The 60,800-nt window shown below is 37.4% G+C and overlaps 10 protein-coding genes, 4 long non-coding RNA genes and 1 pseudogene across 29 annotated transcripts; 10 read left to right on the forward strand and 5 right to left on the reverse strand.

The window, feature by feature from the left end:
• Nucleotides 1–7,596: 7,596 nt before the first annotated feature.
• On the reverse strand, nucleotides 7,597–9,256 carry LOC147525420 (protein terminal ear1 homolog). The gene is made up of 5 exons (XM_086579380.1): nucleotides 9,223–9,256; nucleotides 8,847–9,102; nucleotides 8,600–8,731; nucleotides 8,344–8,485; nucleotides 7,597–8,237 (listed from the first exon to the last, which is right to left on the reverse strand). The coding sequence occupies exons 1-5, from the start codon at nucleotides 9,254–9,256 to the stop codon at nucleotides 8,178–8,180; spliced, it is 624 nt and encodes a 207-aa protein (XP_086435506.1). The 3' UTR covers nucleotides 7,597–8,177.
• On the reverse strand, nucleotides 8,978–13,210 carry LOC147525421 (uncharacterized). Its single transcript, XM_086579384.1, has 8 exons — nucleotides 13,202–13,210; nucleotides 12,618–12,692; nucleotides 12,344–12,400; nucleotides 12,219–12,266; nucleotides 10,666–10,934; nucleotides 10,180–10,245; nucleotides 9,924–9,979; nucleotides 8,978–9,110 (listed from the first exon to the last, which is right to left on the reverse strand). The coding sequence occupies exons 1-7, from the start codon at nucleotides 13,208–13,210 to the stop codon at nucleotides 9,946–9,948; spliced, it is 558 nt and encodes a 185-aa protein (XP_086435510.1). The 3' UTR covers nucleotides 8,978–9,110; nucleotides 9,924–9,945.
• A 421-nt stretch (nucleotides 13,211–13,631) lies between these two features.
• On the reverse strand, nucleotides 13,632–13,873 carry LOC147525422 (uncharacterized). Its single transcript, XR_015221644.1, has 2 exons — nucleotides 13,802–13,873; nucleotides 13,632–13,725 (listed from the first exon to the last, which is right to left on the reverse strand). It is a non-coding gene; the product is annotated as an uncharacterized LOC147525422 (long non-coding RNA).
• An 885-nt stretch (nucleotides 13,874–14,758) lies between these two features.
• Nucleotides 14,759–28,267, reverse strand: LOC147525423 (carbon catabolite repressor protein 4 homolog 6-like). Of its 10 annotated transcripts, none has more exons than XR_015221641.1 (10): nucleotides 27,618–28,262; nucleotides 27,355–27,467; nucleotides 27,126–27,250; nucleotides 25,696–25,853; nucleotides 24,792–24,873; nucleotides 21,472–21,568; nucleotides 21,312–21,343; nucleotides 21,132–21,216; nucleotides 20,781–21,034; nucleotides 14,759–14,847 (listed from the first exon to the last, which is right to left on the reverse strand). XR_015221641.1 is itself a non-coding variant. In XM_086607122.1 (9 exons), the coding sequence occupies exons 4-7, from the start codon at nucleotides 25,789–25,791 to the stop codon at nucleotides 21,198–21,200; spliced, it is 240 nt and encodes a 79-aa protein (XP_086463248.1). In that variant the 5' UTR covers nucleotides 25,792–25,853; nucleotides 27,190–27,250; nucleotides 27,355–27,467; nucleotides 27,618–28,267; the 3' UTR covers nucleotides 14,759–14,847; nucleotides 20,781–21,034; nucleotides 21,128–21,197. The 10 variants fall into 10 exon arrangements, 4 of the variants coding, with proteins under 4 accessions (XP_086463248.1, XP_086463241.1, XP_086463254.1 ...); XR_015221623.1 differs by having other exon boundaries at nucleotides 21,132–21,220; nucleotides 27,190–27,250; nucleotides 27,618–28,259; XR_015221622.1 differs by having other exon boundaries at nucleotides 21,132–21,220; nucleotides 21,472–21,564; nucleotides 27,190–27,250; nucleotides 27,355–27,493; nucleotides 27,618–28,259.
• A 3,539-nt stretch (nucleotides 28,268–31,806) lies between these two features.
• On the forward strand, nucleotides 31,807–32,856 carry LOC147525424 (uncharacterized). Its single transcript, XM_086579393.1, has one exon. It carries the CDS (start codon nucleotides 31,807–31,809, stop codon nucleotides 32,854–32,856), a length of 1,050 nt encoding a protein of 349 aa, XP_086435519.1.
• A 582-nt stretch (nucleotides 32,857–33,438) lies between these two features.
• On the forward strand, nucleotides 33,439–33,768 carry LOC147525425 (uncharacterized). The gene has a single exon (XM_086579401.1). It carries the CDS (start codon nucleotides 33,439–33,441, stop codon nucleotides 33,766–33,768), a length of 330 nt encoding a protein of 109 aa, XP_086435527.1.
• A 366-nt stretch (nucleotides 33,769–34,134) lies between these two features.
• Nucleotides 34,135–35,070, forward strand: LOC147525426 (ATP-dependent DNA helicase PIF1-like). The gene has a single exon (XM_086579407.1). It carries the CDS (start codon nucleotides 34,135–34,137, stop codon nucleotides 35,068–35,070), a length of 936 nt encoding a protein of 311 aa, XP_086435533.1.
• Nucleotides 35,071–35,502: 432 nt separating this feature from the next.
• LOC147525427 (uncharacterized) lies at nucleotides 35,503–36,021 on the forward strand. The gene has a single exon (XM_086579413.1). The coding sequence runs from the start codon at nucleotides 35,503–35,505 to the stop codon at nucleotides 36,019–36,021; it is 519 nt and encodes a 172-aa protein (XP_086435539.1).
• Nucleotides 36,022–36,153: 132 nt separating this feature from the next.
• On the forward strand, nucleotides 36,154–36,572 carry LOC147525428 (uncharacterized). The gene is made up of 2 exons (XR_015221649.1): nucleotides 36,154–36,205; nucleotides 36,291–36,572. It is a non-coding gene; the product is annotated as an uncharacterized LOC147525428 (long non-coding RNA).
• A 454-nt stretch (nucleotides 36,573–37,026) lies between these two features.
• LOC147525429 (putative glycosyltransferase STELLO2) lies at nucleotides 37,027–40,989 on the forward strand. Its single transcript, XM_086579421.1, has 7 exons — nucleotides 37,027–37,104; nucleotides 37,201–37,241; nucleotides 37,573–37,706; nucleotides 37,812–37,959; nucleotides 39,435–39,561; nucleotides 39,646–40,385; nucleotides 40,535–40,989. The coding sequence occupies exons 1-6, from the start codon at nucleotides 37,027–37,029 to the stop codon at nucleotides 40,264–40,266; spliced, it is 1,149 nt and encodes a 382-aa protein (XP_086435547.1). The 3' UTR covers nucleotides 40,267–40,385; nucleotides 40,535–40,989.
• Nucleotides 40,990–42,648: 1,659 nt separating this feature from the next.
• On the reverse strand, nucleotides 42,649–46,493 carry LOC147525430 (uncharacterized). 7 transcript variants are annotated; one of them, XR_015221668.1, is made up of 6 exons: nucleotides 45,977–46,481; nucleotides 45,813–45,859; nucleotides 45,084–45,237; nucleotides 43,998–44,738; nucleotides 43,448–43,593; nucleotides 42,649–43,156 (listed from the first exon to the last, which is right to left on the reverse strand). It is a non-coding gene; the product is annotated as an uncharacterized LOC147525430 (long non-coding RNA). The 7 variants fall into 7 exon arrangements; XR_015221664.1 differs by having other exon boundaries at nucleotides 42,649–43,173; XR_015221669.1 differs by lacking the exon at nucleotides 43,448–43,593 and having other exon boundaries at nucleotides 45,977–46,469.
• A 4,211-nt stretch (nucleotides 46,494–50,704) lies between these two features.
• On the forward strand, nucleotides 50,705–51,207 carry LOC147525431 (uncharacterized). Its single transcript, XR_015198102.1, has 3 exons — nucleotides 50,705–50,849; nucleotides 51,008–51,081; nucleotides 51,151–51,207. It is a non-coding gene; the product is annotated as an uncharacterized LOC147525431 (long non-coding RNA).
• Nucleotides 51,208–51,633: 426 nt separating this feature from the next.
• Nucleotides 51,634–53,897, forward strand: LOC147525432 (methylthioribose-1-phosphate isomerase-like; annotated as a pseudogene).
• Nucleotides 53,898–55,638: 1,741 nt separating this feature from the next.
• Nucleotides 55,639–59,527, forward strand: LOC147525433 (uncharacterized). The gene is made up of 2 exons (XM_086565090.1): nucleotides 55,639–57,524; nucleotides 57,702–59,527. The coding sequence occupies exons 1-2, from the start codon at nucleotides 57,083–57,085 to the stop codon at nucleotides 57,740–57,742; spliced, it is 483 nt and encodes a 160-aa protein (XP_086421216.1). The 5' UTR covers nucleotides 55,639–57,082; the 3' UTR covers nucleotides 57,743–59,527.
• LOC147525434 (uncharacterized) lies at nucleotides 56,138–56,779 on the forward strand. Its single transcript, XM_086579428.1, has 2 exons — nucleotides 56,138–56,437; nucleotides 56,519–56,779. The coding sequence occupies exons 1-2, from the start codon at nucleotides 56,138–56,140 to the stop codon at nucleotides 56,777–56,779; spliced, it is 561 nt and encodes a 186-aa protein (XP_086435554.1).
• Nucleotides 59,528–60,800: the final 1,273 nt, after the last annotated feature.

The following is a 60,800-nucleotide window of genomic DNA, read 5'->3' on the forward strand; positions in this document are numbered from 1 at the left end:
AGGTTCCATTCAGCTTACACTATTAACTTAAAAGTCATTTAAAACCGCTTGGGTAACGAACGTACTTGTAATAAGATATTTAATTTTAACTTGTTTAATTTGCTTCCTTGTTGTCTTTAAGTGTATCTTGAAACCTATCATTGATAAGCAATAGCCTTAACCTCTGTACGTCATTTTGACTATTTATATAGTTTCATAGCTACTGAATATGCTACATACTACTTTGTCAATATCATTATGAACAAATGTCCATTTATTTGTTCAATATATATAGGTACACTTTCCCGTGGTTCTCAAACAAAATAATCAGTCTCGAAGTATCTTGTCATCGTCTCACACCTGATGCACTCGTTTTTTGGGAGAAGCAATTTTACTGGCTATTTGTAAAGGAGTACAATACAAACTTAAGGGTTATATCTTTCAGATTTAGCTGCATCAATAAGCCATTATGATGAGGATGGGATTTTTAGGTGTATCAAATTTATTATTTGGTATTTGATAATCAAAGGAATATTCCCAACGATGAATATACAGATAGTCAGATTTTCCAGACTTTGTCTTGATGATTAATTCCAACGGTTCAGTTAAGTGTGTAAACTTCCCACTTCAACCAAGTTGTTTATAAATGAAAATAGCTTCACTAAGCCCTATGTATCCTAATAACAAGTTCAAGGATGTACTTGTGTACGTGTCATGTACAAAATATTTGGCGAAAAAAAATAGTGTGATGTACAAAACGCCTACCATGACAATTACATGGAAGAAAAAAAGTAATAATGGTATTGTAACAATTGTGTAAAAAGAAAAAAATAAAAAATAAAAAGCTGGAGATCACGCACTTTGGAAAGGGACGTTGTGGTTTTAATGTACGTAGGCAGGATCAAACAAAATGTTCCACTGAGTCCGAGTAGCAAGATTAAGCATGCGCATAAGCAAATTTGTTGGTCAACAACACCTTAATTTTATTGGTTTCCTTATCATTTCCAAACCGTCATAATCTATAAGCGTTTTATGTTGTTAACAACATATTGGATAAAATTAAAGTAGAAAATATCTTTCGCCTTATATGATATGCAACAAGATTTGTTGAATACGTACAGTGGTGCCAATGGAAAGGATATGATATGAGCATAGTAGTGCGATCAATCAAGGGTAGTACACTTTGAGATGAGAGAAATATCGATAGTTCTATACTTCACATAAGATGATCCATCACCAGATACTTTTTTAATACGAAGAAGATAGAGTATAGGCACGATTAATTATATGAACTACTGTAGATATTTGTAGAGATTATTTCTTGTAATTAATTGTTATTAAGAGAAATAGAGTTTATAGGAAACACTCTCCCTAATTATAAGAAATTTTTTAATTTCAAAATTAAGCCATAGATCTTTGTAGAGATTATTTCTTGTTATTAAGATAAACAAAATTTATAGAAAACACTCTCCCTGATTATAGGAAACTTTTTAATTTCTAACTTGAGTTAGAAATCTATGACTCTATATGAGTGTTCCAATTGAATTAGAAAAATGTTTAACATGGAAATCTCTATTTATTTTTAAGTGTCCACGTGGCAGAACTCTCCGTCAAGAATGTACCACCTAGAAAAAAGACTGTCCGCCTCACTTGTACTCTGGTTTAATACAGAGAGAGGTAATAGTAGATAGATATTAGATGAGGGATACTCCGCTTCTGTAAGACGAATTTAAACTGGTAAGAAGACCCTCTGCAATATCGACACAGAAGCCCAACATCGCTAGTTCCATTCCTCAATATTTCTTTTCACACTTGTCAACACCTCTCTTGGAGGAGTTGCAAGTTGAATGGCAATCTATTGGGACCAAAATGGCAACGAAGGTAACTTTGCATCAAACATGTGGAACGGGAAGATATGCTTTTGTTAACATAGCTTTCCACCACATACTTGGAAATGATCGCACCCCACAAATAATGGTTGTGCCATCGCTAGCAACGGTATTCGAAGTTGTCAAAGCCGCGGAATTAAGGTAATGCTTTCCCAACAATTACATCAGCAAAATTATAGAAAAATTATTCTTTACTTATGCCTTCCAAGAGAGATAATACTACAAACCGCAAAGGTGGTGGTGAGTTGGTGATTAACGTTAGGTCGTGCAAATTTAACAATGCACCGAAACAATAGAAGGAACAATTGCTTTTAACGGTGCAACACCAATTATCGACGGTAACAATTGATTTTTAACAAGAAAAAGCAAAGAATGGCGCCGTTGATTCGAATATTATGGGGGTTCTCAGTTTTTGGCGGTTTTGAAGAACCAAAGATTGTGGGCTGTTAAGTTGGTTTTTTAAGTTTAGGAGTATACTAGAGATTTCATCTGCCCGGTCCTTCTGGCTTGCGTCCGTTTTGTCCTTGAGTAGTGTAAAGTGTAAACCTTTCAGATGGGCACTGTCTATTTTTGGTGTTTGAAAACCAATCGGAATTACGATATATATGAATTAAATTACCAAGATTAGCAACACAATTGCCTAACGGGGATGTAGCTAAAGTGCTCAACTGCTCAAGGGAAGAGTGTTTGCTTCTAATAAGCGTAAGACAAGGGTTCGAATCCCTTCATCCCTCGCACCATTTTTTTTTTTCTAATTATATATGCCTATCCAAATCTTTGTGGTAATATTTTTAAAAATCCAATAATGCTTCAACCGAATTGACCCATCAGGGGGAATAAAAAACGATATAGTTCAACTTTCATGGGTGGATTAAAAGCAAATAACACCTAACCAATTTAAGGGACATCTTACGTTATTACAAATCAAGTAAAACCAATGAGGGGTCAAAATTTGATAAATTGCAGAAACAAAAAAGGACTACACAGAAAATTTAAAAACTAACTCATTTAGTATGTTGGAGGTTGGAAGCAACCTCTCGCATTATTTGACAACTTCATACGCACATAAATATTTGCATATAAAGATCGCAAACACAGCATCAAAGACAGAAGGAAGATCTACGTATATAAAGATTTGCATATATTACCAGCTCAACAGTATATATCAACCAATTCTGCCAGTAAATTGCTTTCCCCATAGGTGAATACTACTTGATTCTCAGGATAGATCAATGCCTTTTGTAAATGCTAATTGAGAGGCCAATCATTTCCCCATTTCTATACAAGGAAAAGAGAAAACGAAATACTGATCATAGTCAGAAATTCGGGATACGACACAATTAGGGTCAAATTGCAAAATTCGCACAATTCTTGGAAAGCAGTGAAAAAAATCAATATAGTTTTTTCTATATGAAAATTTTATTTTCATAATGACCTTCATATTTAATATCCAAAACCCAAATCTAGAGTCACATATACATCATGATGTGTGGAAAATACATTGTATAAAAATCCGGAGAATCGCTAAAATTCAGTGAACATCAAAACTAGACCTTGTTTTTTAAGCGTTTCTACTGTCTACACAATTTAAAAATCACCTTCCACTTTGTGAATCAACAAACTCTCCTCGTAACCAGAGAATACAAGTATTGGATGACACATGGTCATACCAGTAGGATGGTTTTCCACGAGTCACCAAATAGGCTAGTAGGAGTGTAGGACATGTCTTTTTTTTCATAATGAAGCTAGTAGGACATGTCAACCCACTGATTCATGCAATATTATACGAGTTTGGTGCACCACATCATCATTCAAGTGACTATCACAATATATTTTCCTGAATTAAAAACATAAAGCCAAAATAGATGTCTAAATTGCCAAATTATGAAAATATTTTAGATAATCTGTGGCTACGCCACTCATGTATTACTCCTCAACTCGCCTACCCGAGGCTACGCCGAAGCACCTCCGGTATGAAATGAAGTTGATGCCATCAGCACAAGTGCACAACTCAACTCGCCTACAAAGCACTAAAACTGCAGATATACTTTTTCATGTTTTGGTATTTGGTGCCAACAGGTGGTCTCATTTGGAAGGTCTCTTCAAGATTTTCAAAATTATAACTTTAATTAAAATTTGACTTACGAGTCAAAAGTTATGGAATTTTGATTTTACATACCAAATGGTGGAATTTGAGCGGAGCAGTTCGGGCTCGGCTCGTTTAGCTAGGCTCAAGCTCATTCATTTAATAAATAAGTCAAGTTTGAGCCTATATTATAGCTCATGTAACAAACGAGCTTGATGAAGCTCGGCTTGATAAGCTCAAATAGCATCACCATAGTGTAAAATAACCGATCTACTCGGGCTCGTTCATATATTATATGAGCCAAACTTGAGGTTTTTTCCAAGCTTGAGATTTTTTCAAAGCTCGCTTAATAAACGAGCTGAGCTTGTGCATAGTGAAGCTCGGCTTGATTAGCTCTAATTCCACCCTTATATATATACCCAAGAGGTTCGAGAACATGTTCTACACTCTGTTAAGCTTCAACAAAGATTTAAAAATAATTCCTTCAAAACCGACCCAAGGGCACAGTAACATATCAAAAGTTGAGGTATATCACATAGAATATATGTCCATGTGTATCCGACAAGAACACGGGAATACGTATCCGACACGGATTATTTTTGAAACCTAGCGTGTCCATGTAAAATAGTTTATTTAGTACAAGTATCGCACTGGAATTGCGGAACATGAACATCCTATGCCCTGCCGCCAGCCCTCCCTTTTTTTTACTTTACCCAGGGGAAAGGTGGATACACTTTCCTATCCAGATTGAATGACACTAAAATAAATTACAAACATACCTTAGTTGGAAATCCCGAAGTCCACTTAAGAGCATGTTTTGGTATGGTGTCAAGCACCTTGACGGTCTGGAGACCTTCTGAACACCTGATAAAATTCAGAGTTTGATTAATACTTCAACCATGTCAAACAATGACCAGCACACAACTGGCCAATCTATTATAACCTACAGCAGGGAGTAACTCTGGAACACTTTTACGGAAACACAAATATTTCATATATACTAGCCATTTGGCCCGGCCTATGGCCGGACTTGCTACATAAATAGCTAATGACTCAAAAGCTTAAAGTCCACTTAAATAAATAATATATGGATATTGATAGCTAATAATTCACTACATACTTTGTTTGAAGGGTTTATGCTTTTCTATTTTTTTTTAAGAGATTGCAATCAAAATACTATACACACACAATACTTGTATAGATGAAAAAATTATGATTAAAGAATAAAATATATCGTCCTCACTTGGCATGCAAAGAAACACCAACAAAGAGAATAATGAATTACATGCATGAGTAAATAAACCTATATTAATGGTACGTCGTTGGCATATATTCAGGATTTAGCTAAGAATAGGGAGGCATGTTGTCTTGGATTGCGGGAGCAAGAGCATGTCATCACTTTCCGGTAGAACTATTTCAAAGTTTTAAAATCAAATAACATATCAACAACCATAGGCAATACCACCATCTTGACAATCACTTTCTTTATGACCAATTTCCTTAAGATCAAGGTTGCATGCCTACATATGGTTTATATTGCCAAAAACTTCAAGCTACTTGACTACTTTGACTAAATCATGGAACCATGAAATGTAATTAAAATAATCTACTATGAACTTGATTAACACTTCGACTAAATCATGGAACCATGAAATGTAATTAAAATGATCTACTATGAAATTTGATTGAAGTTAATTTAATTTGTAATCAAATTTACATGTGCAACGATTTGGAATATAGATTAGCCAAGAGTGATGAAATCAATGCGAACTTGATTACAATCTGACGCAACTAAATGTAACTTATTGCAACCTTGGGCAGACCCATAAATGATTCTCTGTGAAATGTCATATTCTTCCTCTTAATTACAGTCTTACATCAGTTTACTCTGTAGGCAGTAAACTACAACCAAGATATGGGCCATATACTACGAATTCATCATCGTTGTGAACACCCAACCTTCCTAGATGATCTACTTCTTTGTTTACTTCTATGTAAACATTCTTGTAAGTAACCTCCTCCAAGAAGAAAGTAAACAGAACATATAAAGTATAAAGTGTTTTGTATGAGCTGCTTCTACAAAAGATTAAGAAAAAAACTTTGGTACAAATATTAACACATTTGTATGTGGGTATGTCTTTTTCATACAGTCAGCAACATCACCTTCAACGAAGCATTTGCATACATTTAGTAACATTACATTCAACAAAGCATTTGCATCCAATGGCACGTTCAAGATTGAAAGAAATCATAACACCAAAGTTGTCAGGCATGTAAAAGTCTCCTCCACCAATGTCGCAACCACCACCAAGAACTTTATGGCCAGTTTTAAGATCCAACTTTGCAATGAACTCTTTCGTTGTCTCTGCCCAATATATGAAGGTCCACTTACACATTTATCATGAGACAAAAGGCAAAAAATATAAAATAAACTCTGAAAGAAAAGAAAGTTCAAAGAAACAGTGCATGCTCAGAAATAGCAGCTAAGATGTCAAGACATTTCTCCTTGATTGGGATTCTGCAAGTGCTCTGTTTCAAGGATTGAAATCCCAAGGCAGTGTCTTTAAGTGCGTGGAGCTCCAATATGTTGAAACAATCATAACTGGGACTTTATTATTTACCTTACTGCCTTGCTAAGGAACATGACACATAGTGGGCTAAGAGGTATGAGCCTAGCTGGGATGTCTTAGTTATCAATATAGATTCCTTAAGACCCTTTTGTTGATTGTTACTTATCTATTATTACCAATCAACAAATTGATCTGGTTCTAGGTAGAGACATCTTAGCATTTTAGCCCCTAGAGACCAAATCCCATCGTCTTGACCACATGTATTTGGTAATTTATGACATTTCTCTTCAAGTCATACTTTTTTAAGAATTGGAAGGAACATATTTGGCTTACCAATTCCGCCAATTTTTACAAATCCTTCTCGAATAGTTTTTCCACTATCCTTTAGTTTATATTGAACATTGGCCAAGTAGCACTGAAATCCCTTATCGTTTTGGTTTCATTGGTCTTGGAGCAATGGGATTCGGCATGGCAACTCATCTGGTGAAATCAAAGTTATGTGTTTCCAGTTACGATGTAAGACTTCTTTGCAGTTACATGAATGCCTTCTGTATTTGCCTGTTCATTTTGTGATTTAGGAGATATATACGTGGCACAGTTATAGTGTTGCTCTGCATGAAAAGCTATTATCATTTGAAACACACTACACTGCAATTTTCTTTAATCCTCACAGAAGAGCTCGTGTAAATCATATAATGTTATATCTGTCAGCTTAGTCTACATATGTATCAGCAGAAACATATTCCATCATGGTTTCTTTCCGTTCTTTCTAATAGATCCCTATAATAGTATAATCTCAATTGCTAATATCCTGTCCTTCAATTCTCAGTTATTGCTCATCTACCACCTATTTTCTCACCCTTTCCGATCTCCTATTTTCGGAAGAAACAATTAGTCAAAAGAATTTCCACAGAGAAGCTCACTTTATAAGATTAGAATTTCATAGTTAGAAAATCAAAACCTTTAAATATTTTGCTATTTGAGACATCGATTGCCTACAGTTATAGTTTTACATGAATCCTTTTGCTAGCATATTGAGCTCTTATAATAGTATAATTGATGGAGGTCGTCATAGTTTAAAGAATCCATAACCTGTCATAAAACTGTTTTTGAGAAGATGCAATGTGAAAAAAACCCAAAAGATACAATGGTTTATGACATGCGGCATTGAAGGGTAAATGATTAGTGCTCTAAGGGGAGACAACAGAGTGTGTTGCTTTGCGCACACAACTGAAGAGATTCATCCTCTCTATGTGTCCATAGGCTCCGCTGTTCCTTCTCCCCATTCAGCTGCATCTGCTGCTATGGAAATGGCTGCTGCCTTGAGTCTATTGCCAGCTTCCCCGTCCTCGGCTTCTGTCATGTCACCTAATCCTTTCACGCCACTGATGTCTCCGTCAGCCAGTGGCATTTCACAAAACTTCAACAGCACAGCCTCAGTTCGTGTGATCTTGGATCAACTATCAACAAATCCTCACGGAGATTATCAAGAAATCCATATAAATAGAGAAAGAAAGGGTTTGTGCCTGAGCAGAAAACCATTAACAACATCTTCAACGACAAAACCTAGCTCGTCTTCCAATCAAAAACGGAGTTGATCCTGTAGACTCAGCACCATTTCTAGGCGGTGTAAATACAGTGAGCAAGAACTCGTCAGTGTGGCATGCATGCAAACCATGAACAGTCAAAATTCTTCGCTAGTTTCTCCCTCCCCTGCAATATCACCAATCATAAGTTCAAATTTTGTCCCAGAAAAAACACAGAGTTTTAAATCTAGCCGATGATTAATTAAGAAAAACTAAATGAAAAAGAAATTCACCTGAATCCTAACATGTGTTATATTACAGACTTTACCAGATGTAGTATTATCCCACTTGAACTTATGGTATGCATTGTAAAATCTAACTGCACCAACACCACTTGTGAAGTTGACAAATGCATACCCAAGGTTATATCCAGACCTGAAAATGCAACATGAATTGCAAAAAACCATTACAGATTAACAATTCCAAAGTTTTAATTTACTGACGAAAAAAAGATATTACGTTATAAAGTGAATAAGAGTGTATACATACCGGAAATCCATAGGTAAATACAAAAAATCATATTCTGAGAAACAGTTTGATGAGTGCTCATTCTCTTGCTTCTTAATCTTTTCATTCTCTTGAAAACAGTTTTTATCAAGAATTTCTAGCAACACCTTCTTTCTGTAACCAAAACCGAAAAAACAAATAATGAGTGATCCCGGCCATAAGTTGTTATTAAAAAACAAAAGTGGTAGATAGACCAACAGATGCATGATATGAGTTTTATGAACTTAGCCTGAATGAGTTGGGAATATTTTTAATCATCACAGAAGTTTTTCCATGGACTCTTGCTTTAACAACATTTAAATCCAAGTGATCAAACTTTTCAAGAACTTTTCCATAATTACCACCTTTAGGCCTCCATACCTGCTTCACCTCACAATTTGTACTCTTCTCCTTTTGAGATGATGCATTGAAAGAGGACAGTTTCCGAAGCTCTTTGTACTTCTTTGGTGCAACCCCTTTTGTTCCAAAATTGGATTTTGGGAATCCTACAATGACATGTCATATAAAAAAAATTAACAATTGGTAACACCAATAGAAAATTCACAAACCGGATATAACGCGTGCAAAAACACCCTGTTGGAAATATGACCAAATTTTTACCTAACTGAATTTGGAGATATCAATAGCTTTCACTTCCATGAGCATAAGTGAAAAGACAAATAGTAGACAGATGAGAGAATCTGTCGATGGTTATCCAATTTGCATAATACTTCTTAAAGGTTAAATCTGAGCTTTACTCCTTTTTTTATTATTAAATTATTAATGCAATACCAACATATGTTGGCATGCTTTCTGCAAAGTAATATGCAGATCACACTAAATATTTTCTTTTGAATTCAGGAACATATTGCTAGAAAAAAAAATACCACTACCTGAGCTCCTGTGGAAAAGGGAGTAGTAGATACATGTTTGATTTCAGTTGGGAATTTGGGATATACAGATTTGACCTCAAAAGGGCAGATTTGCAGGGGTTTATTTGATCATGTGTTTGACTTTTGACAATCTTTCAATATGATTATCTAATTAAGATGTGTACACCAACCTGTTAACAGCCCTGACTATGCCAACTAATGGAAAGGTAGAAACAACCGTCTAAGCAAAACTATATTAACCAGACCTCATAAGCAACGATAAACGGCCCACAACCTACTTGACTTTAATTTATATGAATTTGTTTGAACTGGAAAAGGAATGCCACCAACTCAATTTTTTTTACGTATCTCGCTGATCAAATTTGACCATAAATATGATCAGTCGTACTCACTCACTCAAGTATATAGGAACTTAATTTCAAGGAAAGAAACCAACCTGGAAGAGGAGGAAGAATTTCATGCTCCTTGTAGTAGAAGCCTAGTTTCCCACCTGTCACGCAAAATGGATGAAATAAACAACATACGAACATGTGCTAGGTAAAAATCCAACTACATTGATCACATAAGATCTACAAACCATTTAGTGGAGGTGTTTGCTCCAGGATATTGTTGAAAGTATCCCATGTCAGAGCGCTAAAGAAGGTACGACTTATGAGACGACAGACTTTATCTAGTATGTTCAATATTTACCTGAGTAAACCACTTATGAAATCTTGCAGCATTATCTGTCGGCTCACCATCGCCATATCTAAAAACCTGTCACAAAAAGTGATCGGTAATAGAGAATGAAGATGGTTGTGAACTTAAATCAAATATATCATTCTACTAACAATCATAACCTATACTAACATTCACCATTGCCACCTCCATATTTTTGAAGAAAATAATAGTTCAAACAAAAATTTCAATTTGAGTCCACTATACAATATACTACTACGCCAGTAATAAAACACCCAAATTCCAAATTCCAAATTCAATTGGGAGAAGCTCCTCCCTGCAGTACAGGTCTAAAAAATTAGAGTCGTGTAAGTGCAACAAAATCAGCCATTGGGAGAAGCTCCTCCCTGCAGTACAGGTCTAAAAAATTAGAGTCGTGTAAGTGCAACAAAATCAGCAAAATGAGCCGGTACACTTAGGAGCCAAACTAAGGCGTACTCACATAATTAAATAACATACCGAAACGCAATTAGAATAGATGGATCAGCCAATATATCTCCATTTGTAGATACCATTACAGGATCAACCACCAAAGCCGAGTCTAAGCCTTTTGTTGTGCCAAGCTTGCCTGATCGAGTTGAGTTAACTAAAGTTTGTCTACCAGCAGGGTTGAGTGATCTCTCGTCGGACTTGCAAGATATCCGCAACCAAATCAAAGAGGCTGAAGAAACAGCATATGGTGTTGTTGTAAATAGTTTCAACAGTTTGGAGCCCAAATATGATGAGGCCTATCAAAAGATTAAAGGCAATAAAGCTTGGTACATAGGTCCAGTGTCTTTATGCAATAAGGAAGACATAGATAAGGCTGAGAGAGGTAACAGGATGTCAATTGATGACCGTGAACTTTCAAAATGGCTTGATTCAAAGGAGCCAAATTCTGTTGTTTATGTTTGCTTAGGCAGCCTTTGTCGTCTTAATGAGCCGGTACACTTAGGAGCCAAACTAAAGCGTACTCACATAATTAAATAACGTACCAAAACGCAATTAGAATAGATGGATCAGCCAATATCAGGGCGGGGTTGAGATGGAACAGGCGCAGTATATCCAGGCTGGTAAGTCTAAACTTAAGAAAAAATCTGAGTTAGCAACTGGTCCAAACTCCATCATATTGCAGTAGAAAACAAATATGGGCAAGTTTGGTTGATTGATATACATATCAAGTTCGAAGCTCAATGAACATAAAAAGCAATGAGAGGGGAGCATATGGATGTAGATAGGGTTGTAGGAAAAAAAAAAAAAAAAAAAAAAAAAAAAAACACACACACACACAGAGAGAAAAGAAAAGAAGAAGGCCTGAAGAATAATAGCCCTGAGCAAAATGAATCATATTCCTAAAAATCTTTTTGTCAGAAATAGAACAGTAGACACCAACCCAATTGTGCAAAGAGCTAATAACCTTTAATTACAGACAGCTGCATCTGGTAATCTTTGGGAATCATGTAGTCATGAGTTGCGACCCAAAAGTTTTGGGAATGACCATCATCATGCTAAGGTCCTCAAAAAGATAGAATGGTAATCTTTCCTCGATCTTGAATTAGGAAAAATGCAGAATAGTGCTGCGACAGGCTATTGAGGTCCAGCCAGATTTCCTAATTATGTGTAGCTATTTCATTTCATACTGAATTACTGGGTAATTGGCAGTAGCATATATCACATTGAACCAACATAGGACTCCACCATAATTGTAACTGTATTGTGAAGGAATGTCTTAACTTTCAATACCATAGAAGCATCTTGACTTGGTTACATGTATAGGGAGATAGAGAGAGTACATTGCAGCAAAAAAACAGCAATCAGTTTGCTTATGTGGGTTCACACTGGTGCAATGCACTGGGGTACACATGAAGTATTTTTTCCTCGAACTTCTAGGTTCAATAATAAGATGTTAAAACTATAACAGCACTCCTGATAACGTTTCATATACATTTCAATATCAGTTTAACTTATTCCAATATTCCATTGGGGCCACGATTCATGAAAACTGAATGAGATTTGAAGGTATATGGACATACCTGGTGGCAGATTTCACAAGTGATGCCCTTCTTTTCGTCACACCATCGCTGTACACAGCTCCTGTGAGCATACTGAATAAAACAATATTAGAATCCACATAATTCAACTGCATGAAGATACTTACATGACCCTTTTCTGGATTAACATTATTATCTGTAAGCTGCCTGCAGTCTTCTTCATCCTGTTGTTGTTCAAAGCATGGTTCAATTTTTTCTGAATTCAGTGCTCACCATAGAATTTAATCACGATAAATATGGTACAAAATACAGAAGAAGCAAGTCAAGTTCAGTTTTCATATTTTGTTTCTCTCCATGACTATATTATCTTTAGTTCTAAGGCCATTTCTTTCTGGTCACATCAAATATATCATGCAATGAAGACGAATGAGTTAACAATACCTGAAAGATCTCAAATGAATCCAAGAAGATGATGACGCCACCGAATAAGAAGAAGATAAATTTGAAGTCTGAATTCTAATATCAGAAAACAAAAATGAAATTCGGTACAGAGGGATTTGAGAAGATTTCTTAATTCCACAACAACCCATGTTGCATTTGCTTGTGTGATTCTGTAGTCTGTACGAAGACAATATATATGTTCAGTCCTCAACACAGTCGGCCTGAGTTGAGCAAAATTGCAGATGGATCTTTCCTATCACTTTCATTCCCGCTTTTGGTCCTCATTCCCGCTTTTGGTCCCTATTTTTCTTCTGGATTTTTATTATCCTCTTTGTCCAGTCGCTTTTGTGCGATATCCTACTGTATCGTGACGACTAAAATAAGTTCAAGAAGTTATCTGTTTCCCAACAAATGGGACAATAAAACAAAATTGCATTTTTGAAAAGAAAAGATTACAATTGTGGCTTTTAGCTCATATTCATTTTACATCAAATATGAATATGATTATTCTAGAAGCAGTTTTTGCATTTACATTTAAAGGGGGCAAAAAGAAGTTGCATCTGAGAGCATCATCAGTTACCTACCTGTACCATTATTTGTATAATTTATTCCGGTTGTAAGCCTATGTCATCATCAGATTCCTAGGAAAAGGCTACTCATCCTTGAACATTGGGGAGATGTTGTATGCCATCCTCACCAATTACGTAGACCTATATGTCCGCCAAAGAAAAGGAAAAAAATATATATTATAGAACAAATTCAGTGACAGTGGCTGGTCGTGGCTTTGATTTATAGGTTTCAGAGGATCTGATCTGTTCAAGGTCTTAGGTTCTTGGTTACAGAAGCATACCTTTTTATCCTTGGGGAAATTAATGGACTGGAGATAAGCAACAGCTGCGAAAGATGAAGCGAAAATTTCTTCCTGAAACACTCGAAAGCAATAATTAAAATTGCAAGAATATGCAACAGAGTTTATAGAGTGAGTAAAAAATGAAGCAAGCTCGAGTGAACTGACCTCAGTGACGCTAAGGCCAAGATGTTCAAACTTTTTTCCGTATTGTTTCCTAGATTTGGTGGAGTTGTTTGTAACAAATACTAATCTCTTGCCCTGAAGAAAGAAAAGGAGAAAAAAAATTAATTCTTCCGGAGTATTATAGGGGGAGAGAGAGAGAATTCCATCGTGCCTTGGAACGAAGCATATCAAGAGTTTGGGACACTCCATCGATCAGACTATCGCCTTTCCATATAACCCTGCATGCCAAACATGATCATCATCACCGGACTAAATTCCAAATTACCTTAGATAAAATTAGTAACTATATAGAATATAGAAAAACGACCATCGCAATCAAATATGAATGTCTCCACGGAATCGATAAGCTCATTGGCATTCTGGAGAGGCTGAGCCGCTGAAGACACTCGTTTAATTTTGGAAGAAGAGATGAATAAGAGAGAGGGTTTGAAGAGATGGATTTTTTTTTTAGAGAGTTGGGAGTGTTTTGTAGAATTGAAAAAAAATATATAGAAAGAGGTTTTTAACTATTTTGGGCTACGAACAATTGAAATTGGCAAAAAAAGAGCGTAGAATTCCTTTTTTATAAAAAATTTGATGTGTCAGTCTCAGAAAAAAAGAGAACTAACGTGGGTCACTGGGAGCATTTTCCACTACTCAGTATTAATGGTCTTTGATTTGGTAATGGAAATCTAGAACCTTTAGTCTTTCTTTTTTACATATAACCTTCTAAGAAATTACCCAAGACCTAAGAACCTTAGCCCACAAACTTGAATTTTTGGATCTCGAACTCCCAAAACCCAAAAAAAAAACAGTGAAAGAGCAACATGTTTGGATTTATAGCATCAAACATGCATGCCATATATAGTCAACCGTCCACATAATCGTCTATTATAACTTGTAACTTGGGGTTCTCTACTTGAGTCTCTCGTTCCAGAATAATCCTGTGAATTTTGTTTGCAATAAAGCTTTAAATTCAATTGGCCCAATTTTCAAATCATTGATAACATAGATTACAACCACATATCATTACATTCCATCATTCCAGGATAATATAAAAGAATAAATAAGCAAATAGTTAGGAATAGGAAGGTGAATATTGAAAACAGTAATATGTTGAGACAAACCTCAACTTCGGCACATGTGCTTTTTAACTTCCGGGGTTAGCCTTCTCCGCACCACCATCAATCAACTGAACAGAGGATATTCCCGAGCTTTCTGAAAGAGTTGGTTTATTTTCATCAGCAAAGGAAGTAGTCTCTGGGACTAAATCCGATCTACTAACATGAATAAAAAAGCATTCTCAAGCTTCTCATCAAGACTTGATTCGCTTATCGAAGAAGATACGCTCTCCTTTGTGACCCGGGTTCCTTCATCCATCTCATCACGAACCAACTCATCTTGCAAGTTGGCAGTGTTAGGACCTGGGCACACCCGCCAGGTCTGGGCCTCCGCGCCCATGGGATAACTAGTACCGATATTGTCCCCCACTTAACCACCCATTGGGCTTGGGCCACATCTTGGCCATGGGTATGGGGTTTTATCTTAAAAGGCCTCGGTACTAGTTAGTGAGCTTCCCACTTTATCAACCCATGATGAACTCCTTTCTTGTTCAATGTGGGACTATTTCTTTTTTCGGTCCACACACTCTAACAGGCAGTAAACAAACGACTCATACTCAAGTTTGATTGAGAATGTGCAGTTAAGGTTTGACGAATTGAGTGATCAGTAAAACCACTTGACTGATTTCCAAGTAGGTTCTCATGACCACGTAATTATCGTTTTGACATGCGGTTGAAGGTGTGGTCAAACCTTGATCCCCAACCTTTACTGGATCTACAGGAAGAAGTACCTCAGCTGGAAGATCGCAACTGGAGCTTAATTAGTTCTTGCAACTATCCTCCGGGTTGTTCTTACAACTGGAGTTTTGACGCCGCTTCAAGGAGAGAGGAAGAGCAAATGGATCGGGAAAGAGGGGAGGCGAACGAAAACAAATCCTCCGAAGTCTCGATCATCAAGATCTACCGAGATAACAGAGAGACCACTAGCAAAATATCTAGTGGTCTCGATAGGAGAAGACGAGGTTGGTGATAGTGGTCGGTCACCTCCAAGAAACAATCTAGTTTCGCCACCCCTTTCAAAGGATCGGCCCAAAGATGAAGAGAGGAGGAATCTTTGTATGACTGGAGGAAGTTCTTGACGAAGATGTGGAGGAGGATTTTTGTCTTAGAGACAAAGCAGTGGGGGAGAGGAGTTTGAATCGGAGGAGATTAGGAGTTTCATGGGTTTGAGGAGAGATCTCTATCCGGAATATGAGGGACGGGGCGCAGAGTCATCATATTTAGAACGCCCCGACTCTCCCACAAAGTGCTCTATGAGGGGATGAGGCTCGGGCAATAATCTCAATGCACACAAAGCTAAACCGCTAGTTTATAGATATATGCAAGATCGCAGAGGCTTACAAGAATGTTTCAATCAAAAGGATAATGGGTGTATGGAATGTAAGTCCGGACGTGTTAGGAAAGTTTCGGAGGAGAAGATGAATGATTTTAAATCGAATATGGGTGAAAGTACTGAGGAAAATATAGAGGATCGTTTTATGCATAGTTGGATAGTCCGGAAGGAGAAAAGAAGAGAGAATGCCTCGAGGCTAGTAAACCTTTACCAAAGGGATGCGGTCGCGTTTATGAGTCTTAAAAGCGGGGAGTTTCTTTCCTGCGCTTACCTTTATCTATTGCTTCTCATTCTTATGTCGGGAGTCCTTTTTCTCATCGTGATTAGTCTTGGTAGTCTTGTCTCTTCCGATTTTGGATGTGTTTATCATCGTACCTTCGCTGATGTGACCAAAGGCTTTTATAAAGATCGTGGTCTCACCGATAGGAATGGGCCCAACTTCTCACGCGATGGTAACACCACCTAGCTCCCCGGCCCCTAACAGAGACCGGATTTTGAATGGGAACATGGTAATAGCATCATTATCCTTTCTCAGGAAAAGGATGAATCTGGGTTGGCCTTCGGCGAGTTGGGTAGAGCAGATAACGTGGGGTTCTTTGATATCAGTGGTGATAGAAGGGGGGCAGAGGAGAATAAGGGCGAGTCTCAGGGAGGTGATAGTCTAAGTACCTATCCATATATCGTTAGGGCATGGGACAAAATCTAAAGGGTCGGGAGTTCGGAAGAGCAATAGGAAAGACAGAGAGGCTTCTCCTTCAGGGGTTAAACAAGGAAAAAGGATGAGAAAGGAGTTACTTAGACTTATGTCAACCATTCATTATGGCGAGGACATCATAGAGGGAAGTAGTAGAAGGGGGAAAAAAGTTTTGTTTTAATGGATCACAAAATTCTGAATTGGAATGTGAGGGGATTGGAAGATGATAGAAAAAGGCCAAGCATAAAGGAGGGATAAAGAAAGAGCGACTGAGTATGGTGCTCCTTCAAGAGACTAAACTACAAAGCTTTTCTGTTAGGTATGCCAGGGAGGTCTGGGGCAAGAATAACATAGAGTGGGTTGAGTTACCGGCGGTGGGAGCCCCACTGACGGGCGGCATCTGTGTTCTCGGGATAAGGACAAAGTGGAGGTTTCTGACAGTTTGATTGGCAGTTTTTTGATGTCTGTTGTGTGTAAGTTTGGTGGGGAATCTAAATCTTGTTTAGTTACTGCAGTCTATGGGCCTTCGAATAGGGAGTCTCCGGCCTTTTTCTAGGGTGAATTGGATAATATTTTTGCCTTCAGTAGAGGATTACCATGGTGCGTGGGCAGAGATTTTAATGTGATTAGATTTTCACATGAGAAGAAAGGGGGTAGCCGCATTACCTCTAGTATGACTTGTTTTAATGATTGGGTGAGGAGATGTGAGTTTATCGACATCCCAATTACTGGAGGCAAGTTCATGTGGTCAAATAAGCAGAAGGACCCTATTTTGACTACTTTGGACATATTTCTGGTTTCAATTGAGTGGGAGTTAAAATGGCCACGTTTGATTCAGCTCGTGGTCCCAAGCACGACGTCGGATCATCATCCTATTTGTTTAGTAAAACAGGCAGGGGCATGAAGACCATCACCTTTTCGCTTTGAGCTCATGTGGTTTTATGACCCTACCTTCATAGACAGTTTTGGGTGGACAAAGAATCAGAAAGGAGACCGACTGAGTATTATCTTCGCCAAGAAACTCAAGTTTGTCAAGGATAAGATCAAGATGTGAAACAAAAAAGTCTTTGGGAGAGTGGAAAAAAGAAAATAATCGTTAATGAGAAACATCAGGGACTTGGATATGAAAGAGGAGGACCACAATCATTCAGAGGAAGAGTGGAACAAACGGATAAGCCTCAAGGCAGATTTTGAGAGCGTGGCCAAAATGGAGAAAATGTCATGGAGACGCAAGTCAGGAGAGAGGTGGTTAAAAGAGGCACAATCTAATACTAAATTTTTCCATCAGTGTGCAAAAGCTAGGAACAGAGAGAATTTTTTAGATAAGTTGATTATAGAGGGGGAAAATGTGAGGGAGGGTGATAGTCTTAGAGAGAGGGTGGTCGAATATTATTCGAATATGTATAGAGAGCCACATAATTATAAACCTCGGGTGGATAATTTGGATTTGGTAGGCATTTCTGAAGAAGAATGGAACGAGATTGAGACTCCTATAGAGGAAAAAGAGGTTTGGGAGGCTATGAAGAGTTTGAAAAATGATAAATCTCCAGGTCCGGACGGTTTTCCAATTGAGTTCTTCAGAACGGTTTGGGAAGTGGTTAGAGTGAACTTCATGGAAATGGTTCGGGACTTCTATGAGACAAGTTTCTTAGCTCACAGTCTTAACAACACGTTCATCAAGTTGATTCTTAAGAAGCATGGAATGGAAGACATATCTGATTTACGTCCTATTAGCCTCATTGGTAGTGCGTATAAAATCATTTCTAATGTCTTATCCATCAGGTTGAAGAAAGTGTTGTCGAAGGTCATAGCTCAGGAAGGGGCTTTTGTCTTTGGACGTCAGATTCTGGACAAAGTTTTGATTTCTAATGAGGCCATAGACGATTGAAGGAAGATGGATAGGCTGGGGATTGTATGTAAGATTGATCTGGCTAAGGCTTGTGACCATGTGCATTGGAACTTTCTTGATTAGATAATGAGGAGGATGGGGTTTGGGCAAGATGGAGGGGATGGATTCGGAGATGTGTTTCTTCTGCATCTTTTTCCATTCTCATAAACGGAACGCCAACGGGTTTTTTTTAAGAGCTCCAAAGGTATAAGACAGAGGGATCCTTTATCCACTCTTCTCTTTATCATGGTGGTTGAGGTGTTTGGCAGGATGGTGGACAGAGCAAATTGTCTAGGGGTGTTGGAAGGATTCAAGGTGGGCAGAAATTAGGTTTTGATATCGCACCTCCAGTTCGTGGATGATACCGTGGTGTGTATGGGGCATAGCTTAGAGCAGTTGAGGTATTTTCGGGGCATTCTGTGTTGTTTTGAGGCGGTGTCGGGTCTCAAAGTTAATATGGGGAAAAGCACCATTTTTGGAGCAACGGGAAAGGAGGACCTGGCCTTTATGGCTTCCTCCGTGGGGTGTAACACGGGTTATCTCCCATCCAAATATTTGGGCTTACCTCTTAGGGCTTCTTACAAATCTGTATCCATCTGGGACGGGGTTATAGAACGGTTTAGCAGGAGATTGTCAGGATGGAAGGGTCGTTTTTTGTCCACAGGTGATCGGGTCATCCTTATCAAGAGCATCTTTTCGAGTCATCCGGTGTACTATGTCTCTATTCTATATGCCATCCACTGTTGTCAATAGATTGGAATCAATCATGAGAGATTTTCTGTGGGACGACAACGATGATAGACACAAATTTCACCTCGTGCGATGGGACAGGGTCTGTAAGCCAAAAGATGGAGGATTGGGTATCAGAAGTCTACGGTAACTTAATCAAGCGCTTATTGGTAAGTGGCTCTGGAGATTTGGGGAGAATAGAGAATCTCTGGAGGAGAGTTATTGTGTCTCGGTTTGGAGAAAGAAGGGGGGGCTAGGAGAGCGGGACTGTTCATACTGCTTATGGATGCGGAATATGGAAAGGGATTCAAAAGGTCAGAAAGTTTTTTCTCAAGAACATTGGCTACAGCCTAGGTAGTGGGGGGATAGTATCCGTTTTTGGGAGGATGTTTGGTTGGAGGAGAGAACTTTGATGATGGCCTTACCTTGGTTATATACTCTAACTCAAATAATAAACCAGTTTGCTGGTTCATGCAGGAAAATAATTGTTCGATTGCTTGGAACCTTGGGATATATGGGGCTCTCTGTGACAGGGACATTGCTAGTATGGCTGCACTTATAGGGAGGTTGGAACTCATTCCTAATATAAGACCGGATAGAGATAAAAGACTGTGGCTCATCACCAAAAAAAGAATCTTTTCTTGTAGATCATTTTATTCCATCCTTCATTCAACGCTTCAATGTCCAAGTATGAGAGTGTTGCATGATTTCCCGAGTCATATTATATGGTGTTCTAAAGCCACTTTGAAAGTTGTTTCTTTGTATGGTGTGCATATCTAGGCAAGATTATGATTGTGGATAATCTTAGGAAAAGGCGTATTAAAGAGATGTTTATTAATTTCTGCCCTCTGTGTTTGAGGATTGGTGAGTCCGTCAGTCATATCTTTCTTAGATGTCCTTTTTCTTAGAGTATTTGGTGTTTCTTTGTCTCGGAATCAGGTGTTTCGTGGGTATGCCCAAAGTCGGTGAAGGCTTTACTAGCATCAAGGCACTTAGATGTCTATTCTCGTAAAGGGAGTCGCGTATGGAATATACTATCTTATGGGGTCTATGACTAGAGAGGAATAACCGCATTTTTTAGGGGATATCTTTGCATAGGGAGAAGGTGGTGTTAACCATCAAGGCGCTACTTTGCGCTTCTGGCTGCGTATTTATGATGAGCTCCGGACGATACCTTTTGAGAGTTATGTCTATAGATGGGAGTCCATTATGCTATGAGGCTATGAGGACTCCCATAGAGGTTTTTTGTTTTGTTTCTTTTTCTCTGGTTTCTTTCCCTTTTTGTTCTTTTCACCGTTCTTGTTTGTATGCATAAAGATATCTCATCTTTTTTTATTTTAATTTTAATATATACACCTTTACCGAACAAAAAAAAAAAGTTCTTACAACTATCTATTGATTCACGTTGCATTTCTTTTGATGATAGGCTAGAGTCTGTCTTCTTTTCCTCTCTAGAGCGCGCATTAAAAGGAGTATCACTTTGAGGCTGGTGCAAATTGTTTGCGAGTTGCGCATTTTCCACATCACTATTTGGTTTGTCATTGTTTTGTATCTCAGGGACGCAATCACTATGCTTCCCACCAAACTCCTTTTCTTCAGTTAGCATAGAAGGTTGGGTTCAATTATTAGGAGTCTGGGACCTGCAAAGTTGAGAAGATTTTCCATTCAACTTTAATGGGGATTGAGATACAGCAAAGCCCAGTCAAATTGTCAAGATAAGATGTCGCAGAAACCTGCCTAAAATTATGAGTATATGGTCTTTGCGTGCGAATTTCGGCAGAGGACTGTCCAGACACTTGATCTCTAGCAAGTCCTGTCAAATCTAACTACATGGCAAAGACATCATTCATGAGATACTGCATATGGAAAAACCATCAAGTATCACGATAGAGAACGATTTTAGTTGGGAGTGTTCACCTTCTGTTCTGATATGAGTTGTATAGTGGACTCTGATTCAGAAGTAAAAACAGAAATATGCATTAGTTATTGCTAGAAAGCATCATAACTAAAACTTACACTACAGAAAAAAGAAACACACTTGTAAGTCTCAGACGATGAATTAATAGAATTAGTCTACCTTAGGGGTACAATTGAAATCCCCACAAATAACAACTGGAGCATCATTCCACAACTTAGAAACAGCATGAGCCCTGTCCAGAAGCATTCGCACCTGCCTTGTATGACCACACACAACATATTCTATTAGAGATCAATTTCCTCCCAACTTTCCCTATTCAACTAATACTATAAAGGCTCCTATTATAAATAGGTCATCAAAAAGGAAATTGTCAATTTCCAGTTAGTGGATTTTATGATTGCAGTAGTAGCCGGTATTACAAGCAAAAGACATACACATGGATGATTGCGAAATCTGCATTAGTGACAGGACAAAAGTACAAAACAGTCTACCAAGAACCATAATATCATATCTACTAGAAATATAAATTCCTAACATAAATTATGCCAGGATGGTACAAATATTAAGAACGAGGAAGTTGCAACCAAAACTGAACAAAATGTGATGTGTCACACACAGAGTGCGAGGACAATTTAGTATTTTCATTGTGTTTTAGGCCATGTTGGCCCAAGCCCAGCAGCTCATTCGGATGGGTTTAGGTAAGTTTTAAGAGGTTATGGTATAATATAAATAGATATGGTGCCTCCATTAGTTTCAGAGTTCAGTTGTTATTCAACTTATGTTGAAAGAATATTTAATTCATGAAGAGTTTTATTAAACAATTAGTTTTTATTGAGTGAATTGTTACAAGATTGTTCTTTCGCCGATCTTAGTTCACATCAAAACGTCATGCAGATTGTATTTCATCTGTACTAAGCGTCTTTTCAAATGATGGTACAATATTTTCTTCATCATTATGACCACAACAACACATTTTGAACAAGGAGATAACCAACCATGATAAATTAAGCTCAAATCGACCATCCCAAAAGCTAATTTCATAAACACCTTCAGGGGACGTGTTCTTTTCATGAATTGAGTTTCTAAAAAAAATTGAGAAAAGGAAACTCAAGTACCCAAGGCAGTGTACAAATATCGCAGAAGGGCTTGCTCAAGTTGGAGAGGAGGATGAGGGGTTTGAAGATCACTGACAACCCATGTCCACCACATGAGTTTGAGATGGGGAGAACTGAATAACAAAGTTATTAATATACTCAAAAGGCTAAACTACTGAACAGGCAAACCCTTGATACTGAATTACAAGTTTCAACATAATATAGTAAAATATATTTCATTCCCTAAAAATATTTAATGGAGGTTGTTGAATTTGCATAGAATGCCCTTGGCGAGCATGATACACTGCACGAGGATTGTTGATCAGCCTCTGTTATAAACCCAATAATGCCATAAAAAGGATGCATCTTTTGAAATCTGAGCACAATCCCATACCTACTGAGTACTTCATAGAGCAGAATATAGGGACTACTCTTATACCCCCATGAGCATTCAACATGTCAAAACTGATCCCTTAGTCTGATCCCTTTGAAGCATGGGTTTGTCCATGCCCAATCATATAGTTCCTCTTTGACCCCCTCCGTACCCTGTTAGTATCCTTTTCAACATGCTCAAAACCCTAGCATTCCTCTCTTCCACAAATTCCATACAGTAGCTCTGGGAAGGTACTCCGCAATCCATGATGCCTTGCAAGAAAGTAGTAGTAGTGTAAGCTTACTACTTACCGTCTCCTTGACGTACGTAAATAAGCTCCAATATTTAATAAATGAAGAGAAGGAAAGTTCCAAAATACCCTTTGAGAAAGCACAAGCAAGAACAAGATGATCTATGCCTCTTCCATTCAAGATGTTGATGGAATTAATTCTCCCCAAAATGGCAACCGAACAAAAGAATGTTACCCTATACAGAGAAGGGTCCATCCATATTTTGTTGGAAGGAAAATTATTAATTACCTTTTCACCATTGAGATGGCGTAGTATGTAATCCTTAGCCAATGCTTGATAGAAAGACCACAAGAGAACTCCTCTTTATCATCCCAAGCCCAAATCCTTCTATCCAGTTCTCCAAACCTCTGCCCCTCATGATAGATGGTCTCCTCCCGTATGATTCAATATCTCAATCATTTAGGCCCCTCAAACTCAATTCCATTCCACTATTTGCTCCCCTCCTTAGCGAACCAACAACACTTCCTGATTATTTTGATTATAATCCCAAGGATTTGTCCCTCTTTGCTTGACTAATATTCTAATATTGAAATGTTCTCTCTTCTTGCTATTCATAGATATTTGAAATGTATCAACCAATTTTTCAAAATTACTGTATTCAATCCTAAATGTCGAATGTGAACATATATGAAACTTATATGTACTAATTTTTGTAGCAAGTAAATTTTGTTTTTCTTTATCTATATACGTAGTGGGAATTAATTGAGGGCCAAATTTTGGAATTGGCTTCGAGCCACCAAAAACACAGGAGCCGGACCGGACCGGCCCGGGATGTAAGACTTCAGTCTCAAGGACATCTCCAGATTCCTTGCTTCCTTTTTCTTTTTCTGGTAACGGGAAGGCTCCTCTTTTGTTTTGTTTAAAAATTGTTGGTCTATAACCACACATGACTGTTTGGTGGGTGTGGACTGTGGACATGTGTAAAAAAAGGTAAATAAATAGACCAGAAATAAAATGTTCATAAGGCGTGCCCTGTACACCTCACACCTCGATAAAATGTTCATATTCACACACTGTGCCTGGTTGAGCCTCGAGCCTTGACTCTAGTCCTACACTGATTGAAGCTGACGGTTACTCATCTAAATGATGTCTGATGTAATGCTCTAAGCAGTCTAAGTGAAGGACCCATATACATAACCTATCTGTGCAGGATAGAAGGAATGTCAAACTTATCAAAGTTTTAGCAAAATATTGTTCCTAAAAATTTATATACTTCTGACCTATACAGAATTTAGGTCATCTAACTGATGTCTGAGGTAATGCTGCAGGCAGTCTAAGTGAAGGATCCATATACATAACCTATCTGTGCAGGATAGAAGGATGTCAAACTTATCAAAGTTTTAGCAAAATATTGTTCCTAAAAATTTATATACTTCTGACCTATATACATAATTCTTTTCATATTGCTTTAGAGAATATAACTAGATGAAATGCCTTGATTGTGTCCCAAAAGCATGCCGTCAGGGTAATCACGATTTTCACATTTTCAAACCTATTGAGCAACAATATAGAGATGATTCCAGCACAAAGAACTTTCAAATTGTACAGTAGAGCACATTACGGACAAGAAGTCAAAAACTACATTAATAATGCAGTTTAGTGATTCCAAGTGGCGAATCATATTAAGTTTTGAAATCATCCATCAACCATGTAAAGGCAAGGGTTTCGACAAGAGGAATAAACTTTATAGGCAACACATACCTGACCAAGTTTAATCTCCCCTCTTCTAGGATTGTAAAGCACATGGGTATTACAGATGACAACTTGATTTGAACCAATTGAACTGCAAATATGAAATTTGTCATTAGACTGGATAAAACCTGATGGTTTATCAAGTCTCTCCAAATAACGAGGAAAAATAAAGTATGCCGCAATGCAGCACACAAAAACAAGTAACAAAAACATTTACATGGACTACAAGAAGAATGGACCAATGCAGTGCCACAGTGGCCTCATTGATATTGCTAAATGGAAACAAACAACACAGAAGTTATACAAAAATGTAAGATCTACCAGAACTCTAATTTTTTTTCCTATTTAGTTTTAGTTCTTCTCTGTATTCAGTACATGTTGACAAGCACATACACTAATTTATTTTTGTTCACCCCTCAAAAATAAATTATCATTGTTCATTTGGAAGATTCATTACATATAATATATGAAGCATCAAGAGAAAAAATGTTGAATTGCAAATCCTAATATACATCCACCTAAAGATATAAAGTATGTAAAGTATGTTTAAACTATGTTGTCAAAGGTGACACCTAGGCGTGCTTAGCCATCGCCTAAGAGGCCCTTTTTGTTTGGGAAAACGCCTTGCCTTTTCAAGGTACCACCTCACATACTTTGCTTATGTTATACAGTATTATGTTTTTTCCCTTAAAAGTTATATCCAGCTTTAAAAATGAGAAAAAACCACAAAATCTAATTATGGCTCAAAAGATTGAATGAAATTACTATTGATATGTTGTTTATTCGAGTTTATTGGGATCCCTGGAAAATGATGTGGCATGGCAACTAGGCATCACTTGGGAATTTGTGGACTGCCCACCGCCCTGCCTCGCATATTGCCTGACAGCGTAGGGTTTAAGAGTTGCAGGATCACCTGGGAATTCAGTCCAAAAGCCTTGGCAAATATGACAGCAACATGACCCACCACACCCAAATGGGTGCCAAGCTCGCTGAGTCCAAAGTATTTCATTGGACTATACACTGTATTCCCAGCACATAATAACGGCGCAGCCCCACCCAAGGGAATGTTGTCTGCAAAGTTATTCAAAAATTGTTTATCAACTACTACCTGTTAAACAAAAAATGCAACACCTATATATACTAACACCTCAAACTCCATCAGTGGTAATTGAGAAAAAAGTTAAGCTAAAGAACAGAAAAGGCATTTTGAATCAGAAATTGATAAGATCCCAAATTATTTAAAATGGAAGTTGTTCAATCGCATCTACATTACAAATAAGATACACAAATGAAATTCTGCATTTGTGGACAGGGTTTTCATTCAAATCACCAAAAAGAACTAAAAAAATCAAGACCCAAAGGATAACAAGAGATACATATTCTATTTTGTTTCAAAAAGCCCTATTCAAGCACCAAATACTGAAAGGGTCCTCCATGACATGAAAATTATGAATCAAAGCCTCGAATTGTCGAGTTGGCAAAGGGGTTTTGATTCATAACACTGATATTTTTTTCGCTCTAACTTCTAACTTGTGTAGACGATATATGATCATGCAATAGAACGACAAGAAGTTTGAAGTTTCTTGTGTAAAGTGGTAAACTGATCATACTCCTAGACCAACTGATTAACGTACACATTGAACAGACTGACATTTGTAGTCCACTGAAATAGTGTAATCCCAAAATTTGTCCATGAAAAACATTAACTATCATGAAGATGCACATAAAATTATTCTATTAAGATCTCCCAACAAACAGGATGCAATTTCCTAGGATGTGTTTGGTTCTCAGTTCACTGATCAATGTTTGATATCAGTATACTGATCAACGCTTGATAAAGATTGGTAGAGAAAATGGAAGGAGGGGGCAACAGAAACCAAATGACATTTAGCCACCCTTTTCAGAGTCAACGCAAGCACTCGCTTGCGCTCATGGATTATGGATGACAGTTTTTCAACAACTAACCAAATGTTTAATATAATAAAAAGGAAAAAGGATTTCCAATTCCTAGGAAATTTGCACCTTCAAATATGTATATATCCATCTCACGAGTAAAGTCAAAATTAAGGCAATTAACTTCTAGACAAAAAAACTCGAACTATAAGGCATCTGAACTGAGTGGTAATCATGTTGATACAGTAAAAGAAAGATAGTGAAGGATTGAAGGTTGAAACCCTTAAACCTATCAAAGGTTCTCTCTTTGAGTCTTTGCTATATTTTTATAGGATATGGTATTAATGCCATTGTTACAACCTATAAGAGAATAGTTTCAGCTAGACTTTGCATTTAATAAGAAAGAAAAGAGAAAATGTAATATCATATCACCCAATTCATGAAATCTACCTCCTTTTATGAGCAGTAAAATATAATGAGGTATTTTCCATGGAAAAGACACAATCGTAGCAACCTTTTCAATGTTAAGGCGTAGAGCATTTCGACGCCTTGAGGCTCTTCATGTATCAAGCAGACTGCCAGATAGAGAAGGGTCAATGGTGTATAAATTACTTGTTTAGATATACATACACATAAAGAAAATTAAAGAAAAAACCACACACACAAACAAATAAATTACCTGTTAGTTGTTTTAGTTTGGGAACTATATTAAGTTGTTCAGGTGAGTTGCGCCTAGTATTCTCTTGGGAAAACAAGCACTATAATATCAACATCAGAGTAATACACCCTCCACTGCAGAAGGAAGATAGTTGAAAGAGCTGAGATCCTCAAAATTAGAGAGAAAGGAATTAAGAAGAAGAAGAAGATTTGAAGTGAAGAAGAAAGGATTAAAAGTCCTAATAAGCGGTTATCGAATTTGAACTCCTATCTTTAAGCATCTACCTTGTTTAATCCATTGGATTTTTGTCTCTTTCAGAATAAGACAAAAGTCGATCTCCAAATGGTGAGATGGTTCAACTCCTTGAGCTCAAAATCAAGTGTATCACAACCGTAAAGATCCAATCTTTGAATTCCTTTGAGTTGGTTGAAAACCAGATGGAAACAGTTTTGGGATATGGGTAACTATTGTTGTTGTTGTGACTTTGAAAAAACAACCTACATTTCCAGAGAATGTGAGGGACTCAAGGAGTGGAGGAAGGCAAGTTATGGACAGGACCATATATACAGTTGTTTCAACGATTGATGAGTCGACGGAGAAGAGGCATAATAACCACTCTGTCTTTCTGTGAAGCCAAATTCGACCCCCGCCACATTGGCAGGCCATTGAGTTCCAGTTTTTTCAAACTTCTTCTTCTTCTTGCACTTCCTCCTGTGTACTGTTGCTTCAGAATTTCCGAAACAGGCAAGAAGACCTCCCATTCGTTTTACCCCTGGGTCCAATTTAGGCTGCGTTTCTTTACTCACTCAATAGAGGGAAAGGAAAATAAAACCATGAAAACCTATTTGGAATTGAAAAGAAACAAATCTAATGGATATTTCTTTTTGAAGTGTATATTTGGTTACTTTGGAAAATAAAATGAAAATTAGGAAATGAATTATGATGTTTGTTAGACCAAAACTTAAGAGAGAAAAAATGAATAGAAAACTACGTATACTCGCCATTTGGCCCGCCCTGTGGCCGGACATACTACATAGATAGCTAATGACTCAAAAGCCTAAAGTCTACTTAAATAAATAATATATGTATATTCATAGCTAATGATTTATTGCATATTTTGTTTGAAGGGTTTATGTTTTTCTATTTTTTTTTTGAAGAGTTTTGATGAAGGGTTTTATTTCTATTTTTGGGTTATTATTGTCATAGATAACAATTCTTATCATCCTCACCTATATAAACTATCTATCTAATAAAAGCGAGAAATGTGTGGGGCCGAAGATCCGATCCAAATTGCAATTCGGTTTAACAAAATATGACTGGCGAAAAAAGCGGCTCCCAAATTTGGTATGTTGCTTCATTCCACAACATCCGGATCCATGCGATTTCGACTTTCTCGACTTTCTCGACTTTCTTATCACAAGAACACTCGACTTTCGACTTTCTTATCACAAGCATGACACTTTCGACTTTTTCGACTTTTCTTATCACAAGAACTTTCGACTTTCTTCTCACAAGATCATCTCTCCCAATTTGGTATTTTTCTCTCGGTCGTTCTTACCTTTTCTTTCACAAGATCCTTTGTTTCCTCTCCGGTTCTTTCGGTTTTAGTTGGCATGATTAGTCATTTTTTTTGCCTTTTATTTTTTTTGTCTTTTTAGTTGGCACATTACTTAGTAGTAGTTTTAAAACTCCAAAGGAACAACCTTTTCCACCATTCCCCATCAACATAATCCTTTGTGGTAATGGGTAGAGTTTCGAAAAGAAGGGGATGGGACGGATGGTTATGGCCAAGTTGTAAACAAACAAGAGAGTGTTTGGTCGCATGGGTTCTATGGTTAAGTACTTAAGTAATGGTGTGGTTGTTAACAATCATTGACTTGAATCATAACACAGACTGTTGTATTCAAATTGTTTGACAAAATGGCTTCTTCCTAAATGTTGAGTGGATGGAAAGCAAGTTGAAATGATTCTTGCATTGCTATAATAGTTTATGTTAGGGTTCTTTGTCTTTTAAATTTTGTATGTATTATCTTGTGGTTTAGCTTTTTGTACAGGGACTTGAGTTTCATAGAACATGCTATCTTTTATCTTTTTTCTTCTGGGACTTGAGCTTTTGATAGCTATTAAGAAGTTTTTCCTCACTCACCTGACTCTATGAAACCGCTTACTCGAGGCATCACTCCATTTGAGTGTTTCAGAATCGGGACTCGTAGAAGCTAGGGATCTTGTGGAAACGGGAAAGTTCGGTTGGCGGAGGTATTTTTTTTTGTGTTTCATCCTCTCCGAGCCAATTCGACGATTTTGAACCTAAAAGAAAAAACTAAAAGCTTTCCTTCTTCAACTGGTGGACATTCAGCGTTTTCTTTGGGACACTCTTTGCTAACACCATCCTACGTATGTACAAGACAATGTGGGTTGGAGCGTCGGCTATGGGCTTACAAATTTGGATGACAATTTCAATATTAATCTTTTAGTTGCAACACCATTCTATAGACACAAGGTACCCACAGGAGTCCCTTTACCAAGATGTGCGGAGTGTTGGTTGCCGCTATAAGGAAATGGATGATACCTATTCCAAGTGATCCAAAAGAACTTTATGAGCTTGACATGGTGAATATGCTAAAAAGCGAATCTGAGGATTGATTCCACACCTTCTTTGAGGTTAGTTTTTCTACGGCCAGATTTTTTCTTACTAATGGATAACATACCGAACATAATAAAAAGAATAAAATGAATTCAAACTTGGACAAGTCCGACTTGATTCAACTAACTTAGCAACTTGACTTGGTATATCAAATTAATCTGTCGATACTTCTATTATAGATCAAATATAGTGTCGACTAGACTTGATTTAATGTGTTTTGTAGATCAAATATAGTGTCAACTTGACTTGTCGAATTTAATGTGACAAACTATGAAGTGCACCTTGACGAATGTGTTTTGTATTTTTCCGGAGCACTTCGATATCAAAACAACAGCCTGGCCGACTTTCTATGGTTCCATGGTGCGTTTCAAGATATCGCGCACTTTGCCCATTACAAAGTCCAAACTTCCATTTTCTTGTTGTTTATCTTTTTATATTTTACAGGATCGCATGGATAAGGGTAAACGTCCAATGGACCCTTCTAAGGATCAATCAAACAAGAAAAAACAAATTTTTGTTCCGGTCCAAGATAAACTCTTCCTCCAACCACCTACTCCTCAACGACACCTTTCGCTCCCAGGTAATCCTATCACCTGGCTCCAATAAATGCTTATGTTGTCCGTTCATTATCATTTCTTTTGAACTGCTTATTTGGTTTATATAGCTTCCGACGCGACCAATTCTCAACAAAGGGAAACGCCCTTTGGACCCTTTTAAGCAAAGCAACAAAGAAATAGCCCCCCAAGATAGGCTCAATCTTCAACCGCCTCTTGGCTTTTCGGTATTTCTTGCTTCTGACTATTGTATTTATTTCCCCACTTACGTTCTTTTTGTTTATTACCATTTACTGCTTTATTCATATCCTTCTGGTCCACATTTTTTTAAAAATTATGACTACCATTTACTGCTTTATTCATATCTAATTTATTCCTCTTTCTCCCCATCCGTCTACTTAAGAGTACAACCCCTTTCTCCGACAAAGAGGTAGAACTAACAAAAGCAATACTAGGGGGCGTGCTTTCGGGGAAAGAGAAAGGATCACTAAAGAGAAAGGCATTTCAAACTTCGCCAACCGGGGTGTACAAGCACTTACGGCGTCTGTCATTATTAGCCGGTGATAGATAGGTTCAGCATTAAATGCCTCTCCTTCACTTCCACGAACTCCATCTAAATCTAACGGGCGGCGAGCACAAAGTACTACAGTTACACCTCATGCGACACCATGCAGACGCCTTTCTTCTTCTGAGTCTCTTCAGAAATCTCTATCGTTCCTTAATCCTGTCAGGTTGTTTACGCTCCCCGAAGAACATGTCGCATCGAGTGCCCATGTTGATTCAATAAATCAAAACAATGAGATCTTCGTGCCAACGCAGACTCACCAAAATGCAAGGTTAGTACGGGGTTCAATGCACCTTTCTCTTGGTTCTTCCTGGTTTACATTTAAAAAAAAACTATAATATTCTTCTACATTCTTTGCAGTGCGCGAAGCTGCATGTCTACTACCTCATCATTAGTCCATACAATACCACTTTCGTCAAATGCAGCTTCAACTTCTGCATCATCATCAACTACCCGAAATTCACGGTATACTTCTTCACATTTATTAAAACAAGAATACAAAAAAATTAGCTCCTTTGTCTAAATAATTCTTTCCTCATACAGACCACAACCATTTGGAGATCCGCACGCGATCTTTGTGAGGATATTCACCGTAATGGTTTTGACCGATCAATTTCGCTAATAATGCCGACATCGGTGATGATGAAGACGGAAGACACAATATTCCTGCTGACCGTCTGATTGAACAAGGAAGACACTCCTTAGGGAGAATGGATGTTCAATGCCTATTTTGTAATGCACTCCATTGGATGGATGAACGGCTAACCAAATCATCATTATCACATCCTCGATTTGGGACTTGCTGTTTGCAAGGGAAAGTCAAATTGCCTCCACTACGACCATTACCACCAGCTCTTAAAGCTCTATATGATGGAAATGATCGCAAGTCAAAGTCATTTCGCAAGTACATGAGGCAATACAATCAAGCTTTTGCATTTACGAGCCTTGGAGGAAACGAGCGTGTGTTTACTGGACGAGGTCCACGGCCTTTTACTATCCATGGTCAGCTGCGTCATAGGACTGGAGCTCTAATTCCTGACTCTGGGCGGCATCCAACTTACTCTCAACTTTACATATATGATCCCAGTGCTGCATTGGAGTTACGTCAACTTCGTAATCCGGGTTTGAACACAGATGTTCTTAAAATCATTCATGAAACTATGCTCCAGTATAATCATTTCTCTGCTATTTTCCGCCATGCATACGATGTTCTTAGATCTGCCTCTCTTGACCATGGTGATAACTTCAACATCCCTGCGTATTTGCATTACAGTGCTACTAGAGACAGACGTCGTTACAATTTGCCAACCGCAGATGAGATTGCTGTCATTTTACCTGGGGATGGCAGCGAACGGGGAAGCATGCGAGATATTGTCATCTATCTTAAAGGAGGGCAAGAATTCATGCAAATCAGTGAATGTCATCCAGCTTACTTGCCTTTGCATTATGTGCTAATGTTTCCTTCAGGAGATCTTGGGTGGTCACCTGATATGAGACGTTCAAACAGTTTAACTGCAGCAGCCACTAATGACCGATTGACACAGATGGATTTCTATTCTTATCGGTTGTTTGAACGCCCTGGAGAATATTCTGCAATCTTGCGAGGGCACAAACTGTTCCAAGAGTTTGTGGTTGATGGGTGGGCAGTGACTGAACAAAACAAAATGAGATATTACAGGCAACAACAAGACAAGCTTCGGGCCGAACTTTATCAAGGTATCATCGATGTCGCGGTGAAGCTTTCGACCCAAACCAAATAGGAAGGCGAGTGGTCTTACCAAAGATCTTGTGTCGGCAGCCCAAGGCACATGTTCAAATTTTTCAAGATTCCATGGCCATCACGCTGCGTTACAATAAGCATCCCGATATATTTTCACTATGACCGCAAACCCACACCGGGAGGAAGTTATTGATGCATTGTCACGCGCAAACCGCAACTCATCGGCCGAGGTGGTGGCCCGTGTCTTTGAACTAAAGCGAAGGGCCTTGATGAAGGAAATAAAAAAAAGTGTGCTTGGTAATGCAGTTGCACATGTGTACACCATTGAGTTTCAAAACGCGGGTTGCCACATATGCATGCACTTATATATCTTCAACATTCTCGACAAGATCAGCGTTACTGCTTTCGGGTTGATCGCATTGTATGTGAGAGTTTCGATCCGAAGTTCGAACCCGATTTGTTTGGACCGTCCTCACATGTATGGTTCATGGTCCATGTGGACTAAAAATCCTAACTCTCATTGCATGGTAAATGGTCAATGCAAGCATCACTACCCCCGGACTTTTGCGGATGTTACCACCATGGATAAAGATGGATATCCTATCTACCGTCCGCCGTGACAATGGTAGATCATATATTAATGAGAGGGCATACAGTTGATAATAGGGATGTTGTTCCTTATAATCCTTATCTTTCTAAAATGTTCAACTGCCACATTAATGTCGAAGTTTGTGATGGGATCCGTTGTGTTAAATACATTCACAAGTATATATTTAAAGGGCATGACAGGACAACAATGGTGTACAGTGACTTGGATGAGATCCAACAATACTTGGATGCGAGATACATTGGACCCCCTGAAGCTGTTTGGAGGTTGTTAAGTTTCCATCTGCATGAGGAGATTCCCACAGTTGTACGCTTGGCACTTCATCTCCCCGAATGCACCACGTAGTTTATAAAAGCATTTAATCATAAATGATATACTATCAAAGGCGTCGGAAGTCAACTTTGATCGCCTTCTTTGAGTGTTGTGCATCGGATCCAAGAGCAAGCAACCTCACTTATCAAGAGTTCAGGAATACTACGATGCGGAACAAACAATCAATCACGGACTTGGACATCTGAGTAAGACAAGAAGGAAGATTTGCTATTGGTAGAATGTATTTTGCCGGTCCTAACTCCGGTGGCGATTTTACTTGGCGCTTACTTCTCCGCGGTTGTAAAAGGACCCCATTCATTTGATGATGAAGAGGAGGATTGGAAATGGTCCTCCACTTCCAACTTTCAAAGATGCCCGTGTTGCACGCGGACACGGAGGATGACGGTGAATGGGTGCAATGTCTACAAGAGGTCGCAATTATGCAACCGGATATCATCTTCGCCGACTATTTTTTGTGTTATTCTCGCAGAGTGCAATCCTTTGCAACCCCATACACTGTGGCATGATTTCTGGAAAAATATATGTGATGACCTTCCACACAAGCTTCGCACACTATTCAACATTCAAGAACCTACCCTTGCTGAAGTGCAAGATTACGGTTTATTTCTCTTAAATGAGATTCTAATAGAGTCGGGTAAATCACTAGCTAATTTCCCTCTGATGCCGATGCCTCTGTTAACTACCAGATGGAACTTAGCTGTTGCAAATCGTCTCATATATGACCAACGGCAATTTCAGTTTGACCCTCAAAATGAAAAAGCACATAGCAACAGGGTACTCCTTAATGCAGAGCAAGAATTCTCGTATAAAGCAGTGATAGATTCGGTTTCCAAAGATGAAGGGAAGCTATTTTTTTTGAATGGAGCAGCGGGAACAGGCAAAACTTTTGTCTACAACACAATCGCTGCTACGTGTCGTGCTGAGGGGCATATTGTTATTATGGTTGCTTCATCTGGAATAGCTTCATTACTGTTGGCAGGTGGTCGTACAGCTCACTCAACTTTTCGCATCCCAATAGATATTCTTGATACCTCTGTTTGTGGGTTCAGTAAGAATTCAATACATGCCGAATTATTCAGGGAAGCTAAACTTATTATTTGGGATGAAGTCCCAATGCAAAACAAGTTCTGTGTGGAGGCAGTTGATCGGACACTCCGGGATACTCGCGACAATAATAAACCTTTCGGTGGAATAACAGTGGTGCTTGGTGGTGATTTCCGTCAATGTCTTCCAGTTATACCCAAAGGGGTTCGGGAACAGATTGTGCGTGCTTCCTTGCACTCTTCCTTCCTCGGAATCACATTCATGTTCTAACTCTTTGCCCGAACATACGCGATTGGAAAATGGAAACTCGCAAATATTGCGTTTGCAAGTTTCTTAATGGAGGTACCAAACTTTGCATTTTCCTTTCTACTATTTTCCTTCATTCTAATATTCATTTGCATCCTTCATTGTACTATTTTTATTCGCATCTAATATCATTACTATTTTCTCCTTGCCACGCTTTAGATAGGAACTCACCCAAGCGAGACGGTTGAACTACCCTCCACAATTGACGATGTGCAAATCTTCAAGATCTTATTTCTACTACATATCCTCGCCTTGATCAAGCTTCCATTGTTACACTGAATATTTAATCGAAGCACAATTTTATCAAAGACGCATAATGATGATGTCAACGACATTAATGCAATCGCTTTAAATATGTTCCTGTGGGAAAGCACTCTCTTTCTAGTCGCAGACAAGATGACAGACGAGGATGCAACCAATCCAGCCAATATTAATCAATACCCAAATGAGTACCTAAACTCACTTGACCCAGCTGGTCTGCCACCGTTTCGTCTCAACCTTAAAGTTGGTTGTCCTATAATGTTGTTGCGAAATATTGCTCCCAAAGATGGATTATGCAATGGAACCCGCTTGATGGTGGTCCAATGTCAGCCACATGTTCTTTTTGCAAGAATTTTAACTGGTGAAAAGGCAGGTGATCATGCATTTATTCCAAGGATATCTTTGTCGCCGTCGTCTTCTGATTTTCCTTTCCATATGACAAGAAGACAATTTCCTGTACGTGTTGCTTATTCAATGACTATAAATAAGTCACAAGGACAATCAGTGAAATATGTGGGAATTGACCTTCGCACTGAAGTTTTCAGTCATGGTCAATTATATGTTGCCCTATCAAGGTGCACTTCTTCGCATTTAATCAAGATTCTGCTCCCTCCAAATTCGGGAAATCATACCCCAAACTTTGTATACCCGTAAGTCTTACTATAATTAAGTAAGTTCTTTTCCCATTTACTTTGAGTAGTTTCTCATTTATTTCATGGTCATCAAATTTATATATTTGTATTGGCTCGACTTGGTTAATGTGCTTCATTCTATTTATGTAGTTCTGCGACTTGGAGTGTATTTCCATTTTGTCCGTTTCGTGCTGGAGACTTATCCGGTGTGTTCCTTCCCTTTTCTATGTTGAAGTGCCCTTTTATGTTCTTGACTTACTGTTCTTATTTGTCATTCTTTTATTATTGCAGGTTTGACTGTGCAAGATTTTTGAGCAAAAAAATGGAATTTTGGGAGCCTTTCTCATTAGGAAATTTTCCTTTTGGAGATTTATGGTTTTTTTCATCGAGTGACTGAAGTTTTGAATTCTCAGATGATGGAATTTTCTTTATTTTTGGTACTTGAAACTTTTATGCTGCTAGGAATCAATATGTAGTTTGATACTGCTAGGAGTCAATATGTAGTTTGTTTATTTCTGTTGTTTCTACTTTTCTCGATGGAGATTATGATATCCCAAGGTTCACTTTGATTTTTTTTTTTGGTGCGGTGAATTTATGATTCCAGAAGTTACCGTGTTTTCATCCAAATAATGAGGTTTTCCTTGATATGCCGCCTAAAGCATAATACTAGCATCTGATGTGATTTCATAAGCTTTACAGGACTTGAGCTTTTACAGGAGGCTTGTGAGTTGTGTCATGCCTAGGAGAAGAAAACCAGGATAGCTATTAAGAAGTTTTTTCCTCACTCACAGCTCTATGAAACCGCTACTCAGGCATCACTCCATTTGAGTGTTTCACGAATCAGGACTTGTAGAAGCTAGGGATCTTGTGGAAACGGGGAAAGTTTGGTTGGCTGAGGTTTTTTTTTTTTGTGTTTCATCCTCTCTGAGCCAAGCTAGGGACTTCCCGTAGAGATTTCCTTTTTGTTTTATTAGATAGATTGGTGAATGCTATGTTCTGCTCTGGGAATTGTTTAAGGGAATGCTTAATGGGCTTACACTTTGTCTGGCCATTGCATTTTCCATACTTCGGCAACTATGCTCTTTCCATATACCCACATTTCATGGTTTCCATTTTCTTTTTCCCTTTTTAAGCATCACTTTTTAGTGCTACCAACACAATAATTTAACTGCTCTGTGCTTCTGTTTGATCTTGGGTGCAGGTTACTGGTTCCATCCATCGAGAGGTTGCAAATTGCTGCCGGTAATTACCATTTATATATTGACTTTTCTCCCTTCTTATATACCCCTTGGTTTCTTTTTCTGTGATACATATCTGTTGGGTGGATGAGACATCTATTGTTCTTCCTTACCAACTATCTTAGTGGTACCATAATATTTTTTCTGAATTTTCTTTGAAAACTAAGGTCTCATCGTCAATGCAAAAGATTGTCCATTTATTATCTTTTCTGTGCGACTCTTGCATTGACGAGTTTTTTAACTAAAAACATAATGTAGTGAGTAGATCTGGTATTTATAGTGTCTGTAATTTTTTTATGTGCTGAGTGTTGATAATGTAATTTTTCTTTCATTAGGTACCTTGCAATGGTTCTATATCATGCTGGAGACATGGCAGGAGCAATAATGCAGCAGCTCAAAGAACTTATCATAAATGACCGCAGCCTCGGATTGGACCAGCCAGATACTGCTCACATGTACCAATTAATCTGTCAATCCCCTCATAATAATAGTTGTAGAAGGAAAACTCCTCCATAAAGCAGCACACAAAGAGCTTTCAGATTCCTTATTTAACGTTCACATTGGAATTGGGTAGGCCCGGGCGACTATTGGTCATGGAGATCGGATACTGCATTAGAGTGGAGACTACTTTATGGCAGGATATTTAAAACTGTGATTATTCTATCTGAGCAGAGCAATTCAGAGCTTGCTGTTGAGCGTGGCCAATTGGAGCAAGCATACAAGTAAGTTCTCACTATAGTACTTGTTCTTTGATGTGTATATACAGTATCAAAATAGTGGCTACACTATTCAGTTAGGTTTAATATAAGTCAAATTCTGGGAAGTTTTGACTTATAACAATCTCTTACATTATTCTTTCAGGATTGTACATTGTAGTGCTCTTATTTCTTGCTGATCTTTTGATTTTGAAAAGTTTAGGTGCTTTTATGTGTTTATTAACCAGCCAATACTCGTCATTCCTCAAAAGCCCAAATAGTCAAAGGAGCAGAATGCTAAATACTTAACCTAGGATCCTAACATTTCATCGTGACTTCCTCGTTGACAGGACTGTATCAACGCTAACCTGATGGTAGTCCTATACTCATATGTACTCCTATCAGTACTACGTGACTTAGTGCAAAGGCCATGCATGGTACCAAGCCGTTTTAGTCTAGCCTATAGACCCCCCTCTCAAGACATGAACCTTGAACAAGGGATTGGATCCAATACCAGATGCTAAGATTTAGAAGTTACAGTATAAGCATGACATCTTTTCATAGGGTCCAAAGAAGCTTTACAATCGAATAACATAGAATTAGATTAAGTGAGTCTCCAACTGAAAGTTTATGTAGAGGTCACTTAATAGGCAAACATTGAGGCTTGATTGTCCTTAAGTGGATTGCTGTAGATTTAAACCCATTTTGCACACAGTTGTGGAGGGATTTGGCAAGAAACTGCATTCATAAAAGAGGGAGTACCTATTAAAGAGCACCTACTCCTAGCCTTCTCATCTATTTTTGTTGTTTATGCTTGCCTGAGACATATGTTAAGTTCATTGCAAGTACTTTTTATGTGGGTTGACTTAACGACCACAAGAGATTCCACCTTTCAGACCGTCTTTCATTCTTGTTAGCGTGCGGTTTAATAGCCTGTTTACTGTAGTGCTGTATGATGTCTAACCTATCAAACCAATTCCAACATGCTTTACTGCTGATACTTGATAGTGATAGAAGTGAAAAGCATAACATAAAATGGCTATGTTATAGTTACTCTTACACATTGAGGATTTCTTGGACGTGTACCTGAATGTAATGCTACTGTTATTTTTTCGAAGGTGGCTTCAGTGTACTGCTTCACTTTAGTTTTTTCTTTTATTTTTTTCCTTTTGTTCTTTTTATTTTTTTGCTGTGTGCTGTTTAGGGTGTGTGTGTGGGACTGTGGGGGGGATCTGGGCCTGTTTTGGGTGTGGTTGAGTGCGTTTGTGGGCGTGTGTGTGTGTAATGCTACTTTATACTTGTTTTCTTGGCTGAAGGTGTGAACAACTCCCTCACCATCTGTTTATTTAGTAATGCACCAAATCTTTAGAAATCTTTACTTCTCGAAAACAAGGCACCTGAGTGATACATAGTGTGGCATAAAGTTGGCAGTTTGACTTGACTTCAGTACTCCACCAATGCTACTTTTCTTCTAATGACATAGTTGTTATTGGATCTTACAGATATCTGCCCAAGATATTTGACCGGTATACAAGTGCAGAAGGATTTCTATTCCTCCAAGATGACACCATTCTTAACTATTGGAATCTACTACCAGCGGACAAGAATAAGCTATGGATTGCAGACCAGGTATTAAAGTCTTAGACTCTTAGTAAACACTAAATGGTGTGACACATGCGATGAATATTTTTATCTAACTTTTTGTTCTATCAGGTCTCCAACTCTTGGTTCGCTGTTCCTACAAGAGGGAACGACTCAGCATGGTTTTCAAGTCAGGCAAATAAGATGGTGAAGAAAGTAGTGAATACAATGCCAGCTCATTTTCAGGTCAGTTACAAGGAAAATGGCCCCGCCAAAAACAGCCTAATTCTCTGCAGTTCTGATGTTTTCTATGTTCCCCGACGCTTTTTGGGGGACTTCAAAGATCTGGTTGGTCTGGTGGGAAATTTAGAGATCCATCACAAGTTTGCCATACCCATGTTCTTTTTGGCCATGGATTCACCGCCTCACTTTGACTCCGTGTTCAATAAAATGATCTATCGGACAGATATTCCTTCCAAAAACTCTTCAAGCATTTATTCGGCTCTAGCACCCGCTGTGCATCCATGGAGTGTGGCTAATGAGCCTGATTTCATAAAGCTGGTTAGAATCATGGCAGAAGGTGACCCTTTCAGATTATTGTTGGCTTGTGTATGTGTGTCACTGAATAACTGGTTTCATTGTTACAGCTATGGCAATATGGCTCTCTTCTATCCTGGTCTAAACCAAACGGAGCTCGCTCTACGGCATATGCCCCGGGACATTGCTCCTACAAAGTTTATCATGTGGTCCTGATCATCCTGACGTGGCTGCAACTTTCATAAATGTAGCTATGATGTACAAGGACATAGGAAAGATGAATACAGCTCTTCGTTATTTGCAAGAAGCCTTAAAAAAGAATGAGCGCCTTCTTGGTGAGGAGCATATTCAGACCGCTGTATGCAATCATGCTTTGGCCATGCTATCAGCATATTTATGGTTTTTTTAATCAAGTGACTGAAGTTTTGAATTCTTGGATGATGGAATTTTCTTTATTTATGGTTTTGGCACTTTGTTTATGTAGTCCGAGAAAAATGAGCTTCGTGATGAGAAGCAAAGGCTGAAAGCAGAGAAAGAGAAGCTGGAACAGCAAGTTAAAGCCATGACTTCTCAGCCAAGCTTCATGCCTCACCCTTCTGCCATTCCAACTGCATTTGCTCCTCAAGCTCAAGCACCTGGCAACAAGCTGATGCCATTCATCGGCTACCCTGGAGTTTCCATGTGGCAATTCATGCCACCTGCAGCAGTTGATACCTCACAGGATCATGTTCTTTGCCCTCGGGTTGCTTAAAATGGCATTCTTCAATGACTATGTTAATTGTTATCTGTGTGACTGTTAATTGTTGACTATGTTAATTGTTTAAAGTCAAATACTTGATTAGTGGATGATGACTGCTATTAAAAATGGTTGAACTCCTATTTTAGTTTTTGGGTTTATGTGGATCATTTGTAAATGCTAATAAGGAGATTTTGACTTCAGTTATTGGGTATTGACATCTTTTGGAATTTTTCAGCAAAAAAGGACATCTTTTGGAACCATCTACAACTAATTTGTTACTGAGTGGTTTTGGAGTAGGCGAGTAGTCTGATACTCAGATGTGTTGCTCCCTTTCTATCTCTGTTTTAGGAGCATCTTCATTTGTATATTTTGGCATAGAGCAGTCTGACATATGCCCTACAGTCACAAAGTTTCCGTATAAACTTCACTTCACAAACATCAGAGAAATGTTTTTATTCCCATATGAACATTATTTTGCTTCACATAACCTTTTGCTGCTTGGTACATAACCTTTTGTTGTTTGTGATGACTTGGTACATAGTTCATGAACAATGGAGATCAAGTAATAATGGCAGTGAATGCATATGCATTTGAATTTGCTAAACCGGAATATGTAAACCTTCTTTGACAGTCTTCTGTTGTCTCACGTCAAAGCCTTTAAAAACATGATTTTATAAGATTGCAAAGAGCATCTACAGTCCAGACTCCAAACAACGAGAATCAAATAGAATGTAAACGTATTATGAAACACCTAATCTGTTAGGAACTGATCACTCAAGTCACCTCTGCTTATTCTTCTTTTTCTTTCGATAATCAAGTTACCAAGTAATGTTTTGGTGTAAATATGTACATGGGCATGCAAAGGTACTAGGTAGCGTGCGTTGAAGGCATGGCGAGTTGTTCAGTGCCGTACGGCACGGGCAAACCCTAGTATCAAAATATAACGCAACAATCAAGGAATAGAACACGTACTCATACCATATGTTTAAGCGATTTTAACAATCTTGGGCTAGGAATGGCAACCAATGGTATTCTTTTCTTTAAAACAATCCCAAACTTCTCTGATAAATCCAACTTAGTCCCTTCTGGCAACTTCCAATTAACTGAGTGCAAGAGTGAAACCAATACAAATATTAACATTCTTTCAACTAAGGAATCCCTACACATATCCTTCTCCCATAACCAAATGGGAGATAATGAAAATCATTTCCTTTGTAGTTACATCCTTTATTAACATCTAGGAATCTCTCATGATCAAACACTAAGGGGTTCTCCCAAGCTTCGGGGTCTCTATGCATCGCCCATACGTTGAAAAATACTCTTGCACCCTTAGGGACAGTATAACTGCCAACTACACATTGTTTACTTGGGCTATGATCGAGGAACCAAAAGAAGCACTGCAGGATGCAACCTGAAAAGTGGTATTGCAACTGTGTCTTTAGCATTGAACCCTTTTTAAGCTAATCGATCTCCACAATTTCGCCATAAGATTTTGAGGTTTAATGCTTCCAAATCGCAAGTAAATAAATTTGATTTTGTATTTACTTCTTATTCCTAGTCTTTCAAATTGGGAAAAACTTTAAATCTCCTCCTAAATAATCCAAGTGCAAGTGTTAATATTAAGAACTGTTAACTAATAGGAATGAATCTTACAGCCAATCTCAGCCAGCAAGTTATAAGACCATATTGCTTTGTTAAAGACGGTTCAAAATTAAGATATACAACATCAACCTCGGTAAAATTCCTAGCGCAACATTTCTTTTTGTCAGTAACAGCATATAAAGAACTAACAAAGACAAAACATACGTCATTCAATTAATATTTAATTAAATAATGATTATAAAAAATTAGACAACATAAGAAGCAAATATGAATATATATATTTGACAAAAAATACGAAATACAAATAAAGGCCTTACAATAAGAATTTTGCAATGTGGATTCTTGATGAGCATTTGTGTGTGCTTGTGTGGCATGGAACATTCTAAAACAGGGCTGTGGATCTGGATCATGATCCCCCTTGAGAAATTCCAACTTCCTAAACTGCCTGATGCATTGCTTTAAGCTTGTTGTTACTGATAAAATAGTACCCACACCTTTTCACTTATGATCTTCCCACCCGTGGCACTGTATCTGAGAGTTGGATACACAACCCGACGGCATAGCACATGGTCAAGAAACATTATACCTTTTGTTATATGTTCAATTGGGAGGCTCTCATTGTCAAGCTTGAGGAGAAACTTTTGACCACAAAACACAATCAATTGCTTTCTCAATGTAGCCGCATCTGCCCGAGGCCCCCTAACTCCAATCAAAATGTGACCTCCATAACGGATATACTCCATTTTCCAAGTCTTGTCAGGCCCGCTTAAAAACAACAAATCCTATCAATGTATAATCAATCAGTTTGTTATATTGACATGCAAATATTATTTTTTCGCTTTAGGCAATTGATTTATCAGTGTCATGCAGCTCGAGGCCTCGAGCGCAAACCACAGGGTCGACTTTTGTGCATCAGCAAGCATGAAATAGCAATGCAAGGGAATTTAAAGGACAAACATGGTTTAGCAGTAATGTTTCCATTTCAAATGGATTCCGAGAATATTGTTAGATTTATCAGAAAATTTGAGAAATAAGCTGAGATACAAAGAGTATTACCTAAAGTCCCAAACTAAAAATGAGTACTACTACTGCTGATAATTCTGAAGGGCCAAAATTAAGAAAGTTTGAAGAGTGATTTCTTCCCCAAGAATCAGAACTTGAATTAATGCCATGTGCCCGGTATGAGCCAAGTAGAACATTTCCTGTCAAACCAACTTACAACCAATGTAAAAAGCAAAAGTGCCCAACTGAAAGAAACAATTGTCCCTACGCTATGCTGATGAGGATGTCCTCTATGCTGATGAGGATGTCCTGGTGCTACTTTCTTGAATCTTGATGTTTGCCATGTGGTATATTTATCTTACTGTGTTCTTTCTTATGACTGATTATTGAGTAAAGTTCAACTTATACTCCATGGAAACGTACACCTTTATTATCTATCTTCGAAATGTAAGAGCAACATTCTCATAGATCCATGAAACACTCCTAAATTTGGAAATGGTTATTCTAAAAAAAAAAAAATAAATAAACGCTCCTAATCGACTTACTGATTTGCACAAAAAAAAAAAAAATTATAAAAAAAACAAAAAACAAACAAACTGAGTACCATGTCCGGTGGGGAAGTCACAATCATGATGTCAATAGAGGCCCTTGTATGTCTTTATTGGTTGCAACTGGGAGAAAATCTTTTTGTGGTGTCATCACCCTCACCACCCAGTACTCCACATAAAACACTCCCTTCAGACAATTGGACGAAACTTACAGAGAGCGCGAGAGCAAAATTCCCCTCTGATTCAATAGTCTCCATTTGCAAGGAAATAACAAATCTAAAAATGAATTGAATCAACTTTGGATCTTTTCATCCCAATGTTCATTGGTCAGACACTCAGACTTCAGACCAAGAACATCTATAAATTGAACAGGAAATTTTCACAACCATTAAAGGTGCTCATTCTGGTGCCTCGCATGAAAACACTCTACTCCTCTCGAGCTCTGGTCAGTTCAATCATGTGGTGCATCCTTGCATAGGAATTAGGAAGCTAAGTGAATCATTCTCCATTGATTTGGGCCTCAAGGCTGCAGCTCAATGCCATTAGTTTGTGCACATGCTCAACATAGATACTGATTTTATGTAACTTGTACAAAGATTTGGAGATGTACTTGAAGAGAGGGATGAGAGCTAAGGTCCAAAAGATAAAAGAATGCACCCCATATACTTCCTAGGCTCAACTTTCCTAAAAAGTCGGTCTTGTAGACATAGAGGAGAGCTACTGAGATCACCATAAACCACACCAAGACATTGGTAAGCCAATGACAGCACTGTTGAGCAGGAAAGCTTCTTGAAACTCTGGTTCAATGCACAAAATGTTTTAGTAAACAACACAAATATAGGATAGATTAACAATGTAGAGAAGCTTCCTTGATAAAACAGGGAAGTTCAACACTCAAAATCTAATAACTCAATTTAAGCAAACCAATGACTAATTATAAATTGTAACCTTGAACCTCTAACTTAGGCACCACTATGTATATGTCTATAGAAATCCCTCTAAACATTACAAACATATGATTCAAAGCTCCAAAGCTCGATAAAATGTCAAATTGACGAAGAAAAAGTAACACTACTTAGTAGTCTATAAAAAGTCTTATTATGGACTAAGAGGTAAGAAAAGAGAAATTATAAAGAATGTACCTGACCAGGTTCAATATCAACTTTTGCTTTACCCACCAAGCTTTGTATGTACGATGGTTGCCACAATAACACCATCCATTGCAATACAAACACACTCCCGCTGATGCAAAATTCCATACAGAATTTACATGGAATACTCGGACTACCCTAACAACTATGTATGACTAAGATTAGAAATCAAATTGCAAAGAGACTTGATCAACCAAATTATGAATGTGTTCAAATTTGTAAGGTATAAAAGAAAGATATTATTATGACTAAATTATTTATTATCCACTGCAGAGTGTATACAGTTCAATGTAGTTGCTTCCAAATCATGGTATCTAGTTAGTAGCCTAGATTTGCTATATCTACAGCTCCACCAACTAACTTCAGCCTAGTAAGATCAAGCTAAAAATGCCAAGGAATTGATAAGAGCTTAATGTTCATTTTGAGTTCCTTGGTAAACTGTCAAGTTGGGATCTTCCAATAATCCAAACTTTAGTCTCCAAATTTCCAAAAACAGTTACAATCTGTATTTGATGAAAGCCTATACACACCTTATATCCACTTTTTATCATGTATTCAATATAGAGTAAAACAACAAAATAACTAAACAAAGGTTCTTCCTATTAGTTGGATGAGCTTAAAATTTATTAACGTGGATGTTGTAGATAGTTTACTATACACAATCTATCTATGCACAAACAATAATAGCAATGAGATTAATGTAAGCGAGATTTTCCTTACTTTGCTAATAATTCCTGATGATCCTTTCCAAACTTTTCAGTTGCACCCTATAAGAAAGTGCGAGAATAATACGTCGAGAAACAGCTCAAATCAAACTTATTCGACTGCATGAAATTCGCATTTTTTTCTAGTTTCAACTTTCAACTGTAACAAATATTGCTTACCTTGACCGAATTTAAATTTTGAAGATATTTTAGGCCCAGTTTTGCTGAAAAAGCATTTGTGATTTATCTTCGAGAGTCATCTCACCGAGAGTGGGTTGCCTCTCTTGAGCTTTATTCCCTTGATTACTGCTAGTATTGTTGTTGTCTTGACCTTGCTGAATATATCTCCATACCTCATCGACGGTTTTTTTGCTGAGGCTGGGCTGATGGTTATCTCTGTCAATCGAAACAAAATCATACCTTTCTTTTTTCAACAGTGTTTCATGACACAAAACATTGCATCTTTTTTTGTGTGTGTGGAGGGATTGAAGGATGACCTTAATTTAATTTTGGAAGAAAAATAAGAGAGAAGATTTGAAAAGATAATTTTTTTTTTCGAGAGTTGGGGTGTTTTGTACAATTGAAAAGAGTGGGATTTTGGTTTTTATCAATTTTGAGTTACGAACAATTGAAATCTGCAAAAAATGGCGTAGATTTACCTTTTTTATGACAAATTATTGTAAAATCTGATGTGTCAGACTCAGAGAAAAAAGGAGGCTGACGTGGGTCACTGGGAGCATTCTCAACTACTCAGTATTAATGGTCTTTGATTAAACTTTATTTCCTTTTCCTTTTCTACGACTGTTTGTGGGTACATATTTTAATATTTTAGCAAATAAATATGTGACACATGACAATATCTTCTTATTGCTCAAGTATGGTCTTAGTGTGGATATGAAGTACCAGAACACATTTTAAGTCCAAACCTTGACTAACTCACTTTTTAGATTCGGGAGTGAAATAAGAAGAGGAGGTTCGGAATTGGTTAGATTGAGAAGTAGGCTCAAAGAACTAATTAACTCCTGACTAGGAACTCCAAATCCGGAACTACTAAGTTCGGAACTCAAACTCCCAATTCGAACTTGAACATGTTTATTTGTTGTTCAAATTAATAAAAAATACTTATTGACTTAGAAAACATGAGCTTCTAGAAGAGTCTGGATAAGACTTGACAAGAGATTGTTTCCTAGTTAAACTCTAATTACTTAACTCACAAGTAATAATGGAAACCTAATCTATTATTATAAATAAAATAATTGAATTACGTTTTGAGTTTGATTCCTCTTCACATGATACATAGGCAACCATTAAAGAATGTGGTTCAACTCATCATCTTCTAGATCTCTTCTTCTTCTTGATTCAATACTTCTCATTGTTCTTTGATTATCAACAAAATACTTGTGTTTCTAGATTAGGAAAAATTATCACACAGTTTGTTATGCAAAAGCTAAGGAAAGGAAATGAAAACTAGTCTTTTCCTTTTCCTTTCCTCTCAAATCCGAGTGTTGAACAACGGACTCGAAAACCCTTTCCTTTCCATGGTTTAGTTTCCACAAGGGAAAGACAATTTTCTTTTCCATAGCAAACAAACACACTAAACTTATGGAAAAAGTCGACCACACTAGACTTTTCATTTCATTTCCTTCATGTAAACAAACGCGGCCTTAGATAACCAGAGGCATCCAATATATAGTTCGCATTAGATTCCCCAATATATTTATGAATGTGATTACTCCCTCCTGTGTTGATTCTCCGCCGCCACTCCTTATTGCACCTTCCTTTTACGTAGAACAACAACCATTGTGCGCATCATCACCATGTGAAATTCCCAAAAATTTACCACCCACCAGTTTCACGGCATGCAATCCCCGTATCTTGAGCCTTTCTAGAGATTTTAAATTTCCAAGACCTGGTAATGCTCTCAACACTGGACAACCAAACAATCTAAGCTTACATAGAGTCATAGACAAGGTATTATTGTTTGTGGGGCATCCCCTATGGTGGTTGTTGAAATTGGAAGCTCACTACAACAAAGAGGCCCTTTTGCAACGCACCCTTTTGTCACGCCAAAAAATTGTTGCTAAAACACATCTATTGCAATGCCATCTAGCGTTGCTACATGTTTCTCATTCCATGAGAGCCCACTTGTATTCACATATTGTGACGCCTAGACCGCGGCAACTGCTTGTTTTTATGATATTTTTGAAACAATAATAAATATTTTTTGAGGGATTTTAACATTTGCAACGCAGATGGGGCTGCCATTGTACGTGGAATTATTTGCAACGCAGTATTCATCACAATAAGTTTTTATCGATTTAATATTCAACTTTCTCAATATTTGGTATACATTTGTTGCGGTGAGGTTGGCGTCGTCACAATTGGGCTTTTTCACAGCCTAAATATTTTCGCGGGCATCTTTTTTTGTTTTGGCTCCAACAAAATAACAAAGTAGAAACGATATATTTAGCAAAATAAAAAAATAAAAATAAAACCCTAAAAACACTTCTTCTCTCTAACAGCTCCCTCCCCCCCCTTTACGTTCTTCAATATAAAAATTGTTATAGCTAGGTAGCTTCAATCTTCCACCCTCGAATTCAGGTTAGTCTTCTTCCACCGAAAAAGATAATTTAGATAAGCTTTCCGGATTTCTCACGATCTATTTTTTCCTCATATTGCATATTAAAGTTCCAAGCTTTGAATTCGGTTTTAGGTTTCGGATTGGGGTTTTGATTGTAAGATAATCGCCCACCACCAAAATAGTGTCGATTTTGAGTTTGGGTTTGTTGAAATTTGTGCTATTTTTTCGATAAAAAATTATGTGCTTTATTGTATGTAGTGAATGGTTTCTCTCGTGTTTGAATCATATAATCAATGACATGTATCATGTTGAAGTCAAATCATCCTGATTTCTCTCTTTTTGCAGTCTGTTGTCAATCTTGTACAGTTATTCCAGTAAATGAAGCACTTAGATGTCAACTTTGTCAAAGTTCACATCCTAAAGGATTACCGAAGGATGCAATACAGAGCTTGATCATCTATTGGAGAAAAGATTCCCCAAAGAATATGCATTGTGAAGAGAGGTTGTTTAGCTTCAACCTATTCATGGACAACAGGGTAATCCATCAGCTGGTGTGTATCAACTATATTATATCTCCTTTCAAGTGATACATATTTCATGTTTCGTATAACATATATGTGTTGTGCACATGTCTTTATCGTCTAGCACAACTTGTTTCTATATTTACTAAGACAAAGTTATGTTCTCAGGCGCCGGACTTGGTGGATAAAAGTGTCCTCAATCATCGCCTCTTACTTGGAGTTACTTGTCTTGGTTAGGCGACCGTGGTTTAACTGTCCATCTTGGAATTGGTTGTGATTATTGTGGGGTAATGTCTTTCTCGTAATTTCTTGTTATTTGAAAGATATTATATTTTTTCTAGCATGCTGAACCAATTAGAGTAAATTCCTAGTGTTCTTATTTGTACTAAGTCATTTCAGAAAGAGTGTCACACACTTTCAGATAATTGTCAACATGCAAGTATTGTATGATGATATTTGGATTAGAGGCTGAAATACCTAATCTGGTGGTGGGGCATCTATTTTTTTCATATTGGAAAGTCAGTTCAGATAGATTAGTGCATACAAAAATTTTGAATTTTGGCTGCCTTATTTCCATGTTTGAAACATATTGGCCATACTGATTTATGGTAACATCTTCAATAGGATGATATCCAATAGTTTCCTAGTGATACCTTTTTCCTTCACTCGTTCTCTTACCTCTTGATTACTCCCTTCATATGTTTCCTATAGTTGGTGAGAGATATAAATGCAATGACTGTGAGGAGGCAATTGGTTTTGATTTGTGTGGAGAGTGTTATAATACTTCCTCCAAGCTTCCAGGCCGATTTAATCAGCAGCATACACTAGAGCATAAGTTTGAGCTTGTTAACTATGACTTGATACGTAATATAATGAGAAGGTTGGTATCTGAACACTTTGAAGATAGTTCTGCTCCTGTTCTCTCTGATGACGCTTCAGAAGATTTAGAAGATGGTCTCCTTCTCATGCACCCTCTGATGATACTCCAGAGAATCAAGAAGGAGATTCTCATTCCACCGCACAAAGTTGTAAGTTCAATCTGAATACTTTATATTTCATTATGAATTATTAGAGAATTTGAACTTTTGGTTATTAAGGGATTCAATCTATCTGGTATACTGATAGAGAAATGAAAAATTAAGGAGGCAAAAGTTTAGTTGTCATATTACGATCAGTCCGCCAGTGGGACTGGACCCAAATGGCTACATTTCGAGTCTGTTAGTGAGTACTTTGTTCTCACTTTTTATAACCTCAGTGTGTTTATACACTACCAAAAAACGACTTTATCCAACATACTCGAGAAAGATTACCCGACAGTTTCAGTCTGTAGGACGGTCCTGCAAATGATATCCGTCGAGTATTATTTTGCCATCCGTCCAGTTAGTTCTTTCAGCACTTCATGTGTTTTGGTTATAACCGACGGTTGTGTTAGAGCTTTTATCCGTCGGTTACTTAGACAGTTTTTAACCATCCTTTCTTTCCGACTGTTGATTAAATTTTTGATGTACTTATTAACCGTCCGGTTTGTTCTTGTGAGTTCAGCTGTTGGCATATATATTCCAATTATCAGGGCGCCAAACCAATTTCAGTTCCCACCTTAAATTTTATGAAAAAATCAAAAAAATAAAGAGAACCCTAACTATTATCCCTCTCACTCAAGTTTGTTGTCTGCTGCCTTCCCCTCACTCACGCTTCAAGAAGGTAACACCTTCTCAAATTCGTCACTCCCTCTCACTCACTCTCTCTCTCTCACCCACATTCAATTCAATGTAAAATAAAGTTTTAATTGCATGAATACTAATAAATTTGATTTTTTTTATTAAAATTTAATCAATACTAATAAATAAGCCGTAAAGGTAATAAATTTGAATATTTTGATTAAAATTTGATTTTTTTCCTTTTGCATTTGGTTTTTTTGTAGTGGTTGTGCCGTACAACTTCACCTCTGCAAGTAAGCGTTCCTCTTCTGTTAGACAAATACTTCATCAACGTTTTAGTTCTTAAATTGGATTGAGCCTTTTTTTTTTTTTCATTACATGTTTTCTAGTTTTATAGTAAGCTTTATGTATCTTGATTACTATTTACGGTACTACCTGTATTGTATTACAGCTCTTTGCACATGGACGAGGGACAAACACATAGCAGCTCACATTCATTAAGTGACAACCTTGGTGATGACTTAGGTAACGGCGATGAGCTTCACACTCATTTTTTTATTACAATTAGCTCAAATTCATGAATGGAATGTGCAGACAAAACTTCCTCATGAGACTACTTATTTGGACATTCGAAATGCCACTGATGGATGGTAATCCTTTTCATTTTCTCTTTTTATTTGTCTTAAATTTGTCTCTATCCTATGTCGTCTTCTCGATTGGTTGTGTTTACTTGACGAGGTGGAGTAAGCATAGATAGGATTTTAATTATGTTAAATCTTGTATAGGAACTTGTTTAGTAGTTTTGAAGTCTATCATAATGTCTCTTTTGATTCCTTGTGTAGCTAACTAGCATCTCTTTCCTATTTATCCATATGAGTGCTCTAGCCCCCTAGGGGATGGTCGATTTTTTCTTTGTGGAACTTTGACTTGTATCCAGTAGTTTAGTTAGACTATATAAGAAAGTAAATTTAAAGAAATTTACGCTACTGGTATTTTACGAGGTTTGATTGATGAACAAATTAGGAAGAAAGAATGGATTGATTTTGACCTTTTAGTATCTTTTTGTTTTATTCCAGAAATACTATAAGGGATATGGTGGTTCATGGGGCACCTGCAATTGCTATATTTGCAGCCCTTTCCCTGGCTGTGGAAGTGTTTAACATGGAGCCGTTTGTTGGAACATCTGAGAATACAACTTCTTTTCTTTTCAATAAATTAGACTATCTTGTCTCCAGGTACCTCTTTTTTCTTAAGATGTCGTTTCATATCCCAACCATTATATGACTTATGAATTATTATTTGTAGCCGTCCAACTACTGTAAACTTGTCAAATGCCGCAGTAAAACTTAAAGATGTCATAACAAAGAGTGTTGCTTCTTCAGGGGATTCTAAATATGTTTTTCAGGTAGTAGATTTAACTCTAGATTCTAGTCTTAGAATGATTGGAAAACTGTTACACTTATGAGAAACAAAAACGTTGTATTATCATTCTTCAGGCTTACATAGAATTTGCTGAAACCATGCTTGAGGATGATGTTGCTTCAAATAAAGCTATTGGTTCATATGGAGCAAGCTTTATTAAGAATACTCTAAAGGATTCTAAGAACATTTCTATTTTAACTCATTGCAACACTGGCAGGTGCTCGGACTTTGCAATATTGTAGACCTTCGCATTATTCTATCGATCTAGTAAGAGCTTATGTAAAATAGGTTCTGATCCATTCATCCTGTACATTGTTTCAATAGTCTTGCAACAGCTGGATATGGTACTACCCTTGGAGTTATCCGTGCACTTCATACTGATGGGGTCCTTGAAAAGGCCTTTTGCACAAAGACACAGCCTTTTAACCAGGCAAGTACCCCAACGTTACCTTGTATCTTTGTATTATAGTTTTGGCATTTGAATTTGACCGAAACTAGTCATTTTAAAAAGATGACATGATACCTAGGGTGTTTATGAAACAGGAGCATTAAACTCTAATCCAATATATCAAACAACTATCTTGATCATCCTATACTACAAACGTCCAATACTATAGTGATTATGAAAAAGAAATTGAACAGGAGCATTAGAGTCTATGTTTAAAGGTTGTATTGCCTAGGGTGACGTTTTACATAGAGAGAGAAGTGGGATGTATTGGATACTGACTATTAATGAGGCATTCACTCTATCACAATTTTTCAGAGAGTCGTGAATTAGTGATACTAGTCAATCGTAATGAAATCTGTTAAAAACTTGTGAGTTGAAACGTTAAAGGTGTAATCCCTTGGCTGATTTTTGTTATGTAGAAATCAATGTGCATGGATAAAGTTACAAATTGAGGTTAGTAATGGCATAATCCCCAGAAATTGTGTTGTCCTAGGGATCAATTTCTCTAAACAAAAGGAGATCTGCTAGTTGTTGTCATTGATTTCTTAAAACATTGTAAATAATAACTTTATTGTCATATTATGGAATGGTCGTTAACATTAAAAGGTGATTAATTAAGCCCCATTGTAATCCATGAGCCGCTTAGCGGATCTCTTCAACAAATAATTGTTGTGTTGGTTTCAAAATTGAAGTACATATTGTATCTTTAAATCCTAATATGATTCTTCTCATCCTGCAACTTCAGGGGTCTAGGCTCACAGCCTGAGTTGGTTCATGATAAAATACTTGCTACTCTTATAGCAGATTCGATGCATTTGCATTAATGAAAACTAGGCGTGTTAATTTGTCGTTGTCGGAGTTGATCGTGTGGTCGCAAATGGTATACACTTGCACTAGTCCATTATAAAATTTTGGAGATATATTTTGGTTCTTTTAACATAATTTAGCGTGCTTCTTTTCAACAATACAGTGACACCGCAAATAAAATTGGGACTTACTGACCTAGCCCTTTGTGCTTTACATCATGGGATTCCATTTTTGTGGCTGCACTTTTGTGACTTCTATCGATCTTGCTCTTTCCTCGGGTAAAGAAATTGTTATCGAGGAAAGATCTCCAAAGGAACTCTTGAATTCTCGAGGGGACTTGGTGAGCAAATTGTTTGCATCACGGGATCTCTGTTTGGAATCCAGCTTTTGATGTTACTCTCGCAAATGTTATAACTGCCATTGTAACTGAAAGGGTCTCCCTCTCTCTCTCTCTCTCGAGAATGCATTTGCAATTCATAAATCACGTACAGATACATGAGGAAAATTTTGTTTGATGACTTCTTTTCACCTAATTCATGACCAGGGCGTCATCACAAAGACTGGGAGTGATGCCTTTGACATAAACAATTTTATTCAAAAGGCAAATGGCTGCAAGTGAGAGTGGTTCTCAGCATTGAATGAAGTTCATCGAAGAGATAATAAGGTACATGATTTGTAATTCATCATTTGGTTAGGGCACTATAGGTATATCCGATGGTTAACAACAATAGACATACCCGATGGTCCACAGTAGTGGGTATAGCCATCGGAAAAGTTTACTAATGTTTATTAATGTTTCTAATAAATTTATTTAAGTGATTTTTATTGAGTGTATATTAGGTTTATTAATGTTTATAATAATAAATTTTTTTTTTTTTTTTTTTTTAATTTGTTGTGCTAGATTGGTCGATTGGTCGCCCGAAGTAGTTAAATCAAGAAGAAGCTCTGAGTGGATGCTGCTCAAATTAGCATGCTATAGACATTATTTGTGGAATTTTAGTTTTGAATAATTCGTCTAAATTTAGTTGAACGTTGTTAAGATTATGTGAGACGATGTTTTTTCGCAAAAAATAGTTATGTGAATTCTTTAAGATCTTTTGCATTAAATGATTTAGTAATGAAATTCATTTTATTATGATTTGTGGTGAATTGTTATAGGGTTACTATGTTCTATAAAAATTGTTTTGGGCAGGATTATGTAAATCGAAATGTACAGGTATTTGTATGAATTGCACCATTTGCAATGCTAAATGCGTCCCAAATACGTGTGTGTTTTCTGAAGTTTATATCATTCGCAACAATTTTGGTGTAGCTAAAATTTTTGATTCTACAGTAACGTAGACACTTTTTGCCACGCTTGGTGTGTGGCTAAATTTATGGACGTTTTTTGCCACGCCAAATGTTCAGCTAAATATTTAAACTTCCCGCACTGTGTAGCCAAATATTTAAACTTTCTGCAATGGAAATAGTGTAGCAAAAGGTTGCCTTTTGCGATGCCTAGTTGTGCAGCTAAAAGTATCAATTTTGCAACGCCATTCTAGTTGTTACAAGCTCTCTTTTGCGACGCCAAAGCGCTGCAAATAGTTTGAAATCTTTTGCAATTAATTTAATTTTCATAAATGAAGTAGCAACGGAATTAGTGTATTAGTAGCGCCCACAGGCGTCGCAACAAACTAGAAACATTTGCCACGCCACCTTTGGCGTTGCATTTGAGTATTTGAGACGCACCACTTTTAGCAACACCTTTGCAACGCCATCTGGTGCGTTGCGACAGATCTTTTGCCACGCTCAAAAGCACTTTTAGCGATGGGGTATGGCGCTGTTAAAAACATGTTTTGTTGTAGTGGCTCCCACTCTTTCCACTCCTTCATATTTCTAAATACAAGTTTCTTCAACTTTGGAAATGCTGTCGTTATCACCTCACCACCATAGCCACTATTATCAATGTTGCTGACTCCACAAAACTCACTTCCAATTTGTTTCACTGCGTTCATACTGTCGATGGTAAGAAGTTCAAGGGATTGTAGTCTTCTGAGAGCGGGAAGTTTCCTCAACTTTTAACAATTTGCTAGACTTAGCTCTAACAGCTGTGCCATGACGTTTATATCCTTAGAAATTGGAAGATCCTAGTCATCCCTTTCAACCATATCACAAAATAAAAGTGACTTCAGTTTTGGGAATGCTATAAAACTACTGCTGCCACCAACGCCAACCCCATAGAATGCACCGCCACTGTGTCTAATTGAGCAGAAACAAGAGTCAACAGAACTGTTAAAGCTCTAGGACAACAGACGAAGACAAAACAAGATATTCTTTGTAACTAACATCAACACACACTGAACACTATATATATGTAATCATAATAGTTTTCAGAATAATTGATTCATTCATAAAAAATCATTCTCTCTTAAAGATTATCATGGTATCAGAGCCGCTATCATCGCTCGATGAAAAATAGATCCAAAAAAAAAAAAAAATCGATTGAAGTTTTAATCTTCAATCTTTCAATCTAAATTCCTGTTCTTTGATTCAATTTCAATTCACTACAAACCCTAGAAATTTTAATTCTCAAATCTAACAATGGTTAGAACAAATCAAACACAACAACCATCTTCATATGCTGATACTCTTCGTATTCAACAAGATCAAAATCAAAATGTTCAAATCGAACAAAATCAAAATCAAGATCGAATCAACACGTCTTCAATGAATCAAGATCGAATCAACTCATCTTTAATGAATCAAGATCAAGATCGAATCAACTCGTCTTTAATGGATCAAGATCGAATCAACTTACCTTCCATGAATCAAGAACACACTCAGAATCAAGGAAATCAAGGTTTTAGTTCCATACATCAGAATTAGGTAAATCAAGGTTTGAGTTCATTGAATTTTTCAATACCAATGGTTGTTCCTCCAGTCACCACTTCGTTTACTTTTCCAAATATTGCAAATATGGTAAATGTTAGGCTTACAAGGCACAATTATCTGCTATGGCGAACTGTTATCGTGCTTCTCTTTATTGCATATGATTTGTTAGATATCATAGAAGGAACAGAACCCTATCCATCAAAGTTTATATCTGATGAAAATGGAAATCAAACAGATAAGATCAATCCTCATTTTGTAAATTGGGTGAAAAGGGATCAAATGCTTATGATTTGGATAAATTCAACCTTGTCTGAAGAAATTCTTCCTTATGTGGTCGGTGTTACTACATCAAGACAATTATGGTTGCAACTAGAAAATAGGTTATCCACACTCTCTTGAGCTCATGTAATTCAGTTACAGAATCAACTTCTAGCATTGAAGAAAGGACACTCCACCATTGCAGAGTTCCTACAAAAACTGAAGTTCCTAGCAGATAGTCTAGCTGCTTCAGGAGCACCAGTTATTGAAGGTGATTTGATATTTCACACTCTCATAGGTCTTCCTGAAGAATATGGTCCTTTTGCTACTTCTATAAGAACACGGTCACCTAATGATCCAATACAAGTTGATGAATTGCATGGTCTTATCTTAAGTGAGGAATTAGCAATACAATAATTACGAGGAAATACTCATGCTAATCCAGTTCAAGCATTTGCAACATTCAATAACAATAGAGGAAGAGGATATGATAGTTACAATAACAGAGGTACTGGTAGAGGACCCTACAGAGGAAATGGAAGAGGCAATTACAGAGGTAGAGGAAATCAGAATGGATATGGTAATGGCAGAGGTTCCAACAATGGATATACTAATGGAGGGAATACTTACAATAACAATGGAGCACAGTCAAACAACTTCAGACCTCAGTGCCAAATATGTAATAAATTTGGACATCTAGCTTTAGACTGCCATAACAGAATGAATCACTCATACGTAGGTCGAATTCCACCTACAAAATTAGCAATGCTTGCTAATATCAGTGAAACTACTTCTCAGTTCAATGGTCCTAGTTTTGGGCTTACTTCATTCTACAATGGACCTAGTTTTGGTCCTCCACAGTTCCATGGATCTTCAAATCATGCTTCTACATCTCAAAACAATGGTTATAATGACTCAAATCAATATAATGGTGCTTCATACAATGGCTCTCAGTACAATGGTGCTTCATACAATGGCTCTCAGTACAATGGTACTTCATACTCTGGTTCTCCTTATAACACTTCATCATGCAATGGCTCAAGGGATTCTTACTGGTATGCTGACACAGGAGCATCAAACCACCTCACATCTGATCTTTCAAATATGTCTATTCACTCGGATTATAAAGGAGCTGACAAAGTCATTGTGGGCAATGGCCAAGGTCTGTCAATCTTACACTGGTTCAAATTATTTTACTCCTCATAATTCTTCTCATATGTTTCACATGAAAGATATTTTGCATGTTCCACACATAAACCATAACTTACTTAGTGTTCACAAGTTTGTTAATGATAATCATTGTGTTCTTACATTCACTCTAAATTCCTTTTATGTCAAGGACATTGCATCGGGGAATATACTCTTCCAAGGTGCAACTGAGAATGGCTTGTATCCCCTTTATCTCACTTCAAAGCCTTCTCAACAAGCTCAATATCCATTTGCTTTCATTACAACCAGAGCTTCTGCTTCCATCTGGCACAAGAGATTGGGTCACCCTTCTTCATCAGTCTTCAATAAACTCATTCAACACGAGCATTGATTTGCAAGGCTTTCAAAAATGTTTTGATTTCTGTTCAGATTGTGCTGTAGGAAAGAGTACTAAACTCCCTTTTGGAACTTCTACTTGTAAAACCACTTCACCATTGCAATTATTGCACATGGATCTTTGGGGACCTAGTCTTATCATTTCAATAAATGGTTACAAGTTTTATGCAAGTGTTGTAGATGATTATACTAGGTATTGTTGGATTTTTCCATTATGTTACAAGTCTGATTTTTACACTGTCTATCTATCATTCAAAGCTCTTGTTGAAAACTTGTTAAATCACAAAATCAAATGTGTGAGAACTAACAGTGGAGATGAATTCACCAGCTCCAAATTTGAAAGTTTCCTTGTTCAAAATGGTATAAGTCATCAATTTACTTGTCCTCACACATCTCAACAAAATGGTATTGTTGAGAGAAAGCACATGCATATCTTGGATATGGCAAGAACTCTCATTTCCCAATCATGGCTACCTCCTAAATATTGGTGTGAAATTTTCTCTAGTTCAGTTTATCTCATAAATAGACTTCCATCCTCCACTCTAAATCACATCTTTCCTTGGGAAAAACTATTCAATAGACAACCTACCTACAACAATCTCAAAGTCTATGGATGTAGTTGCTATCCCTGGTTAAAACCATACACATCTAATAAACTTGATCTCAGGTCAAAACCATGTGTTTTTCTAGGTTATAATATTAATCATAAAGGATATAAATGCATGGACATTCATACTGGCAGAATATACATGTCTAGACATGTAGTATTCAATGAAACAGAGTTTCCTTTCAAGAAACATATCAGAAAAACCTCACAATTCCATGTCTCCAGAAACCTTTCTTCTGTCTTCTTTTCTAAATGAATATGAAGTCAAGTCTCCTACTGCTTCAGAAACTCCAACTATCACTCCTTCAAGTCAAATTCAATCTAGCTAGTCAAATTCAGTCTACCTCATCTCATGAAAATGAAACAGAAATCATCACTCCTCCAGCAGTTCATTCTTCTAATAATCAAATTCAAACATGATCCAAAAGTGGAATATTTAAACCCAAAGTTCTCTTATCTACAAAACATCCCCTTCCTCATGCATTAAACACAAGTCTTTCATCTTTTCCTACTACTCCCACTTGTTTCTCACAAGCCAATAAAGATCCTCAATGGAGAGCAGCCATGGCAAGTGAATTCAATGCTTTAATAAAGACTGGTACATGGATTCTTGTACCATATTCTTCTTTTATGAATCTAGTTGATAACAAATGGGTGTTCAAAATCAAACAAAAATCAAATGGAACCATTGATAGACTGAAAGCAAGACTAGTTGCCAAAGGCTTTCATCAGAAAAGTGGAGTTGATTTCAATGAAACTTTTAGCCTTGTAGCTAAACCTACAACTATCAGACTAATCATTTCTATTGCTGTATACTATGGATGAGACATTAGACAGCTTGATGTTTCAAATGCCTTCCTACATGGTCACCTAAAGGAAGAAGTCTATATGAAACAACCTCAAGGTTTCACTGTTCCTATGAAGCCTACACATGTCTGCAAATTACTAAAATCTCTTTATGGACTCAAGCAGGCACCTCGAGCATGGTATGAAGAATTATTTCAAGTTCTATTGTTTATAGGTTTTAATGTCTCTCACGCTGACCACTCTCTATTAGTCAAGAAAGACTCCAAGTCTATTACTTACATTCTTGTGTATGTAGATGACATTCTTGTAACAAGCAACTCCCAAGAAGTGTCTCTTGATATTATAAGACAATTGAGTATGTCATTTGCAATGAAGGATTTAGGTTCTCTTCATTATTTTTTGGGTTTGGAAGCACAAAGAGACTTCATAGGCTTATTTTTGTCACAAACAAAATACACTTTTGATCTCCTATGCAAAACAAAGATGTCCAATGCTAAACCAGCTTCCACTCCAATTTCTACTAGTTGCAAGTTGGACAATTATACTGGAGAACTGCTAGCTGATCCTACTGAATACAGGAGCATTGTAGGAGCTCTTCAATATCTTACATGGTCACGTCCTGACATTTCCTTTGCAGTGAACCTGGTATGCCAATTCATGCACAATCCAAGGGATACTCACATGGCAGTTGTAAAGAGAATACTCAGATAACTAAAAGGCACCATTCACAATGGTATTTGGTTTACTAAAGGATCACTAGACATACAAGCTTTCACTGATGCTGACTGGGTAGGTTGCCTAATGGACAGAAGATCAATAACTGGTTTTGTTGTATACATTGGTTCTAATCCAATATCATGGTCGGCCAAGAAACAGCACACAGTGGCATGGTCTCCCACTGAAGTTGAATATAGGTCCCTTGCCCACACTGCAGCTGAGCTCTACTGGATTTGTGTATTACTCAAGGATCTCATAATACCTTTAAGGACACCACCATTGGTCTAGTGTGATAACATAAGTGCAATTTCACTTGCAAACAATCCTGTCTTTCATGCCAGAACAAAGCATGTGGAAATTGATTACCACTACGTCAGAGAATTAGTTACTCAACATCTGATTGATATACAATATCTCAATACCAAAGATCAGATTGTAGATTTTTTGACAAAAGCTCTTTCAACCCAAAAATTTCATCTACTGACATACAAGCTTTCAGTTCGCACTACTCCATTCAGCTTGAGGGAGAGAATTGAGCAGAAACAAGAGTCAACAGAAAAGTCAGCAGTAAAAGCTCTAGGACAACAGACGAAGACAAAACAAGATATTCTTTGTAACTAACACCAACACACACTGAACACTATATATATGTAATCATAATAGTTTTCAGAACAATTGATTCATTCATAAAAATTCATTCTCTCTTAAAGATTATCATGTCTAAATAAACTCATTCTGACTATTTCTAGCTTTTCAAGGCAT

This window comes from Coptis chinensis, chromosome 1, assembly GCF_015680905.1.
Source record: "Coptis chinensis isolate HL-2020 chromosome 1, ASM1568090v1, whole genome shotgun sequence".
In the NCBI taxonomy this organism is placed as follows: Eukaryota; Viridiplantae; Streptophyta; class Magnoliopsida; order Ranunculales; family Ranunculaceae; genus Coptis; species Coptis chinensis.

What these genes read in the sequence shown, in the direction of transcription:
- LOC147525425 (XM_086579401.1), top strand. Translation starts at nt 33,439, where the DNA reads ATGGTAGATCATATATTAATGAGAGGGCATACAGTTGATAATAGGGAT.
- LOC147525426 (XM_086579407.1), top strand. Translation starts at nt 34,135, where the DNA reads ATGACGGTGAATGGGTGCAATGTCTACAAGAGGTCGCAATTATGCAAC.
- LOC147525423 (XM_086607122.1), bottom strand. Translation starts at nt 25,791, where the DNA reads ATGAAATACTTTGGACTCAGCGAGCTTGGCACCCATTTGGGTGTGGTG. An exon ending in CTTTTGGACTGAATTCCCAG is followed by an intron (nt 21,565 to 25,695) that starts GTGATCCTGCAA and finishes CATACAAGGCAG; the next exon opens with GTGCGAATGCTTCTGGACAG. An exon ending in ATTTCAATTGTACCCCTAAG is followed by an intron (nt 21,344 to 21,471) that starts GTAGACTAATTC and finishes CTTCTGAATCAG; the next exon opens with AGTCCACTATACAACTCATA.
- LOC147525433 (XM_086565090.1), top strand. Translation starts at nt 57,083, where the DNA reads ATGAATCACTCATACGTAGGTCGAATTCCACCTACAAAATTAGCAATG. An exon ending in CATTGTGGGCAATGGCCAAG is followed by an intron (nt 57,525 to 57,701) that starts GTCTGTCAATCT and finishes TTTTATGTCAAG; the next exon opens with GACATTGCATCGGGGAATAT.
- LOC147525427 (XM_086579413.1), top strand. Translation starts at nt 35,503, where the DNA reads ATGACAGACGAGGATGCAACCAATCCAGCCAATATTAATCAATACCCA.
- LOC147525434 (XM_086579428.1), top strand. Translation starts at nt 56,138, where the DNA reads ATGGTTGTTCCTCCAGTCACCACTTCGTTTACTTTTCCAAATATTGCA. An exon ending in AAGAAATTCTTCCTTATGTG is followed by an intron (nt 56,438 to 56,518) that starts GTCGGTGTTACT and finishes CATGTAATTCAG; the next exon opens with TTACAGAATCAACTTCTAGC.
- LOC147525420 (XM_086579380.1), bottom strand. Translation starts at nt 9,256, where the DNA reads ATGGAAGTGAAAGCTATTGATATCTCCAAATTCA. An exon ending in AATATTCCCAACTCATTCAG is followed by an intron (nt 8,732 to 8,846) that starts GCTAAGTTCATA and finishes TTTTGGTTACAG; the next exon opens with AAAGAAGGTGTTGCTAGAAA. An exon ending in TATTTACCTATGGATTTCCG is followed by an intron (nt 8,486 to 8,599) that starts GTATGTATACAC and finishes TTGCATTTTCAG; the next exon opens with GTCTGGATATAACCTTGGGT.
- LOC147525424 (XM_086579393.1), top strand. Translation starts at nt 31,807, where the DNA reads ATGGATGTTCAATGCCTATTTTGTAATGCACTCCATTGGATGGATGAA.
- LOC147525421 (XM_086579384.1), bottom strand. An exon ending in ATTCATTTGAGATCTTTCAG is followed by an intron (nt 12,401 to 12,617) that starts GTATTGTTAACT and finishes GAACAACAACAG; the next exon opens with GATGAAGAAGACTGCAGGCA. An exon ending in CTTGTGAAATCTGCCACCAG is followed by an intron (nt 10,935 to 12,218) that starts GTATGTCCATAT and finishes ATCTTTTGATAG; the next exon opens with GCCTCATCATATTTGGGCTC.
- LOC147525429 (XM_086579421.1), top strand. Translation starts at nt 37,027, where the DNA reads ATGGGCTTACACTTTGTCTGGCCATTGCATTTTCCATACTTCGGCAAC. An exon ending in CCATATACCCACATTTCATG is followed by an intron (nt 37,105 to 37,200) that starts GTTTCCATTTTC and finishes TCTTGGGTGCAG; the next exon opens with GTTACTGGTTCCATCCATCG. An exon ending in GAGGTTGCAAATTGCTGCCG is followed by an intron (nt 37,242 to 37,572) that starts GTAATTACCATT and finishes TTCTTTCATTAG; the next exon opens with GTACCTTGCAATGGTTCTAT.